Here is a 72,089-nt window from a genome sequence, read left to right on the forward strand (position 1 = left end):
ATGAGATCTGTTTCTAGTTTAGTCCATGTGGAAAATGAGCCTAGTGTGAGGACCCAAAATACTTCACAAATTAGTTTTTTCCTCCAGTCTGCCCCTCTCTGGGGATTAGAGACTCTCTCTATGCCTTTAAATGAAAGGGATTTCAAGCTTCCTGAGGGATAGTCTCAGAAGTGTTTTAATGCTGTGGATACATTCATCTTTAATGATCTAGTATCAGTTTTTGTTTCATATATGTGCTTACTGATTCTATTTTTGTTTTAGTTTGCGTGTGTTACAACCTATATGTTATAGGTAGTGTTGAGTAAATCGAAGTATCTGAAGTGGTGTTTGATCCGAATTTCAGGAAAAATTGGATTCATCACAAAGCCGAATTTCCTCGCCCTTCCTGGTAACGAATACATTTTTCCTGAAATGGCGGTAAAAAGCAAAAAAATGTATACTCACCTCATCCATTTGCTCACGGAGAGGCCGTTGCGGCCATCTTGATTGAAGAAAGCACGTCAAATTTGAGCGTGCTGACATGTGACATCACCACCTCAGCGTGCGCAAGATTTAATGCATTTTCAAGATGGCTGCAACGGCCTCTTCACAAGCGAATGGATAAGCTGAGTATGTATTTTTTGTTTTTAACCCCTGATTAACCCCTTAATAAAGGCCTCAATGGGACACTCAGATGCTGTGATCTGAGTTGAATGTGGCATCTGAGAGGTTCAATGACGGGGGGCGGCGTGATCGCCGTTCTCCGTAATTTCACCTGTACATACAATGGAATGTGATTCATGACAAAGTAATTAGTAACAAATCAAATTTCTTTGTGAACTTCAGCAAAGCATACAAATTGAATTTTAGATAACTTCGCTCAGCTCTAGTTATAAGTTACATTCACAAGGTATGCGAGTTCCAATAGTATGATTCTGATCTGTATGACGTGTGGTGAATTCCTTTGTCTTTTCCATGAATCTACACTAAGGATGAGCAAAGTTGAAAAAAAAATCGATTTGGCTGCTTCGGCAAATTTCACAAAGAAATAAAATTTGTGAGGAATTCTTTTGTGTGTAGCCGGCACAATAACAGGAAATGGCGATTGCGCGGCCACCCTATCTTATAATTAAAATTAAGGCCATTCAAAGGCCTTCATGGCCATATTGATTGAAGACACCATGCGACATCTCATGCGGTGACGTGATGACGTCATCACGTTGGCCGGGCGTGGTGACACTGATGAGGTCACAGCGCCCAGCCCTTGCGGTGGTGCAGACGTCACCCCGTGCAAGATTTTGTGGGGTTTCTGCAATCAAGATAACCGAGGTGGCCTCTTCTCACACAAATGGATGAGGTGAGTATGTTGTTTTTTTTACTGCCAGTTCAGGAAAAATACCACGATGCTCGAGGAAATTCGACATCACAGCAATCACATTTTTCCTTAAATTTGGATCGAAATCCAATTCAGATACTTCGATTTGCTCAACACTAGTCTACACACTTGGAACATATTCACACCACAAGGATAACTGCCGTGTTATTTAAGCCAAGTTTATGCATGATTCATGTCCACTCTACATGTCCTAGTTTTATTCCGGCCGCCTCTCGGCATGTTTGTCGTGCTGCCGCCGGAACTCCGGCCCACCCCCATTATAGTCAATGGGGCTGGAGCGGCAGCACGGATATGGCAGGCTGTTTACCCGCAGGAACAGCCTGCCGGAGAAGGCTGCCGCTAGTGTGAAAGTAGCCTTACTTATGTATAAAAGAACGTGAACACCCCAAAATCAGTAGTATCAGACCACTATTTCACACCGATTACAGAATCAAGGATTAATGGAATTACTTACTGTATGTATAAAAGATTGCCAACAACATAAAATCTTTTTTAACCCAATTAGTGCGGCAAGGTGCAATAGAGTGGCTTCTCTATTAGCCAAGTGTTACACTGTTCTATTGGTCCTGCTCTCTTCCCTATAGTGTGGGTAAAGTCTCCCTATTATATCCTTACACTATTTCAGTGCTGTCCCTGAACTGTTGAAAACTAATATTTTTCAAATAAAGTCTTTCCTAATCACTGTCCCTCGCACTTGTTACATCTTTCCCTACTCTCAGGTCACTGACAGGGCATGATGAGGCTTTTTATAGGGCTGTGACATTACAGGGGCTGGCTATCTGCTGATTGGCTCTCTGCATGGTATTATGGGTGATTCCTCATTCCCGGGCTAATTACTTTCACTTTGTAACGTGCAGCAGTCATCTTTGAGAAAATCAGATTCGTTACCACTAATTGCCAGGAAATTTGGATTTGACTCATCAAATTTTTCCTGAAATTCAGATTGAATTCCACTTTGTCAACTTCAATTCGCTACACTAATAGTCATGCATGAATTGTAAATGTAATTCATTGTTATTTAAATAATTCATAAATTCAGGTATATAATTAATCAGACCCTTCCAGATGGCAATGAAGTCATCTATATACCTCCCATACCATTTTATCTGCTTGAAAAAAGGATTATTCTCCATGTATAAGTAAAACCTCTCCCAAAATGACACATATAAGTTAGGCTACTTTCACACTTGTGTTGTTGATTTTGGGTATTGAGATCCGGCAGAGGATCTCAATACTACAAAAAAAAAGTTTCCTTTTAGTCTTCATGCATTCTGAATGGAATGAGATCCGTTCAGGATTCATCAGGATGTTGTCGGTTCTGGCAGCATTCCATTTTGTGACCGGACACAAAACCGCTGCAAGCTGCGGATTTGTGTCCGATCATAAAAACGGATCCAACACTGAAAACAATGTAAGTCAATGGTGACAGATCCATTTTGTTAGAAGCCTATTGACCTTCAATGTATTTAGTGATCCGTTTTTTCCCGGTTTGATTTCACACAACCACATCCTAAAAGAATGGGTGCATCCTGATGTGCAAAATTGAAACAGATCCGTTTAATTCCGGTATTGAGATCTTCTGCCGGATCTCAATACTGCAATTAACAATGCAATTGTGAAAGTAGCCTTAGCCAGCAATGGGGAAAATGTTCCCATCGGGTAACCTTGTATTTGTAAGTACTATTTGTTGTCAAATCTGAAATAATTTCTAGATAATAGAACCTCTGTAACTATAAATATTATATTTAAATTCATGAGAATAATTGCATTATGTGTTGCACCGTTATGTGGGATGGATGTGTATAGTGTCATGACCTCACAGGTAAGCCAACATAAATAAAAAAATCCCTTTAGGGTGATTCAATCTCCGAACCTTCTTTTTATTATTTTCCTATCATCTCCTTCTCTAGATGTAGAAACTTGAGGGATCAGCTGGTCAGAAGATGGTATCAAATATGATCAACGGTAATTTGATTAATCAGTCCAAGAGCCATTTACCCCCCTTCCTGATAAGGCATCTTTTCCCTGTTTCTTTAGTACATGTGTCTTTGAAAGCCATAACTTTTTTTTCTATTCGGTTATGCCAATTATTTTCACATCTTTGTTTGGTAATACATTGGGCTTTATTTTTATTTTAGCATTTTTTTTGTTTTGATACCTAACAAAATATAAAAAGAAAATCGAAAAATGGTTCTTAGTTACTAGCAGAATATGTAACAAAAATATTTTTTTGCAAAAATATTTTCTGTGAATTATATTCCGTAATGGTACTTTTGATATATGGGTTATGGTCGCTGTGGGTGGGGCAAAAAGTTAAACTGTGATGGTGTTTTTTTTTTGTCTTTTCTAATTTACACCCCCCCCCCCCCCCCCCACCAAGGTCATACAAGACCTCTGGGGGACATTTAACATTACATTTATTTTGTTGCTGATTTCTCCTATAAATGGGGCTGACATATTAGCCTCAGTTACAGGGAGAATACAGAACTTGTGCAAGGCTGTACAGCCTCAGTGCATCACTGCAGAGCTGATCTGGGTTTGCTAAGACTCCATTCGAATCCCAGGAAGCTTTAGGAAAGCAACGGATAACATGAAACGGCCATAGGCCACATGTGGATTTCCTCCCTATTGCTGCTTTTGTGCTGTATGTATTTTGCACAATAAAATAGATTTCTTGCTTGTGGAAGAGTTCTCACGGATTTCTCTTTAGTATTGAAAAATACAACAAATGTTTGCAAAAAAAGAAATTTAATGTCAATTTTCAGTAATTACAGGTAACTTTGCATAATATCATACAAGTATTACCATGAAAACTGATGATCACTAAGGGCTCTTTCACACTTGCGTTGTCCGGATCCGGCGTGTACTCCATTTGCCAGAATTACACGCCGGATCCAGAAAAACGCAAGTGAACTGAAAGCATTTGAAGACGGATCCGTCTTCAAAATGCGTTTAGTGTTACTATGGCAGCCAGGACGCTATTAAAGTCCTGGTTGCCATTGTAGTAGTGGGGAACGGGGGAGCAGTATACTTACAGTCCGTGCGGCTCCCGGGGCGCTCCAGAATGACGTCAGAGCGCCCCATGCGCATGGATGACGTGTCCATGCGATCATGTCATCCATGCTCATGGGGCGCCCTGACGTCACTCTGGAGCGCCCCTGGAGCCGCACGGATGGTAAGTATACTGCTCCCCGCTCCCCACTACACTTTACCATGGCTGCCAGGACTTTAGCGTCCCGGCAGCCATGGTAACCATTCAGAAAAAGCTAAACGTCGGATCCGGTAATGCGCCGAAACGACGTTTAGCTTAAGGCCGGATCCGGATTAATGCCTTTCAATGGGCATTAATTCCGGATCCGGCGTTGCGGCAAGTGTTCAGGATTTTTGGCCGGAGCAAAAATCGCAGCAAAAAACGTTCCGGTCCGGAACTGAAGACATCCTGATGCATCCTGAATGGATTTCTCGCCATTCAGAATGCATTGGGATAATCCTGATCAGGATTCTTCCGGCATAGAGCCCCGACGACGGAACTCTATGCCGGAAGAAAAGAACGCAAGTGTGAAAGAGCCCTAACAAGTTTACTCAGCATTGTATCATAAGGAAACACAGCAAACACAGTTTTATTTACATATCAAGTATAGATTTAAAGGGGTTGTCTAGGATCAGGATACTGATGGCCTATTATCAGAATGAGATCAGTTGGGGTCCGAATAATGTATTTGACACTGATATGGACACTGCGGACTCCACCTGCATGCTGTCTACTACCAGCGGTGGTGCACTATACTTCAGCTATGTTGCATTCTCCTGAAAATGTCTAAATTAATTAGTTTTGGCAGTGCATTGCTGAATCTAAACAATGAAGAGGCCACAGCGCTCACCATGGCCCCTTTAAACAGCTAATAGGCAGGGGGTGCCATCCTGAGGACAGAACATCGAAATTCTGAACCCCAGAAACCACTTTAAATGAAAATACCTGAAGGCTAATTAGATGTTTTATTTTATACTCAGCATTAAATTCTAATATTTTTTTTACCAAGTTTTTAAGAAAGTTGTAGAATAACAAACATCGGATCAGCTGATAGTTTGATAGTGGTCTCCACACTGATTATCACATCACTTCATTTAAATTATTAAATGTTCTTTCAAATATAATCATCGAGTTAATAGGTGAGTGTCACCTGTTTAGAAGCCTGGAGACCAGCTGGACAGCCCATTGATTTTAGTAGGTATTGTGCAATACATAATTGGCCTGCTTTGTTTCTGGATTCTTCTGCAGATTGTAGCTGATATCAGAGGGTTCCAGCAGTGGGATATCCTGTGATCAGCTTATGGTTCCTCGACCTCTCCTAGCAAAATGGCCTTGTCTAAAATGGGCAACCACTTATGATCACTCATCCATATTAATACCCCATTTTAGGCTACTTTCACACTAGCGTTTTTGCTGGATTCGGCAGGGCTCAGCAAAAACGCTTCTGTTATCGATGATACAACCATCTGCATCCGTTATGAATGGATCTGGTTGTATTATCTTTAACATAGCCAAGACGAATCCGTCATGAACTCCATTGAAAGTCAATGGGGGACAGATCCGTTTTCCTATGTATCAGATAGTGTCAGAGTTAAAAGGTTTTGCTCCGCATCCCATGATGGAAACGTCCTGTTCAGTTACGTTTTGTTCCTATTGACAATGAATGGAGACAAAACTGAAGCGTTTTTTTCCGGTATTGAAACCCTATGACGGATCTCAATACCGGAAAATAGAAACGCTAGAGTGAAAGTATCCTAAGATTTGAGCTGTTTATACATTTCATCCATTTTTGGTATCATTGCCAATATGCTTAACCCATATTACCTGTTACACATCATTTTACATAAAAAAATACTAGTAATTACAATATCATATTATAATTATATTGCCGTGGCAGTTTCACAGCAAAAAGTAATCTTAAGAAGACAACTTGATTTATTGTTTTAGTTTACTACATCATGTTTTCTATCTCTCTAATGGCATCCTGCTTGGTTATATTTCTCCACTGTGAAGGAATCTCACCTCTGCCTTGAAATTTTAAATTATAATATTTCTCAAAATCAGATTTAAAACGGCAGGTCACCCATTTCCAGTAGGATAAGGCAGAGTTGTCTGGAGTAATAGACCACTCACTGTAAGGGGGTCCTGCAGTTTTATAGTTTTTGTAGGGAAAACGTATACTTTCATTGTCATCTTCTATGTACCATATATTACTTGATACTACAGTAGTGCAGATATCCGTGGCAAAATGGTTGGTACAATGCCACTTCTCACCTCTTAAACCACTTGGACGATGGTACTTCATACTGTGACATCCATCATGTGTACTTGTAGTATGTGTGCAAATAGCATGACAAAATGGACACTTTTTCCAGCATCCGGGAAACTGGTCAAATAAAATGGTGAAGGTCTTCTGTTTAAGGGTTTGTAGATCACATGCAGATAACTCATCTTTAAGGTTTTTCACTACTATTTGTAAAGCCTTTGTCATTGCCTCCCTAAGGAAACCTATATCAGTTATGTTCTGGTATTGAATACTTTTCAGGTCATTTGAGGACAGCTTCATTTCATTTTGAAGCCCTTGGCAGAAACTTTCCAGCCAGGATTTAACATTTCCACGCTTGTCTGTAACCTCAGCAGTTGACTTATCGATAGCTTTTGAGACGAGTTGTCTAAAAAGATCCACTTTAATGTTGAAAATGTCAGAAATCTTTGTCTTGTTACTACAGTTCACGTGAACACGTTCTTTGATAAAGTCCTGAACTGCTGATTTCGGATCTTTGATGTAGTTAATGTAATCCTGGAAACGTTCCTTTTCTGCCAGTGATTTAAGTAAACAGTAGTCTAGTTTCGATCTGTTCCCATTTAAAGAAGGATCATTGCATTTCATGTCCCCAGCTAACTCAAGTGCAGCCTTTTCTGTCACTTCTTGTTGGATGGACCCTTTTAATGTATTGCACAATAATTCGGCTAGTGAAGCAGTTTCCTTTGATTCTTTGCAGGAGATTTTAAAACTCTGCCAGAATTGATCCCTTTTACCTTCCAAGTAAACAAGAGGATTGTTAGCTTCTCTAAAAGCATCTGAAATGCGGACAAATCTTCTGGCGGCAATTTGAGACAAGAACAGTGACACATACAGCTTATACTCTGTCAAAAATTTAAACTTTTTATCCAGCATGGTGTATATTTCCTTGTTAATCGTATTCAAAATTTCATGAAAATAGATACACTGATAATCCATTATCTCTTGCTCTTTTTTTTCAATATATTCATTAACTCGCTTCTCTAGAGCATATGTTGTATGTTTTATCTTGTCTTGATCATCATGGCTGAGTGTTCCAGAGGAAAACACCTTTGAAAAAAATCCTCGTTTACCCTCAATATACTTGGAGAACACTGCAAGAAAATCCTTCCAATTATAAGAATCACGAATTGTATCAACAAGATTGGTTTCTGTCTTGAAGCGTTCTAGGAAAACATTTTCTAAGTCTAGGTGGATCTCAGGACGCTCAGGCATGTTTATTGTGTTAGTTACTTCAGTAATCAAGGCATTCCACATGTCATTAAATTTTTCCTGCAATTCCTCATCATTAAGGTTTCTTCCTTTCAAAGTCAAGGCCAGTTTTTTGCTTTTCTCAAACATTTCATCTTCATATTTTTCCTTAAAAATGTTCATTTTTGCACTATTATTTTTTGCTGTCAATAGTTCATCAGTTTTTTTCTTCATCTCTTCTATGATATCACTTTTAAGAGTAGACAGTCTAATTTCTGTATTTGCTCTCCATTGCACTAACATTTCACAATCTTTTTCTTCTGTAAAAAATTTATTCAGATCTTCCTGAATCGTTTTGTATTTCGGTTCAAATTCCTTGGTTAGAGAAACCACATTTACAGATTTTATCACATCGTTGTGAATTTGGTTGTTGATTTTGTTTTGAAGCGTCAGCATGTGCTCTCTTAAAGACCATGCCAATTGACTGTATTTAGTTTCCAGTTTGTTATAAGCAGCAATTTCAAGAGAATTCTTAAAACTAAAAACAAAGTTTTCGTTAAGCAGCGCATTCCATAGATCATTAACACGTGCTTTAAACATTGAAATGCTCAAAATATTTGCACGTTCTTCCTGTTTCCCTGACTGGAGTATGATCTTCTTTAACTCTTGGACATTTTCACTGTAACTTGGATTTGGAGGGGCCATAGGTGGGTCACCTTCCCACAAATGGGCAAAATAGTGAATATGAGTGTTGACATCAAACTGAATGACATCATTGAAACAAGTGACATCACACTGCTCCTGCTGCGCTGCACACAATGTCATTTCATCCAGTTTCTCTTGCAATCTTCTTCTTCCCTCCATGTTTTTTTCTTTGGCTGTGATCTCACCAACATTTTGATGAACAAATAAACAGCTTGGTCTTAAGTTCACTTGTTTCATTCTGAGAAATGCTTGGACAGCAATCTGTAGAATGTCTTGCATTTCGGAAGGATTTTCACCAAAAATATTAATTACAGTGATGTTACCCAGGCCAATTACAAATGTAGCCAATTCATTATCATGGTTCACCGAATTCTTCTTTGATAGTTCTACAGCTCTTAAACCTTCGGTGTCTACAACAAGCACATATTCAAATTTTAGTTCTTGTTTAAGTTCTTCATCAACCTTAATAAGTTGCATAAACGCTCCTCGAGTACATCTGCCAGCACTCACTGCAAACTGGAGGCCAAACATAGCATTGAGTAAAGTGGATTTACCTGTACTCTGAATACCTAGTACAGAAAGGACATACAGCTTTTTATCTCCTAACAGTCCTATCAATTCATCCAGAACAGCTCCTATCCACTTCAATGGTACATGTGCAGCATCGCCATCCATAAGCTCTAATGGATACCCTGAAACCATAAGATGTGCTGCAATTTTAGGCAAAGTGAAAAAGCTTTTATCTTTTTCAGGGAATGTTTCTAATGCTTCATAAATTTGTGCCAGTTCTCTGAGAATATGCTCAAGCCCAAATGTTGAGATGTTGATCTTGGTTGATAGTTGTTCCAGGTTGTTTTCAATTTTTTGTATTACACGCTTATTTTTGCCCTTTTGCTTTTCCACTTTTAAATCTGACCAAACATTATGATATTCATGATAGAGAGTTGATAATGTTTCTGAAGACAAATCATCCAAAAACATTTTAAACCACTGCAGAAAATATAATTTTGAGCCCTGAGCATTTGAGTGTAGAATATTTAGGAGAGATCTCATAAAGTCATTTAAAGGAAAAGCTTTTTGTATTTGACTGTTTCTTAGCGCTTGTTTTTGAGACTCAATGTCACTCCGCTGTTGCTCAATGCTCAAATTATTTTTTCTCTTGAGCCTAGTGAGTTCCTTATCTTTTGTGCACCACATATGCCACAAATCACCTTGCAATGGCAGAAATGACTCCTTTATAGCTGAGAGTTTTTTTTCTTTTAGTAGGGACAGTAGAACCTCCGCGTGATCTCTTCCTTGCTTGCACTGCTCTTTGTCCACATCCACTATAAATCCATGACTTCTGGCAATGCTTGCACATTTGTTAAGAGAGTGTCTTTGATTTGAACTGGTCAATAATGATTGTATTGTAGTAGCTACTATGTCTACCATATCTGCTTCATTTCTGTCTCTTAAACCTATTTTTAATTTAGTACCAGGTTTTGGTGGAGGACATTCCTTGTCTGCAATAAGACAGATTAATGGTGTGGGAGATCTCACTAATCGCTGCAGAACTATTTTACCATGTCCTTCCCTTGCATCTCTATCATTGAACAAAACTACAATGACTGAGGAAATCTGCTCTAAAAATTGTACTTGTTTGTCATGGTCTCTAGCATCACCATGTAGATTGGTAAAGGCAATGCAGTCATCAAATGCATCATCATCCTTCCCACCTGGGCAATACCAAGCAATTTCTGTAATGCCATTCATTAGCAAAGAGTTCTTCGTACTTCCCTTGCAATGGCGGTGATAGAAGATGTCATGTCTTTGTTTACTGATCAGCCAGTTGATTATTTGTGACTTAGAAGAAGCTGATGGACCAAAGCGAATGAAAGATACAATAGGAGTTTCAGCTTCAGTAACACATTTGTTGTTCGCGACACTTTTTGCTTTCCATTTCTTTTTAACTTCTTGAAAAGACCAAAGAGGAAACTCAATGAGCTTTGTGCTGGGATTTTTTACCAACATTGGTACAGCAAACTGACAAAGTGAAAGTTTTGTGTAAATATACTGCCTCATAAAGTCATTAGCACAATGAAAAATTGCCATCTGCAGATCCATAGGGTGAATAGGTTGCTCTTGGTTTGCACTTTGGTTTTCAAACTCCTCATTGCTGTCATCAAGGAAATAATCTAAGAAATCTTCTGATATGTCATTTTCATCCACTTTATCATTTATGGTCACTATATTCTTTTGAGTGAGGTCATTAGCACTTTTGTACTGTGTATATCTAGCACGATAGTCCAACATGAGCAACTTTTGTAGATAATGGAAGGAAAGTTGATGTTCTCCTAAAGTCAGGGTTTCAGACATAGAAGATCTACATATCTTATGAAAATCAGCTGTTTTCATTTTTTGTGGATAATATTTTACAAGGTCAAGCCTCTTTAACAATTGCAAAAAGTCTTTGTCCATGTTGCTGCTGTCAATTTGTTCATCAGTGTTAATAAGTGTTATTTCATCCTGACAGATATTTTCCAGCTCTTTAGCAATTTCATCTGAGCTAAACTCCTTTCTTAATACAATTCCATAGGCAAATTCTCTTAGATTATCTTCCATTTTGCTCCAATCATAAAATTCAGAACGCTGATGAACAATTTTGTTAACATTAGATAAGATATCACCTTCTAGATGACTTTTCATGAAATTCAATCGGTCTGCTTTCTGTTGAGCAGTCATTTCTTTGTAAACACCAGCAAATTTAAACCCTGTGTACAAGAGAAAAGCTTGTGCCCGTTCAGCACATTGACCTTTGAGGTTTGCATATTCTTTATAGACTTCTTCTATGTTGTTTTGCAGGATATCTATATCATTCCGTCCTAGAATGTTACGAAAGTAGAGATTTTTTATACAGTATCCAGCGTTATTTGCGATCAGGAGCACCAGTAATTCAGAATCTTTTTGTTTTGTCTTCCTCATAGTTTTTAAAAACGAATAAAGTGAGCAACCGATCTGCTGGGTAGCTTTTATCTTAGCTTGGAATTGTTCTTCTGTAGATGATGACAGAGAAAGTGTTATCTGAGAAAGATTTTCTTTTGATTTCTGCAAAACATCAAGGAGCTCCTTAAATTCAGAAAGATGGATCTGATCAAGTTCATTCTTCTCTGAATTATAAATCCACCTCATAATAAATGAAGCATCAAGAAAATTATCAACTGAATAAATATGTGGCTCAAGTAGTTCTTGCAGTGAAATTTTTATGCGATAGACATTTTTCTCTGTACTTTCTTGATATCTCTTAACGATGCTAAGCAAAAATTCTTGAAGACCTTTATCCGACAGGCACAAATTCACCCAAGCGCTGTAACTTCTTGTGGTTTCATTCAGTGTTTGTTTAAAGTCACTTAATGTTTTCAGATGTTCCTCAGAATCCTCAGCTTTCCAAGATTGTATTTCTTGCAAGAATATCTTAGTTTTTTCTAAAGCAGTCAGTAAATTTTCTCCAACCATTGTTTCTGAAGACAGACCAGTTGATGATGTGTAAGAATCAATTAAACATGAAGCAAGTTTCATTGTATCTGTGAACTGATCCCTGTGATTACTCACAATAATTTCCCAAACAGGCATGAGCTGAAATCCACGATCTATGACACTCCATGTCTTGTTACTAGCTATAAGACCTGATCTCCAATGAAAGAGAGAATCAACTTCTGAAGGACCCCCTGTTTTGGTGGAGAAGAACTGAATATCTTTCTGAAATTTGGAGATTGTTGATTGGTCAATGGAACCATATGTATTTGTTTTTTTTAAGTCAAAATCTCCTCCAATTCCAGCATAACTAGCACCAACATAGAAGTTTAGTGCCTCTGATGTCATTCTTTTAGCTTCTTGCATCTGATTAGATGAAATGCCTTCCATGGAAGCTTTCCACCAGTATATTCCCCCAAAGTGTACAGGGCCTAGGTTAACATGAGAGCCAAACCTCTGGAAAAAATCAGTACATTTCATTCTTATGCCTTGTTTCCCTGAATCTATGGCAATTAGTTTTTCAATGTCTTTTAATGCATTTAGTGCACTCTGTGAGAGTTTCATCTGGTCCTTAGTGAAGTAGCAGGATGCTAGTGGGATGTAATTGTATCTTGTTGTACAGACATATTGTTGTTGACTAGACTGTTTACTGGTTTTATCAGATTCTGAATCTTTGCTATAATCTGTACCGATTTTTAGACCGAAGCCCATGAAACTAAAATTAACTGAGCTACTTAAACTTAAACCTACTTTTTCAACAGTTTTTTTAAAACTGGACTCCTCTATTTGGGATGTAAATTCCTTTTGTTGAAAAACTGGACTTTGCTCTGGTCCAAGAAGTTGGAAACAATCTGGAATACATAGCAGTGGTTCACGTTTTTGAAACACATCATTAATGTTTTTTGTTTGGAAAATTCCTTCAAGTGCCAAACCCCCAGAAGCATATCTAAGGAGGTCTTCATCTTTTATATTGTCAGATTTTTTAAATGGTTCTTCCATGAACTTAATCTGTTTTTTATAGTAATCTATAAGATCCACTATAGACTTTTCATGTGGTGCTGAACAATCAGAAGGTATTTCTAGGGCTTTACGAATTTCTTCTTCCCTCTGCTTGACCATTTCATCATGTCGATCTTTTCCTTCAGATCTTAATGTTTTTAGCTCAGTTATTGCCTTTAATGCTTGTTCGTTCTTTTCTTTCATTACCTGACGTCGCTTCTCTTGCGTTTCCTTAACATTTGTACTGCTATCTGGCACATTGCATAGTTGACGTAAAGCTCTTTTTTCCCATTGGTAACGGGTCTTCTCCTCTAGTAGCGAGCAGTCTTCAGGCTGAATGTATTGTACTGATTGTATATTGTTAATGCCCAGGTTTTCTTCAAGCACACCGAGCCAATACTCAGGATCCAAGCCAGTCTCTCTAAGTCTATTGACAAGCTCAACATCAGAAGAACTCCCATCGTGATGTCCTGACATTTCCACAGAGCTGAAAGGAAATAATGAAAAAGGTTACGATAATGAAAATTCCCAAAATGTTTTATTAGGATATGAGATCAAAAAGTAATTTAAAATAGTAATTAAAATTAGTTTTCACCACAAGAGATAAATAAGTTCTTCTTACAATAGTCTATCTATAGCAGATTTTAAAGTGTAGGCACGATAATGCCTTCCTTACTGAATACCTGTGCCCCACTGTGGATCTAGATCATGAGAATGTTTTTTAAACCTAGGATGCTTTTATTACCTAATTTAAAAAATGCATTAATCAAAACCCATATGAGCATCTATCTTTAGGGGCACAGTCCCTGACCTGTGTTTGGAGGAGCCAAGCCCAACATCAGCATATCCATTTCTGTTATTTTCTTGTTATAAAGGGCATCTGTCAGGAGATTTGTCCCTATGACACCGGCTGACCTGTTACATATGCGCTCGGCAGCTGAATGCATCTTTGTTGGTCCCATGTTCATATGTGCCCATATTGCTGAGAAACATTTTGTTTTAATATATGCAAATGAGCCTCTAGGAGCAACGGGGGCGTTGCCATTACACCTAGAGGCTCTGCTCTGTCCCTGCAATTACCGTGCCCTCTGCACTTTGATTGACAGGGCGAGGCAGGCGTAATCACATTTACACTGCCTGGTCCTATCCATCAAAGTGCAGAGGGTGCGGCAGTTGCAGAGAGAGAAGAGCCTCTAGGTGTAACAGCGACACCCACGTTGCTCCTAGAGGCTCAATTGCATATAATTTTTCTCAGCAATTCGGGCACCATATGAACATGAGACCAACATGGATGCCTTCAGCTGCTAAGTGCATCTTAGATCTCAAAACAGGAAATTGCATATGTGAAAGTAGCCTTGCAGTACGGCAGCGGGTTAAACTGACTATGCAGTTGTACATAGCGTTGGACATATTTTTATTCAAGGGTACAATGTGAGGCATATTTTCCATTTAGGGATACAATGTGGGATACATGTTTATTCAGGGGCACTTTGTGGAGAATATATTTTTTATTTAGTTGCAAGGGGTATTTTTTATGAACTTGGTTCTGGTGTTGTATTACTGTTATAAACTTGGTTCTGTATTTATCAACTGACGAAGATTCTGGGGCTCTATGTATGTACTGAGCTTGGTTCTGGTGCTGTATGTATATTATGGACTTGGTTCTGGTGTTTTACTTATGTAATAAGCTTGGTTTGGTGCTGTATATATGATATGAACTTGGGTCTGGTGTTTTAGCTATGTAATAAGTAGTGGCGGACTGGCCATAGACTTTATAGGGAAATTTTCAGCTGGGCCGATGCCCAGGGGGCCGCCTGAGCCCTCCTCATGGCCGGCCAGTGGAAATTTTTTGCGATGTATTTTGTGCTGCTGGCAGTATTTTGTGATTGTCTGCGGTATTTGGCTCTGTTGGGGTGGTATAATGTGCCACAATATGGTATTGCTGGCCCTGCCTTCCATCAATTTGGACCCGACTACAAAACAGGGCCACTTTTAGTATTTTTTCCAGGGCCACTTTAAGCTCCCAGTCTGCCCCTGCATGAAGGGATATGTATTCATGCTGGGGGGTGGACCCAATTTTGGATAATTTATAGGAAATTAGTTATGTACCATAATATTATTTATATAACATTATTTAGAGTCCACATTACTATACTGTGAATTTGGAGTATTGCAATTATTTTATTTAGTTATGAAAGTACAAATAATTTTACTGCAGTGTGCTACCCACACGTATATCTTTGTAGATAAAGTAGGAAAACTGTTGTTAAACGTTTGAATTCCACCTCTACACCCTTGTCTATCATCCTCAGCCTCCACACCTTATTAGATAAGAGAAACATAGAAATCTAGAATGTGTCGGCAGATAAGAACCATTTGGCCCATCTAGTCTGCCCAATATACTAAATACTATGAATAGCCATTGGCCCTATCTTATATGAAGGATGGCCTTATGCCTATCCCATGCATGCTTAAACTCCTCCACTGTATTTGCAGCTGCCACTTCTGCAGGAAGGCTATTCCATGCATCCACTACTCTCTCAGTAAAGTAATACTTCCTGATATTACTTTTAAACCTTTGCCCCTCTAATTTAAAACTATGTCCTCTTGTAACAGTTTTTCTTATTTTAAATATTCTCTCCTCTTTTACCTTGTTGATTGCCTTTATGTATTTAAAGGTTTCTATCATATCCCCTCTGTCTCGTCTTTCTTCCAATCTATACATGAGATGGACAAACCTTGGCTACTCAGGCTGGCCGCCATGTTGGACAAGGAGGAACTGAAAATCTGCCAGCTCAGGGATCATCACAATTCCCTAGTTAACTTTCTGGGTGCTCCTCTGCTTTTGCAGGAGTCAACCATCAAGAGGCAGACAAGCAAGGCTGGGAAATGGGGTAGGTAGTGTAGGCACCCTTTGTGGGCGCCATGAAACCTCAGGTTTGAGAAGGCACAATTTTAACATTTATAGAATTCTTGACAACTCTCCTAGAACATCTAGCAGGCTCCTGGAAAAAGGTAAGACATCCTGGACTCCCAGAAGAGCTGTCAAATCTCCCTCATAGCTTATGCACTTCCTGAGTTCTCACTGTATGTGATACCAGCATGCTACTGCAGTCGTCAGGGTGTACAGCAAGGGGTCCCTTAAAGTAAATGTTTTCGTGACGGCAGTTGCTGCAAAGCAACAATGGGAGAGAATCCCTTAAAGAAATGGTGTTGGTGGTACCCAGGTGTAGGAATGGCCGAGTGGTATAGCGTGGCCTAGAATGTCCCTTTAAGTGTACTTGTGCACGTGTCACAGTGCTCCTACCTGTATACGCTTGACACCAGGCATTGCCCTCCGAAGGCAGAAAAAAGGAGTGAATAATTGAAGGATTTGAAGAAATGATTTGAGTCCAGACCTTGTGATGAAGTTCAATAACAGTTTTACTTTTGGCAAACGTTCCTCTAACAGTTTCAGGCTTTGTCTTGGTTCCCAGCAGACTTTAGCATTAAAACTGCTACATCTGTTGCTCTCTAGCTCTGCTGTACTGACAAGCTTTCTGTATAACTTTGTTTTTACTGTATGTCGCAACTTCTCTTTGCAGTCTGACTCTAGCTTAATCCAAGGAACTCTGCTCCTGGCTTTAGAGACTCCAAGCTGTAGCCTCCGCATCCAGCAGAGCTGAAGGTGCTCTGGCTGGCTTGGGCATAGCACGTCCACTACTACTGTAAGCTGGCAAGTACGATCTAAAGGCCTCATATTTTTCACTCTAAGACTTAACCCCCCTTCCCCTAAACTAACCTTTGAAAGCACCCTCTGTTCCAGTGGCACAACTCCTGATGGGGACCTTCTTGATCCAGAGACTACTGTAGCCAGTCAATAGCTTCAGTGGTCATGTGTGCAAGAATGAACAATCATTGCTATTCATTTCTGGTTTCACAGGCACCACCATGAGATGCAGCGCTAGAATAGAGGGCACTATGATAGGTGGGTGTTTTTTTAATTTTTGAACAATTCTGTTGACCATTCATTTTTTTAGAAGGTAAGAAGGTAAGCAGGCACATTCATATAAGGGTAGTATCATAGCTAATTTATTAATGGGGTTAGTATGGGTATACGATATATGTGGAATTTCTTGGTGATGAAATTGATTCAATAAATATTCCAATATAAGTCAATAAAAATGTGCCTTGGAATAAAAGATCAAAAATCTAAAATAAAAATGAGGAATAAAAATAAGATAAAATTGCCACATATGCATATGAATCTGATAAAAGTAATCCTCCGTGGAATAGTCCTTCACAAGTGAAGATTCCTTAATCTAAGGCTGTATATACAGGGAGTGCAGAATTATTAGGCAAGTTGTATTTTTGAGGATTAATTTTATTATTGAACAACAACCATGTTCTCAATGAACCCAAAAAACTCATTAATATCAAAGCTGAATATTTTTGGAAGTAGTTTTTAGTTTGTTTTTAGTTTTAGCTATTTTAGGGGGATATCTGTGTGTGCAGGTGACTATTACTGTGCATAATTATTAGGCAACTTAACAAAAAACAAATATATACCCATTTCAATTATTTATTTTTACCAGTGAAACCAATATAACATCTCAACATTCACAAATATACATTTCTGACATTCAAAAACAAAACAAAAACAAATCAGTGACCAATATAGCCACCTTTCTTTGCAAGGACACTCAAAAGCCTGCCATCCATGGATTCTGTCAGTGTTTTGATCTGTTCACCATCAACATTGCGTGCAGCAGCAACCACAGCCTCACAGACACTGTTCAGAGAGGTGTACTGTTTTCCCTCCTTGAAAATCTCACATTTGATGATGGACCACAGGTTCTCAATGGGGTTCAGATCAGGTGAACAAGGAGGCCATGTCATTAGATTTTCTTCTTTTATACCCTTTCTTGCCAGCCACGCTGTGGAGTACTTGGACGCGTGTGATGGAGTATTGTCCTGCATGAAAATCATGTTTTTCTTGAAGGATGCAGACTTCTTCCTGTACCACTGCTTGAAGAAGGTGTCTTCCAGAAACTGGCAGTAGGACTGGGAGTTGAGCTTGACTCCATCCTCAACCTGAAAAGGCCCCACAAGCTCATCTTTGATGATACCAGCCCAAACCAGTACTCCACCTCCACCTTGCTGGCGTCTGAGTCGGACTGGAGCTCTCTGCCCTTTACCAATCCAGCCACGGGCCCATCCATCTGGCCCATCAAGACTCACTCTCATTTCATCAGTCCATAAAACCTTAGAAAAATCAGTCTTGAGATATTTCTTGGCCCAGTCTTGACGTTTCAGCTTGTGTGTCTTGTTCAGTGGTGGTCGTCTTTCAGCCTTTCTTACCTTGGCCATGTCTCTGAGTATTGCACACCTTGTGCTTTTGGGCACTCCAGTGATGTTGCAGCTCTGAAATATGGCCAAACTGGTGGCAAGTGGCATCTTGGCAGCTGCACGCTTGACTTTTCTCAGTTCATGGGCAGTTATTTTGCGCCTTGGTTTTTCCACACGCTTCTTGCGACCCTGTTGACTATTTTGAATGAAACGCTTGATTGTTCGATGATCACGCTTCAGAAGCTTTGCAATTTTAAGAGTGCTGCATCCCTCTGCAAGATATCTCACTATTTTTGACTTTTCTGAGCCTGTCAAGTCCTTCTTTTGACCCATTTTGCCAAAGGAAAGGAAGTTGCCTAATAATTATGCACACCTGATATAGGGTGTTGATGTCATTAGACCACACCCCTTCTCATTACAGAGATGCACATCACCTAATATGCTTAATTGGTAGTAGGCTTTCGAGCCTATACAGCTTGGAGTAAGACAACATGCATAAAGAGGATGATGTGGTCAAAATACTCATTTGCCTAATAATTCTGCACTCCCTGTATGGATGCAATACAATCAATTGCTATGGTGCTGCACGGTGCTGTGGGAAAAAAAGAGAGGTGCTCTGTGCCTGAGCGTGGCGTCCCACACTGTCTGCGGCTGCAGAGATCACTTACCCACCCACGGGCGCTGTTGGAATGTGTCCTCCTATGGCGGTCAGCTGTTCCTGGGAAAATTTGCGAGGTCTGACGCGATCTGATGGTGAGATCTTTAGCGTTCCTCGTGGTGCCCGGGGTGGGGTTCGCGCGTCTGTAGTATGACGCGGATGATCACGTGATGATAATCTTTGCAATTGTTTCGGAGCGCTCTTTGTGATGTAGAAAAATGATGCACCTAGGTTAGTCCTTGACAATCCTCTATAGGCTTCTGCTTAGATGCGTTTCGGAAGACTCTCCCTTCATCAGTAAGTAGAGGATTGTACTGGCCCATGTAATATTTATAGGGTGATAGTCATTATTTCATTAGTGATCCCATGAACCTATTCAATGAGGTTAATTATTCAAATGAGGTAGGACGCATGGGTCCTATTATTAAAATCATATGTGACATGAAAAAAATCAAGGATAATTCCAGTCATTAGGTCCATGTGTGGCAAAAATCATTCCAATGATTAGTTCATACGTGGCTTAAAAAGTGATTTAATAAAAATAAAATATAATGATAATAATGAGTATTTGAGTGGGACTCGGCATATTGAGTTACTATATATATATATATATATATATATATATATATATAACATAGGGAAATGGTTGCAATTATATCTGCAAACTTGTCTCTAAAAGATAGATAGTGGATACGAATGATAATGAATATATAGATTATGATTGAATAAGTAGCTATGATGGTTTGTGTCTCCTATAATTCTATGGGTCTTCCTGTATTTACAATATTTTACTACTAGTAAATATATTATTTTGTAATTCCATATTGTATAATGGGAGGTGTCCTCTTAGTATCACTGGCTATGAGTTTAGATCTTATTCCTAGCAGTAAGGGAATTGTAGAAATATAATAAGGGAGATATGATGTGATACACTGGTCCGTAAACAAAAGACCCAGTGGGTATCATAACTTCCAGTTAAAGTTCTGTACAGTTACCCTATTTTTAGATACTGTTTCTTGTATCTTTGGTCGAGGGTCTTTTGTTTACGGACCAGTGTATCACATCATAGCTCCCTTATTATATTTCTACAATTCCCTTACTGCTAGGAATAAGATCTAAACTCATAGCCAGTGATACTAAGAGGACACCTCCCATTATACAATATGGAATTACAAAATAATATATTTACTAGTAGTAAAATATTGTAAATACAGGAAGACCCATAGAATTATAGGAGACACAAACCATCATAGCTACTTATTCAATCATACTCTATATATTCATTATCATTCGTATCCACTATCTATCTTTTAGAGACGAGTTTGCAGATATAATTGCAACCATTTCCCTATGTTATATATATACAGTACAGACCAAAAGTTTGGACACACCTTCTTATTCAAAGAGTTTTCTTTATTTTCATGACTATGAAAATTGTAGATTCACGCTGAAGGCATCAAAACTATGAATTAACACATGTGGAATTATATACATAACAAAAAAGTGTGAAACAACTGAAAATATGTCATATTCTAGGTTCTTCAAAGTAGCCACCTTTTGCTTTGATTACTGCTTTGCACACTCTTGGCATTCTCTTGATGAGCTTCAAGAGGTAGTCACCTGAAATGGTTTTCACTTCACAGGTGTGCCCTGTCAGGTTTAATAAGTGGGATTTCTTGCCTTATAAATGGGGTTGGGACCATCAGTTGCGTTGTGGAGAAGTCAGGTGGATACACAGCTGATAGTCCTACTGAATAGACTGTTAGAATTTGTATTATGGCAAGAAAAAAGCTAAGTAAAGAAAAATGAGTGGCCATCATTACTTTAAGAAATGAAGGTCAGTCAGTCCGAAAAATTGGGAAAACTTTGAAAGTGTCCCCAAGTGCAGTTACAAAAACCATCAAGCGCTACAAAGAAACTGGCTCACATGCGGACCGCCCCAGGAAAGGAAGACCAAGAGTCACCTCTGCTGCGGAGAATAAGTTCATCCGAGTCACCAGCCTCAGAAATCGCAGGTTAACAGCAGCTCAGATTAGAGACCAGGTCAATGCCACACAGAGTTCTAGCAGCAGACACATCTCTAGAACAACTGTTAAGAGGAGACTGTGTGAATCAGGCCCTCATGGTAGAATATCTGCTAGGAAACCACTGCTAAGGACAGGCAACAAGCAGAAGAGACTTGTTTGGGCTAAAGAACACAAGGAATGGACATTAGACCAGTGGAAATCTGTGCTTTGGTCTGAGTCCAAATTTGAGATCTTTGGTTCCAACCACCGTGTCTTTGTGCGACGTGGAAAAGGTGAACGGATGGACTCTACATGCCTGGTTCCCACCGTGAAGCATGGAGGAGGAGGTGTGATGGTGTGGGGGTGCTTTGCTGGTGACACTGTTGGGGATTTATTCAAAATTGAAGGCATACTGAACCAGCATGGCTACCACAGCATCTTTCAGCGGCATGCTATTCCATCCGGTTTGCGTTTAGTTGGACCATCATTTATTTTTCAACAGGACAATGACCCCAAACACACCTCCAGGCTGTGTAAGGGCTATTTGACCATGAAGGAGAGTGATGGGGTGCTGCGCCAGATGACCTGGCCTCCACAATCACCGGACCTGAACCCAATCGAGATGGTTTGGGGTGAGCTGGACCGCAGAGTGAAGGCAAAAGGGCCAACAAGTGCTAAGTATCTCTGGGAACTCCTTCAAGACTGTTGGAAGACCATTTCAGGTGACTACCTCTTGAAGCTCATCAAGAGAATGCCTAGAGTGTGCAAAGCAGTAATCAAAGCAAAAGGTGGCTACTTTGAAGAACCTAGAATATGACATATTTTCAGTTGTTTCACACTTTTTTGTTATGTATATAATTCCACATGTGTTAATTCATAGTTTTGATGCCTTCAGTGTGAATCTACAATTTTCATAGTCATGAAAATAAAGAAAACTCTTTGAATGAGAAGGTGTGTCCAAACTTTTGGTCTGTACTGTATATATATCTAGTAACTCAATATGCGAGACCCACTCAAATACTCTTTATTATCATTATATTTTATTTGTATTAAATCACTTTTTAAGCCACGTATGAACTAATCATTGGAATGATTTTTGCCAAACATGGACCTAATGACTGGAATTATCCTTGACTTTTTTCATGTCACATAAGATTTTAATAATAGGACCACTGCGTCCTACCTCATTTGAATAATTAACCTTATTGTATTGGTTAATGGGATCACAAGTGAGATAATGAATATCACCCTGGAATGGCTGGAATTATCCTTGATTTCCTCATGCCACGTATGATTTCAATAATAGGACCCATGCGTCCTACCTCATTTGAATAATTAACCTCATTGAATAGGTTGATGGGATCACTAATGAAATAATGACTATCACTCTATAAATATTACATGGGCCAGTACAATCCTCTACTTACTGATGAAGGGAGAGTCTCCCGAAACGCATCTAAGCAGAAGCCTATAGAGGATTGTCAAGGACTAACCTAGGTGCATCATCATCACAAGGAGCGCTCCGAAACAATTGCAAAGATTATCATCACGTGATCATCTGCGTCATACTACAGACGCGCGAACCACGCCCCGGGCACCACGAGGAACGCTAAAGATCTCACCATCAGATCGCGTCAGACCTCGCAAATTTTCCCAGAAACAGCTGACCGCCATAGGAGGACCTATTCCAACAGCGCTGGTGGGTGGGTAAGTGATCTCTGCAGCCGCAGACAGCGTGGGACGCCACGCTCAGGCACAGAGCACCTCTCTTTTTTTTCCCACGGCACCGTGCAGCACCATAGCAATTGATTGTATTGCATCCATATATACAGCCTTAGATTAAGGAATCTTCACTTGTGAAGGACTATTCCACGGAGGATTACTTTTATCAGATTCATATGCATATGTGGCAATTTTATCTTATTTTTATTCCTCATTTTGATTTTTGATCTTTTATTCCAAGGCACATTTTATTTGACTTATATTGGAATATTTATTGAATCAATTTCATCACCAAGAAATTTCACATATATCGTATACCCATACTAACCCCATTAATAAATTAGCTATAATACTACCCTTATATGAGTGTGCCTGCTTACCTTCTTATTACTGTTCTGACCTGGTGAGTCAGACTTAGCAGTTCTGCACCTCTACCATTTGCTTGAACAGTACAGCCGTCTATATCATTCACTCATTCATTTTTTTATTAAGGCTGGACAACCCTTTTAATAGCATTTTACATTTGTTCTGTTGGCTCGTGTCCACCTCCTCCAGGCAGTCACGGCACAGCTCTACTCGCACTGCTGCAGTTAAGGTGCTAGTCCTCTGCTGACCGCCTGCAGCGGGTCCACCTACTTGAGTCCTTTGTTCCTCTTTCTTGCAAGCTTCTGCCTGCCTCCTGCCAGCATAGGACTCTCCATCTTGTCTCTAGGGAGCACATACTTCCTTTGCCTTTTAAAAGGGACACCACCCCCTCTAATTTTTTTCCCAGCCTTAGGTTCCCCATCCCTGGGTTTTTAAGGCACCTTCCCCTATGGGAGGGCGCCTGAGCAATAGGTGCTTGTATCTTGCTAGTCCCTGTTCTGGGCAAAGGTGTTCTGTTCCGTTAGTCTGCCCGTGTACTGACCTCTGAGTCTGATTCTCCTCTGCCTGACCCAATCAGTGCCTCATCACTGTATTGACCTTTTGCTGCCTACAACGGGAGATCCAATCCACCAAAGAAATGTTAGAGAAACACAACAGTAACCCAGAATATATGATAATGGAAGAAGATATGAAGGTATCTATTACTAAACTCGAGGACACCATAATGGAATATAAACATTCTAAATATCAGCGGGACCAGGGGCTGACTGGCAACTTTTGGCCCAGGGGGCAAGTAACACCCAGAGGCCCACTGAGCCCCCCTCCTGCTTTCCCATTTCCCCTGCCTCCTCCTGACCCCCCTCCCCCCTTGCCACTTTCGTCAGCCATGTAAATTCCAACACAGGAAAACAAAATAAACTAGGAATGCTCCGATATATCGGTCGCCGAAACATATCAGCCGAAAATTGAATTTTTGGTATAATGCCGAAAGTGTCATTTTCTGGCTGATACAGTGTTGCATCTGTGTATTCTCTCCTCCCCGCTGGGCGCTGCTCTGTGTCCCCCCCCGCCATGACACTTGATGACTTTTGCAGAAGAAACTGTATATTGTGGGGCACAGTGTAGGCTATATGTGTATAAAAAACATATTTCATATGAAAACTTACAATTACTTGGCTTGACCCTTGGGGATCTCAGACACCTTCACACTTTGGCCGGGGGTTCGGCGGAGCTGATGTGTTTTATCCTAATGAGAAAAATTTCATAATAAGGATTTGGAGAAGAGGCAGAGGGATAGCAGAGCAGGGAGAGGCTGGTGCTGCTACTAGGGGGCTCAGACCATGGGGGAGTAATAAAGCCCACCATAATGCCCCCCCCCCCCAGTAGAAATAATTCTCCTTATAATAGTGCAAAAAATACCCCCTTGTAATGTCCCCAATTGAGCTAATGTCCCCATAGTGCCCCCTATAATGTGCCAGTAGCCAATAGCCCCCCTATAATGTGCCAGTAGCTATAGCCCCCCTCTATAATGTGCCAGTAGCCATAGGCCCCCCATATAATGTGCCAGTAGCCATAGGCCCCCCATATAATGTGCCAGTAGCCATAGGCCCCCCATATAATGTGCCAGTAGCCATAGCCCCCCATATAATGTGCCAGTAGCCAGATAGTGCCCCCCTATAATGTGCCAGTAGCCAGATAGTGCCCCCCTATAATGTGCCAGTAGCCAGATAGGAACCCCCCTATAATGTGCCAGTAGCCATAGGCCCCCCATAATGTGCCAGTAGCCATAGGTCCCCCATTTAATGCGCCAGTAGCCATAGGCCCCCCTATAATGTGCCAGTAGCCATAGCCCCCTATTTAATGTGCCAGTAGCCATAGGCCCCCCCATAATGTGCCAGTAGCCATAGCCCCCTATTTAATGTGCCAGTAGCCATAGGCCCCCCTATAATGTGCCAGTAGCCATAGCCCCCCATATAATGTGCCAGTAGCCATAGGCCCAGCACTATAATGTGCCAGTAGTCAGATAGTGCCCCCCTATAATGTGCCAGTAGCCATAGGCCCCCTATAATGTGCCAGTAGCCAGATAGTGCCCCCCTATAATGTGCCAGTAGCCATAGGCCCCCCTATAATGTGCCAGTAGCCATAGCCCCCCATATAATGTGCCAGTAGCCATAGGCCCAGCACTATAATGTGCTTGTAGTCAGATAGTGCCCCCCTATAATGTGCCAGTAGCCATAGGCCCCCTATAATGTGCCAGTAGCCAGATAGTGCCCCCCTATAATGTGCCAGTAGCCATAGGCCCCCCTATAATGTGCCAGTAGCCAGATAGGGCCCCCCTATAAAGTGCCAGTAGCCAGATAGGAACCCCCCTATAATGTGCCAGTAGCCAGATAGGAACCCCCCTATAATGTGCCAGTAGCCAGATAGGAACCCCCCCCCCCTATAATGTGCCAGTAGCCAGATAGGAACCCCCCTATAATGTGCCAGTAGCCAGATAGGAACCCCCCCTATAATGTGCCAGTAGCCAGATAGGAACCCCCCCCTATAATGTGTCAGTAGCCAGATAGGAACCCCCCCCCCCCATAATGTGCCAGTAGCCAGATAGGGGCCCTATCAGTGACAGAAAAATTAATAAATAGAGTCAGTCAGACTTATACTTACCTCCTCGAGCACCTTCACTGAATCACCCCCGTCCCGCCTCCAGTGCTGCTGATGTCTTTACGGCAGCGCAGCGGCTTAGTCAGGCAGCGCGATGATGTCATCGCGCCGCCTGCGCCTGTCCGGCGGCCTCTCTGATAGGCTGCCGGCAGCACACCTCCCTTTCTCCCTCCGCAGTCCGGAGCCGCAGGTAAATTAGTAACAGCGGAGGCAGTGCGCTTAGTGACAGTCTGATTCCGGCCTGGCCGGCCGGGACAGTGAGGCAACAGAGAGGCCCGGGGGGCAATTGCCCCCCTGCCCCCCGGCCCAGTCCGCCCCTGAGCGGGACTTATACGATTATAACCATAACCAAGTTTATGAATGGGGGAGGAGGGATAATTTTTATTCCACACCTAAATCGATATTGAAAAACCGCAAGAATAAGAAAATAGTTAAACGAGTGTCCAGAGTTAGTTTTTCCTCAGACACAGAGGGTTCTGAACTCTCACATGCAGCTGGTGAATTGGAGCCGAGAGGTGATGCCTCCGCCCTGCCCTCTTTATTTGATGAGACTGGTAATAGTGCCTCTTACTATAAAAGGTCTAAAACAGAAAAAGAAAAAAGAGATGCAGCAAATGTCTCAAAAAACATAGAATTAGGGGCGGACGGAGGCACCGGCCAGCGGCATCCAAGAACCACCCGATTGCAGACAAAACAAAAATGAATTTTGAACAGTTAAGTGTTGTGAATCTGTCTAGTGTAGCATTAAGTGATGAACAGAGATGTGTGCTTTCCCTCGGTCTTAATTTTGCACCTACAAGTCATTTTGATATGTTTTCCACTATGCTTGACATTAATAAATTTGTACGCAATATTACAGTATCACAACACTTTTATCATACTCCATCTCCTCCTGGCCCCCCACATAACAAGACGCAGAGTTACGAAGAAAATTCTTATAAAGATTTACTGTTTAAAGAACAAGTATCATTGTGCTGTCTTGTGGGTCTCCAGAAGGAACAGGGAGTTAGGGATTTATCCGGACCCCTGGAAAGTTCCGTACACAAAATACAAAGTTCTATCCGGTTATGTCTCGGACAAATAGCATGGATACTTTCCAGGAGGTACTAGAGAAAGAACTGAGAAACATAGAGATAGAAAGCAAAAAAAGCAACCATCATAACAATCTCAGTGCATCCCAAGCCCGAGCACTCCAGGAGTTACAACAATATGATTCCCTGGTTATTAAAATGGCGGATAAGGGGGGGGGGGGGGCAGTGGTCGTCATGGACAAGGAAACTTATGCAATCAATTACGGGAAATGTTGGCGGATACATCCACGTATAGTAAGTTACCAAGAGACCCTTTACGGGAATATATGGAAAATTACATGTCCCTGTTACTGAAGGGGAGAGAGCTGGGTATCTTCAGTGACGGAGAATATAAGTTTCTATGCGTGGATGCCCCAGTCATACCCATTATGCATGCCTTACCCAAAGTCCATAAAGGCGTCCACCCCCCCCCCCCCCCCCTTCGCCCTATAGTCTCTGGTATGGGTTCCCTGACAAAGCGCCTGGGTAGCTGGCTGGATAATTTCTCCAGCCTCTAGTCAGGCGCACTCCAGGATTCCTAAAAGATACAGCGGATGTACTACGATCCATGTATAAATTTAAATGGGAAAAAATTATTGTTGGATCACAGCAGATGTGGTCTCTCTTTATCCTTCTATTCCCCACGGGGTTGCTCTGCTGGCGATGGAATACCATCTCCATCGATATACTGGACTTAGTTCCGGCTATGTCGATTTTATATGCGAAATAACAGCGTATTTGTTAACTCATAACGACTTCATGTTTGATGGTGTGTTCTACCTACAGACCCGCGGAGTGTCAATGGGGGCCAAATTCTCACCATCATTGGCTAATCTGACAATGTCATATTGGGAGGAGAAATACATTTATAATGTGGACAATCCATTTATGCCCGGTTTGGTCTGGTACGGCAGATACATCGATGACGTGCTCATGGTATGGGCCGGCGGTGTGTCTGCCGTTCCAGACCTCCAAACATATTTAAACAATAATAACTACAATCTACAATTTATATGCGTGGCACATGAGTCCTATACAAACTTCCTTGATTTGACACTCCGCGGGATCCCAGGAGAGGTAGTGCACACCATCACCTATAGGAAAGAAGTGGCAGGCAATTCTATATTGAATGCCAAAAGCCATCATCCTATGCACACCATCAGAGCAATCCCCGTGGGTGAATTTACACGTACAGTCAGAAATTGTAGTAAAGCAGAAGAACTAGAAGAAGAATTTAATAAAGTGGAAAAAAGATTGAGGGACAGAAACTATCCAGGTTGGATGATAAAAAGAGGGAGAGAGATAGCATTACAGAAAGAAAGAAAGGATATGCTATTTGGAAAGCCAAGGCACAAATTTGGTAGGAAGACCCCTGCTGGCGGTGTGGAGGCTCCCGGAGACAGTGACCAGAACAATGTTCCTACTTTATCTATAACTTATAGTAGTGAATTCAACACAATCAGTTCCATAATAAAGAAATGTTTACCCATTCTATACGATGATAATATACTGTATCAAGCTCTTAAGTCAGGATGTAGAATTGTATCTAGAAAGGCCACTACCTTGTCCTGCTCGCTGTCTCCTTCCCTGTACACTGCCAGCAGTATGGGAAAGAATTTCAAGCCAAATTGGCTTATCTATAAAGGATTTACCAAATGTGGAGGCAATCCCTGCAAAACTTGCGACTATGTGTTTCCCACAAAATCATTTGAAAAAGCTCACACGTGCAAATTTCCTATACGTAGTTACATAAATTGTAACACGGAAGGTGTCATTTATGTAATTAGATGCACGCATTGTGACTTGATGTTTGTGGGCAGCACAGTTCGTAAGCTTAAAAGTCGCATTCTCGAACATCTAAACTATATTAATAACCCGAATATCCTAAATATTTCAAATATAGCAAGGCATTTTATACAAAAACATTCTCGTCAGGTGACATTTTTCCAGGCATATGCTATAGAGCGAGTTCTGATCCCCAAAAGAGGCGGAGATCACCGGAAAAAAATCCTTCTCCGAGAAGCCTACTGGATTTTCAGACTTGCTACTAGAATTCCAGCAGGTCTTAACTTGAAAAAAGAATTAATATATATCTATCAGTGAGTTACTAAATAAAGAGAATAACAAATATATACCCCCAACAATACAAGGAAATAGCATAGCATATCTATGTTTTCCAAATAAATCTCCCCCAATATAGAAGCTTTGATGATAACTTGGGTAGCCTGGCTTTTGCACACATCTCTGTCCATCCATATACAGGACCCTGGCTAGACAGGGCGGTTTCCTCTTTTTTGCATTTTGGTTGTCTACAAAATCGTTTGAGTTGGCGCATCCAGAGTGCTTTGAAAGTTATATATTCCATTGTGTTACGCACATGTAGCGGCCGCTGCCTGTGAATAGCACAAAAAGCTTTTGCAAGTTGTCTTTGGGAATACCAAGCCATCCGCAGATATTAACAACTAATAGAATTACAGATAAATTGTTCAATGTAATCTGCTATAATATAATGAATCCCAACCAGCTGAAAAACAGAAGGTCATGTTTTGTTTTATGTTGTTTGTTTTTGTATGATTATTATATATTTTTAAATTGATGATGGCATGTTCACACTGTGCGGTTTCCCTGCCGGAGAAACAGTACCATGGCATTCCTGGGGTTAATATCCTCAGAGAGGTGTCCACACAGTGTGTTACTAATTACATCAGTGATTGATACAGCAAACGAAAAGGTGTGTCATTGTGTGTGGCAGCCTATGAAGTTGGAGACTCCTTCCTCGTGGCTGGGGAGGGCGTACTCCAACCCCTATAAATTGAGGGGCCACACTTGATAAATTGTTACGACTAAGGGTACCAACCCGAAACGCGTCAACACTATACCATGTAGGAGGTGGTTATGTCTGTTAACTTCATGTGATCAATAAAGAAGAGCTGACAGAGGAACTTCATTTGTCTCCGGGACCTTTTTTCTTCATTTACCTACCTTTTGCTGCCTACCTTGACCTTTGGATTGTTTCTCGGATTTGCATGTACTCCACTTGCCCTTAACTTTGACTGTCCCTGACTATGATTTTTCCTAATATCTCAGTGCTTCACAGCAGTGTCTCTGACCCCCATGGGGGAGCTGTCAACAACACAGGGGCTACTCCATGAGTCCAGATCCCTGTATAGGAGTTAAAGCGAGAATACCAGGGGACTGCCAGGCTAACACTCTTAGGTTTAGTACAAAGTCAAACCTATTGGTTGACACAGTGGTTCCACACCCGCTGTCGGTAACATAATTTTGTCTGGAGTCGCTCAGCAATGTATCTGAGCAGCCGGTTATATTTCTGTGGGTGCTGGAGTCTAATGAGCGCCTTCCTCTGCACTACAGCGAAGTAGGTGCCTGTTACATATGTGGTTAAAGTCTGGAATTGTAGTGAACAGGTGCCTACTTCAATCAGCAACTGGTAGGGAGAATGAAAAGGCATTGGCTAAAAGTGGTATTTCGGTTTCATGATACTGATGACCTATCGAGTAAATGCGATAAAAAGCTGTAATTCCTCTGCCCTGACACTAGGGTGCAGACTGTGCTGGTAAACAGTGAAAAGCACGAGCGCTGCGCCCCTTCAAACAGCTGATCAGTGGGGGTGCCATGAATTGGAAGCCCACCAATCCAATGTTGATTATGTATCCTGAAGATATGTCATCAGTGTCATGAAACGGGAATACTCCTTTAAAAGAATTATCCAAGATATGTTCTTATTATAGGGAACTGCTGGGAGCCTGATAAAATAATATAAAAGCACGTAGCGGTGAGATTTATCAAAACTGGTATAAAGGAAAACTGGCTTAGTTGCCCATAGTAACCATTGAGATTCCACCTTTCATTTTCCAAAGGATCCCTGAAAAAATGGTCAGGTCAAATCTGATTGGTTGCTATGGGCAACTAAGATTTTTTTCCTTTACACCAGTTTTGATAAATCTTCACCTTCTCCCTTTCAAGACATTCCTCTCTCCCAGGCGGCAGCCAGTGACATATTACTTTGGCTGCAGTGGTGACGTCTCATACACGACTGCAGCCAATCGCCTGCCTCATTGGTCTAATTCCATACACTGCTGAGGCCTGTGATTGGCTGCAGCAGTGTACAGTGGAGACAGGTGAGATTGGCGTACCTCCCAACTTTTCAAAACAACAAGGAGACACAATAGCATTGGTGCTGTGGCAAATTGTATACTAAACCACTCCTCTAACTCTACCCAATGCATATCTATATGTGCCCAATCTCACCCAGTCCCCTTAATGCCCCCACACAATGGTAATGCTCATATTGTGCCCCCTCACAGTAGTAATGCACAATTGTTCCAAATAAAAGTAGTAATGCCCACACTGTGCTTCCTCGCAGTAGTTATTCAAACATCCTGCCCCTCTTTCAGTAGTTATACCCACATTGTTCCCAAATTTCAGTAGTTATGTTCATATTGTGCCCCCCTCACAGTAGTTATGCCCTCACTATGCCCCCCTTTCAGTAGTTTTTGTGCCCCCATTTCAGTAGTTTTACCCTTCCTCTTTTAGTAGTGCTTCTGTCAATAAAATAAAAAACTACTCACCTAGGCGTTCCCCTGATGATCGGAGCATATCCTGTGCTCCCCAGCAGTAATGATGTCACACATTGTGCCTTTTGGGCTGTAAGGGGGAGTGCACACCCTGATTCCCGGGCCTGCACGCTCCAGCTACATTGCCCAGCAGCAGGAAGTGTGACCACATGGTACCTGCTGGGAAATGCAGGCAGTTAAATAGTGCTTTTCCATTGCATTTACGCGTAACTGCCTCTGCGTCCTAAGGATGCATAGACAGTTGAGAGCGGGATATATTTTGTCCCTTGGAATGCGGGACTGCCACAGAAATCCAGGACTGTCCTGCCAGATTCAGGATGGTTGGGATGTATGTATGACCACCATCAAGGGTGACTCCAGGCAAAAACTAAAAAGTAATCATTTGGCCAAAGTCATGGAGCTGTACATGTTCCCAAAGTTTAATTTACCTGAATAGTGCCATTGCAGAGATCACCTACTGTCCTCTACTAGGCCGCAACTGAAGCCTGTGCTGATAAAACAACAGTGGTGTTATCATGAGCCATGCAGACCCCCTCCTCCCCTTGCAGGATACCATCAGAACCCTAGTGATGAGAATACCACCCAACTTTTGAAAATTGCAAAGAGGGACAACATGTGCAGTGCACGTCACTTTTTTTTCCATACTAGGCCACGCCTCTAAAAGCATAACTATATTAGCGCTCTGGAGCAGGGATACTTTGAAGTGTGGACATTGGTGGACATTTGCCCTTGTTTCCCCTATGCAAAGTCATCAGCTCCTTACTTTATTTCACTTTAAAGGGTTAACTTGCACTGACTTATACTTTTTAATACCGTGTAACTGCATTTTATATATACGGTATATTGTAATATATATTCTGTTCATTTGCACTAGGTTTGCACAGCACTGTGGAAAGGGTTAATGAATACTGAGAGACTTGTGGGATTTTTTAGCTAATAATGAGAAGCTGTAATTTTCCATTGTTACCATAAGGTTTAAGTAAAGCATGTTTTGGAGGGAAAAAGCTAAACTTGTTTATCACCAAAACCAGACAGACTTTCTTTTTTGATGTCTGTTTTAGCTATGTTATTATGTCTAAAGACTTGTTTTTGTCTGGAAAAAATGCTGTGTCAGTAGGTATCATTGAAGCTCTAATGCAAGTCTATGAGAGACCAGAATTGTAACATTGTATTTGTTTGGGTTGTGTTTCTCCACTCCACCTCTCCCATTAGAAGGTTCTAGTTCAGCCAGAAACTATGTATAAGGAGAACATTCAGAGCCCCTAGTATTCTGCAGTTAGGGCGCAGTGTATAGAAGAAGAGACTCTTCCAGACTGCAAAGCCGCTTAGATGGGGATGCTGAGCCACAGATCCTGTATCACCAGCCTTCTGAGAGAGAGAGGGACAGCTAAATCAGGCCTTTCCTCAGCATCAAACCCTTCTTCTGCCTATGATGAGACTGAAGAAGCCAGCTCTGTGCCTCGCCTGTATTGTTTTGCACTTGATTTCCTCCAGTAAAAAAGCATACTGGTTTACTGCAGACCCTGACTCTATGGACTTATTTCCAATTGGGCTGCACCACGTCTTACCATCCCTTCCGGAGAGCAGCAACACATGGTGACACCTCAACGGTGTCCAGGGGACTCAGCCTAACATTGGGACCATCCGAAACCTGGCCACTGCACTATGCATATCTAGTCCCTGTAATTCCCCCACATAGTAATTATTCCCCCTTTGTGCCACCACACAGTAGTGATGCCCACACTGTGCACCCTTCACAGTAGTTATGCCCATATGTATCCCCTTCACAGTAGTTATACCCACATCATGCCGCTTACAGTAGTCATGCCCAGATGTGCCCCCTTCACAGTAGTAATGCTCACATGTGCCCCTTCACAGTAGTTATACCCAGATATGTGCCCTCATCACAGTAGTTTTACCCAGAAATGCCCCTCACAGTAGTTATTGCCTAGATGTTCCCTACTTCACAGTAGTTATGCCCAGATATGTCCCCCTGTCACAGTAGTTACACCCGGATATGCCCCCTCACAGTAGTTATGCCAAGGTGTGCCCCTTCACAGTAATTTTGTCCATAGGTTTCCCCTTCACAATAGTTATGCCCACATTATGCCGCTTACAGTAATTGTGCCCATATGTGCCCCCTAGTAATGCTCACATGTGCCCCTTCACAGTAGTTATGCCCAGATATGTGCCCCATCACAGTAGTGATACCCAGATATACCCCATCACAGTAGTTATTGCCTAGATGTTCCCTACTTTACAGTAGTTATGCCCAGATATGTGCCCCTGTCACAGTAGCTACACCCAGATATGCCCCCTCACAGTAGTCATGACAAGGTGTGCCCCTTCACAGTAATTATACCCAGATATGTGCCCCCTTCACAGCACTTTTGCCAAGATATGCCCCCTCACTGTAGTTATGCTCAGGTATGTGCCCCCTTCACCGGAAGTAAAAAATAATTAAACCAGTAAATACTCACCTGGTTCCCCTGATGATCACAGCTCAGCTGCCAGCATTCCTCAGCAGTAGAAGGATGCTATCACAAATCATGCTTGCTGTGTAGGAGGAGCAGAAGCTGATTCCCGGCCAGCACGCTTCTCCTACACAGACCAGCAGCGTGATGCTGTGGGGAGCACCGGCAGCTGAATCTTGAAGCAGGGAGCGGATGGCCCCCTACTTCACCATTACAATTTGGCTCGATCAACTGGAGCTTCAGATCATAGATCCGAAGACGATTCATTCAAAAACTTGTTTTTAATCCTGCCATCGTACAGCATTAAAATGGACTGGCTCCTTTTAGGCAAACTTCGTATCGCCTGAAGTTGTGCGAGACTTCGGTGAATTACTACGTTATTCCTATCTGCATGTATAAAAACATTTTAAAATAGGAATCTGAAGTGTTCTTACCGAGGTTACCAGCCAGTACCAAAGCCCGCTTCGGATTCCTATTTTAAAATGTTTTTAAATACGCAGATAAGTATACTGTAGTAATTCACGGAAGTCTGGTACAAATTCGGGCAATACGAAGTTTGCCTACACGGAGTCAATACATTTTAAGGGCTTATGTACACGACCGAACTAGACAGCTGGCCCCTAATAGAACAGCACTATCCTTGTCTATAATGCGGACAATAATAAGACATGTTCTATTTTTTTGCGGAACGGACATGCAGACATACGGAAACGGAATGTAAACTGAGTAACTTCCGTTTTTTTGCGGACCCATTGAAATGAATGGTTCCGTATACAGTGTGCAAAAAACGGAGCCGACACGGAAAGAAAATACGTTCGTGTGCATGTGCCCTAATGCTGTACGGAAAAAGCATTAAAAAATGAAGTTTTTGAACAAATCGAGGACTGAGACAGCTGAGAGAGGGACATACTGCAGGACCGCCACTGCAAATCAGGACTGTCCGCCGGATCCGGGATGATTGGGAGGTGTGAATAATGGGGTTCTGATAGAAATGAAGATGTTAAATTACCTCAGCTTTATATCTGTCAGGCTCCATGACATATCAGTTCTATCTCCAGTTTCATATATTCACCTCAGTGGGGGGGGGGGGTAGTTGTGTACATGGTCAGGTGAATAACGTGCAAAAAATACCACACAAAACTCCTTTTAAAAAGTCCCACAGACATTGCTAAATTACCGCTTTCCAAAACACTACTTTTAACTACCTCCTGTCTCATCGTCACCCGATCTCCTCGCAGGAACTAATGGGGTCATTTATCAAACTGGTGTAAAGTAGAACTTGCTTAGTTGCCCATAGAAACCAATCAGATTCCACCTTTCATTTTCCAAAGGAGCTGTCAAAAATGAAAGGTGGACTCTGATTGGTTGCTATGGGCAACTAAGCCAGTTCTACTTTACAACAGTTTGATAAATGACCTGTGAGCCCATACACTCTAGGCTTTAGTATCCTATGATCATAATGATGATACATTGCTATGCAGTTAGCTCCCCCTAGTGGTGCATAAGTCAATGCATAGAGGTGCGAAGTATAAAAATAATAAAAGCAAATTGGAATAAGCTGTAAAATAAAAATGATTCAAACCCTTAGTGGCCAGCATGTTTTGGGCCTTAGTGACCAGACATTTATAATTTTATTTTTCATTGTCGCTATCCAATAGCTATCATTTTATTTTTTCTCTATAGATAGAGCAGTATGAAGGCTTGTTTCTTGCAGGACAAGTTGTAGTTTTTAATGGCACCATTTTAAGGGATACACATAACTTTCTGATAAACTTTTATTAACCAGTGTTTTGGGGGGATGGGAAATAGACTGAAATACAGCCACTGAATTTTACGTTATCATTTTTCAGGCGTTTATTTTTCAGGCGCAAATAACATTATGATTTTAATCTCTGAGTCAGTATGATTACAGCAACACCAATCAGTTTTTACCCTATATTTCATTTTTGGGTACAGAACACTTTTTGATCGCTTTTTATTCTGTTTCTTTTTGGTGGCAAATAAGCAAAAAACAGGTCAATACCAAATATGTGGTGGGGATTTTATTTTTGCAATTTGTTAAAGAAAATTTAACTTGCAGATTTTTTATAAATTTATTAAAAGTGTATTTAACTTCTGATTGCTTCTATTATACTTTACTGCTTATGCAGTACAGGGTATTATAGTCAGTGCAATACTGATCTTCACCAGCAGGCTGCACCAGAGAGGAGTACCCTGATACGGAGGCAGGCCTGGGGCCTTCATTATGAACCAGGCTGCAATGCAAGTACATCAGCATCCAGAGATCTCATTTTCGGAGTGCTGATGGGAGACAGAGGTAGCCCCTCCCTCTAACCCACTTACAAGCTGCTATTGACTGCAGCGTCTGAGGGGTTAAATGGCCCAAATCGTTGCTTCTTCCCATCTCGACCGCTAGAGCATATGCCAAGCCCCCGCTCTCCACAAGACCCGTGCAATGCTTAGACTAGACAAATGTGATTGCTAGGATGTACCATAAATTGCTGACTAGTGTGTCCAACTGTTTGGATGAGTTGGCTACAATACTACTAAATCTCCAAGGCCACTTTAATTGTTTAACACCTTTAGGACAGGGTCCAGGAAACTATGCAGGAGAAATATTTTTAGATTATAAGTTTGGGCATTTTGGCATGTGGCGATACTTATTATGTTTGCTCTTTTCCTATTTATTTACTTAGAGAACTTGAACTTTCGATCTTCTGATCACTTGTCCCATAGACTGCAACTGAATACTATTACAGTCTATGGGCTTCTGAGAGACTGCCTGCTGAGCCATGCCTTGGGCACGGCTTTTCAGGCAGCTACAGGCAGTTAGTCATGACAGGCCTGGGAAACTATGGAAGGCCACAGGCTGTCATAGGCTGCCATGGCCCCGTGATTTCTCCATAGGAGCTCCAGTTGGAAGGTAGAAGGAGCGCTCTCTCTCTGCCTAACTCCACAGATGCCACAGCTGGTATTGACAGCAGCATCTAAGGGGGTTAAATGACCCGGTCCTGCGTCATCTTTGACCCCAGTGGTTGCTGCCCAGGGGCAGACTGACAACTCATGGGGCAACAGGGCAATAGTAGACTATGGGGCCCCTGTGTCCCTGCCCACCATCAAGCCACACCCACACACAGCCCCACACACATATTGCGCCGCCCACATCACCTACACTTGGTACAGAAGGGAGAAGTTTTCCGAAAACAATGGGAGAATTGTTGTAGTCAGTTAAAGAGGACCTTTCATGTGTCTGGACTTTGTTAACTATTTGGCAGGACATGTAGAGCGGCGCCCAGGGATGTCCCTGCACTTACTATTATATCTGGGTGCCGCTCTGTTTGCCCGCTGTGGCCCCCGTTATCGTCTGCCGCGATGTATGCTAATTACTACTATCTTTGCACAAGGGAGGAGACATCAGATTCTGTCCCTGGGCGTTCCTTCATCCTGGCTGTAGCACTGTCTAATCACAGCGCAGAACGAAGGAAGAAGGAACGCAGGAAGAAGGAACGCCCAGGGACAGAAACTGATGTCTCCTCCCTTGTGCGAAGATAGTAGTAATTAGCATACAGCGCAGCAGACGTGTGAAGGTGCTAGGGACAGCAATTGGAAAAACCTCTTTGTGAAAAAAAAAATGAAAAAGGAATTATAAGTGCAGGGAAAGGATAGGGCGGAATAATTTCACAGCATCTTAGTGCAGGGAAAGGCATCAGAAGGCGCTAGGGACATTGATAGGAAAGTAATTTACAAGTGCAGGGAACGATTATTTTGGGATCCAATTAGCCATTAGACATCCTCTGTCATTCCAGCTTTTTGTTATTGGGCTGCAAGTGTTATGTTGAAAAGCCTTTAGTGGCTTATATCTGTCACGGCTGAGGATGGGAAAAACCTTCAGCCTTGCGATGCCAGAAGATCGATGGTCGATGCAAGGCCAGGACAGGAATCAGGGAGCAGGTCACCTCCTATACATCCCTAATTCTGACCCTGTCTCCGTATGAGCCGACCCTGATGGTAGGAGGGCTCATACTCCGGAACCTGATATTCCTGCTATCCCTCAGGGTGGCCCTGGACTAGGAACAGGGTAAGACTACCTGTTCCACCTAGACACGGACGAACAGGGGTCTCACTGGCCAAGCTATATAAAGAAAGGGGAAACATAAACAGACATATGGCAATGGCAGGTAAGTGAAACTAGTACCACACCTACCTGCCACAGACACACAACCTGGAACCCATGTACAAGTGCTGCTGTCCATAACAACACAAAGGACACAGCACACACCACACATCACACGGGAACCCAGGAAACCATAAGCTGCAATAAATAAAGAGACCAAAGAAACATCTTCATAACACCATACATGAACCTATGACCACAAGGGTGGCCCCCACTGGCAGATGGTATATCACAGGAGAATGACTCCAGCTAGCCATGGCTGAAGTACCCCTCAGACTACTGATCACAGCAGAGGCTAAATAGCCCATGTAGCCACACCCACACACAGACACACCCAGTGCACACACACTAGGAAGGAAGTTAACCCTTCCAACACAAGGCAAGGGAAGACGGCCACTTAAAGGGGAATTATACAAATAAGCACACACTTCACCTGTTGCCATGGGCAACGGCATACGTGGCAACCATGTCCTGGGGATCAGCCAGAAGGCAGAGACACTGCCACCACATGCATACAACACCAAACGTAGTCACGGGCAACCAAGTGAAGGAAAGTGTCACTAAACACACCATAGGCCGTGACAATATCTTAGTGTCTTTAGTATCTTATATCAGTACTAGAGATGTCCCGAACAATTCGCCGGCGAATAGTTCCCGGCGAACATAGCTTGTTCGCGTTCGCCGCTGCGGGCGAACATATGCGATGTTCGGTCCACCTCCTATACGTCATCATTGAGCAAACTTTGACCCTGTGCCTCACAGTCAGCAGACACATTCCAGCCAATCAGCAGCAGGCCCTCCCTCCCAGACCCTCCCACCGCCTATCAAAAAGCAAGGACAGCATCCATCTTAGATTAATTCTGAAGCTGCAGTGTCACAAAGTTGTAATCGCAATGCGATTAATACAGGTTATATTAATCGCATTGCGATTACAACTTAGAGCTGGGTTCCTAATGGTTATATTGATAGAATATAACGAAGATTTAGAATATAGTGCTATATTCGTTGTCAATTCTAGCAATACAACCATTAGGAACTCAGATCTAAGTTGTAATCGCAATGCGAATAATGCAGGTTATATTAATCGCATTGGGAATTCAAGCTAGCGAATGCAAGCTAAGTTCCTAATGGTTGTATTGCTAGAATTGACGAATATAATGAATATAGCACTATATTCTCAATCTTCATTATATTCTAGCAATACAACCATTAGGAACCCAGCAGCTCTAAGTTGAATTTTGCAATGCGATTAATATAACCTGCATTAATCGCATTGCGATTACAACTTTCTCAAATCCGACAGTACATTCTAGCATGGAGCCGTTCCCATGGTGATGGGGACGCTCCATGAGCACGGAAGTCGGCAGAAGCTCTAAGTTGAAATCGCAATGCGATTAATTCAAGTTTTATAAATCGCATTGCGATTTCAACAGAACTTCTGCTGACTTCCGTGCTCATGGAGAATCCCTATCACCATGGGAACGACTCCATGCTAGAATGTACTGTCGGATTTGAGAAAGTTGAAATCGCAATGCGATTAATTCAAGTTCTATAAATCGCATTGTGATTTCAACTTACCACATTCTGTGTCAATTACGTAATTTTCCATGGGAGTTTTGCCATGGATCCCCCTCCGGCATGCCACAGTCCAGGTGTTAGTCCCCTTGAAACAACTTTTCCATCACTATTGTGGCCAGAAAGAGTCCCTGTGGGTTTTCAAATTTGCCTTCCTATTGATGTCTTTTGCGGTTCGCCCGGTTCGCACGTTCGCGAACATTTGCGGAAATTCACGTTCGCCGTTCGCGAACAGAAAATTTTATGTTCGCGACATCACTAATCAGTACTACAAGAAAAATATATACGTATTTCACTTCTGCAGTTATTTCTGGTGAAAGCATATAGGGGCGTATTTCAGTAAAAAAAAAAATATATACGCACTGCACTGTTGCAGTTATTTCTGGTGAAAGCGTATAGGGGCGTATTTCAGTACTACATGAAAAATACATACGCACTTCACTCTTTACGTTTTTTCTGGTCAAAGCGTATAGGGTCATATTCCAGTACAAGAAGAAAAATATATTCTCAGTGCATTTCTGCAGTTAATTCTGGTGAAAGCGTATAGGGAAGACAATCAGGAGTCTATGCGATAGGTTTAGAGGACACTTTAATTCCATTAGCACAGGGAAGGGGTGCCCCCGTTTAATAGAACATATTAGGTCTATGCACAGAGGCAACCCCAAAGTACTAAGTTTTGCTGGATTGGAGATAATTCCTTGGCAACCACAGGGGGGCGATAGGCATCGCACCTTGTTGAGAAGAGAAGCCAAACGTATCATGCGTTCCGATGCTCGGGTCCGTTAGGATTAAATGAAAAGAGTGTATTTCTGTAAAGAGTATTGCTGTTGTTTTAATTGTTGTGCTATGTCTCTAGATTGTTTTTATAGTTGGTTTACTTTCTGAGTTCACGCAGACTCTTTGGGTGTATCGAGGATATAAAGGGTAGGACGTACGAGCATCCTGACGTCAGTGGCCTGAGAAAGCGCGATCCGGCGCAAAACGGCCGTCGCCACGAGCTCACTGTGGTGAGGTACGCCTGTCCGCCCTCCCTGCTACACAAATGCATGTAACCCACGTGGATTAATAAAAAAAGATTCCGTGTTATGTGGTGAGTGCTGCCTTTTTTCTGTTTCTTTTTGTGGCCTATATGACTTGCTTCTATTTGGGGCTGAGCACCGCTGAAGAGGATATATGGACCCGGGACTCAAGCTGACCCACGCAAACATTACCATATTGAGGGGTCATAGTAGTGCCATCCTTTTTACTGTTACAAATTTTTGTACAGATATCAAAAAGATGTTTTAGGTTTTCCATTCCCACATCAACAACGATACTATCCCCTCTGGCCATATGTTACGTATATGTCCTATATCCAAACAGGATTGGGGTGGACGTCATATTCCTATGTTCTAGGCCTTCTGCCAACAATACTACAAAGAAGGATAAAAAACATTGTACAGTGATCTCAGGAAGAGGGAAATTCACCCTTGAAACATGTTGTTAATACAAGTCCACTGAAGTCTTTTATTAGACATACACTGGAATGAATTCCTCCTTCTCCCCGATCACAGCGCCAGCATCGGATCAGATATTTCTACTCATCTTGATCCATAACAATTTCTAATAAGAAGAGTATATTGTAAAAGGTTCATACAAAGTCACAATACAGTAGCTAAGATGGCAGACCGGACCTGACTGCTAAGCAGAGCCTGATTCCCTTTCAAGTTGTCCTCAAAATAATTGGAATAGTCAATACCGATCCTATTTCTACTCAGCGTCTTTCAGAGGTTCCATAGTCAATGACCAACCATGCGATGTGCCATAAATCTTTTAGCTGCAAAAAATAATGAAGACGTAGTAAGTAGTAACCTATTTACTTACTGTAAGTAAAGTCTGTAATACCAGGGCGGCAAGTAGATGACGCCAATGCAGCAGAGAAAGATTTGGTTTCCAGCAGGATTATTTTTTAAGTCGTTACAATCAGCATCTGTAAATAAAAAGTGTACTTTTTTTAAGGTTAAAATCTGGTTAAATTTTCATGTACTTCAGTCCTACAATGCACAGAATGCTTATTTGCAATTCTACAGCTGCACTTTACCTTAATGGGGTTAACTGGGATTACTACATGCTCATGTAGTTGCTCATATACATCTTCTCCCTGACTTTATTTTTCAGTTTGGACTTTCCTGACCCAATCCCTCTGGTTTGTTTCTATCCTGTCTGTAGCACTTCCTGTTCCTGTATCCAACCAAAACCCATGATGCACTTCTCCTTTCTCTGCCACAGCTCCGGCACCGCCTCTAACAACGCCCAGCTAGTTTATAGCTCCTCCCTAGTTACATAGACACTCCCCTATCACTGCCCCTGTTGCCTCTTTTGACACGCCCATGGACATCACAAGAAAGAGTTACATGGACGTGGTCATGTGATCACAGACCAGAACTGAAGATAGGAGCAATAGGTAAAATGTAAATGAAATACATTACAAAATTACAGCTATGTTCATAAATTATTTTAAAGGATGTTGATGCTAATTGGAAAACCCCTTTAAGGGCTCTTTCACACCTGCGTTATTGTCTTCCGGCATAGAGTTCCGTCGTCGGGGCTCTATGCCGGAAGAATCCTGATCAGTTTTATCCTAATGCATCCTGAATGGAGTGAAATCCGTTCAGGATGCATCAGGATGTCTTCAGTTCCGGAACGGAACGTTTTTTGGCCGGAGAAAATACCGCAGCATGCTGCGCTTTTTGCTCCGGTCAAAAATCCTGAAGACTTGCCGCAAGGCCGGATCCGGAATTAATGCCCATTGAAAGGCATTGATCCGGATCCGGCCTTAAGCTAAACGTCATTTTGGCGCATTACCGGATCCGACGTTTAGCTTTTTCTCAATGGTTACCATGGCTGCCGGGACGCTAAAGTCCTGGCAGCCATGGTAAAGTCTAGCGGGGAGCGGGGGAGCAGCATACTTACCGTCCGTGCGGCTCCCGGGGCGCTCCAGAGTGACGTCAGGGCGCCCCACGCGCATGGATGACGTGATCGCATGGCACGTCATCCATGCGCATGGGGCGCTCTGACGTCATTCTGGAGCACCCCGGGAGCTGCATGGACGGTAAGTATACTGCTCCCCCGCTCCTACTATGGAAACCAGGACTTTAATAGCGTCCTGGCTGCCATAGTAACACTGAAAGCATTTTGAAGACCGTCTTCAAATGCTTTCAGTACACTTGCGTTTTTCCGGATCCGGCGTGTAATTCCGGCAAGTGGAGTACACGCCGGATCCGGACAACGCAAGTGTGAAAGAGGCCTAAGCTGACTATATGACCATGTTCAAAGTGGAGTCAGGAAGATGAGTTGTTCGGTTATCATGTGTATGGCCAACTTTAAACCTTTAAGAACTACACGTAGCAGCACGCTGCTTTATGCACAAAGACACATGCAAACACTGAAAACATGAATAAATGTAAGCTGCATCACTGCTATACTTACTATATGAAAATTAGAAGTTCTTTGCGCATATCCATTCTTCAGCACATTTACTATGATATTATATTATTGCAAATCATATACTCCTTGTCTAAAATACTTGCCTTTTTGGCATTTTTGCAGAACTCCAGATGTTACATGGAAGTCTATAGGAAATACGAGGGTCAGTCAAAAATTTGTTTTTAATCACCTTTCAGAAAAGGCAAATACGGTACATCATTTTTCAACATACTGTACTTTTCGCTCTATAAGATGCATTGGACCATAAAACTAGAATTGCTGTATTCACCACCCCCCGGTGTTACTGAGTACTAGTGAACATTTGCATAATGGAAGAGCTGAACAACTCCCTCCGTACATGTTTTTAATAATATTTACACCTGGTGCAAAAAAAGGAGTAAAAACTATTCCAGTCAGGGGCTGGATTAGTTTTTACACCAGGCACACAGACTGCCGGAGGTGTGCCTAATTTATGACTAGGCCTGCGTCTCACCATTAGGCCCCATGCACACGGCCGTGTTTCACGGCCGTGTGCGGGCCGTGGAACCGCGGCCTGGATCCCTCCTGAGAGCAGGAGCGCACGGCGTCACTGGTTGCTATGACGCCGTGCGCTCCCTGCTGCCGGCACAGTACAGTAATACACTGGTATAGATCATACCAGTGTGTCACTGTATTGCGGCGGCAGAAGGGAGCGCACGGCGTCATAGCAACCAGTGACGCCATGCGCTCCTGCTCTCAGGAGGGATCCAGGCCGCGGTTCCACGGCCCGCACGCGGCTGTGAAACACGGCCGTGTGCATGGGGCCTTAATTAGACACTTTCTCCTCCAGCACAGAGGGAATCATAGTCCGGGGTAAAAAGCCATTCCTTGATAAATATCCTCCTTAGGGTCCATTCACACATCCGCAATTCTGTTTCACATTTTGCGGAACGGAATTGCGGACCCTGTCATTTCTATGGGGCCCCGATCCGGAAATGCAGACCCGCACTTCTGGGTCCACATTTCCGTTCCCGAAAAAAATAGAACATGCCCTATTCTTGTCTGCAATTGCGGACAAGAATAGGCACATTCTATTAGTGCCCGCGATGTGCGGTCCGCAAAATTTGAAACGCACATTGCCGGTGTCCGCGGATCCGCGAAACACACACGGATGTGTAAATGGACTCTTAGTGTGTAATAACCCTAAAAATTCTAAATGTATGACCATATGCTATGCAAGGTGTCGTTGAGATGAAGCCATCTGGAATCAAAGAAGACACAGCTGTCAAATATCAACTAATTATAACCGCGTTGTTTATGTGGTCTTCATTGTTAATAGCTGCGCAGTAAGGGTGCTACACACGTCGTGGCTGTGCTACATATTTAGTGCACCAAAAAAAATGCACAAAACTCATGTAATGTTTGCAATAACATACATGTATCTAGGGTGCATTTTCTTCGAACAAATGGAGCACACAGGAACCCTGAATTACATTAAGGGGGTCGTCTCACTTTGGCAAATGACGTTTATCATGTAGAGAAAGTTAATACAAGGCGCTTACTAATGTATTGTGCTTGTCCATATTGCTTCCTTTGCTGGCTTGATTCATTGTTCCATCACATATACACTGCTCGTATCAATTGTTTACGACTAGCGTTGAGCAAAGCGAGGTTTGGATCCATATAGCTTTCAAATATATGGGCTCCGGCGAGGGAAATTTGTTGTCTAATATATACAGCTGATAATATGTATGTGTGTATGTATGTCCGCAAAAGGAATCTGCACCGTCGCATTTACAATCATGAAATTTTGTACACAGGTACATCAGGTGTCCGGGAAGGTTTTAGACTGGGCCTCAGCTCTCTAGCACGTAACATTCCTGAGATATTCACAAAAAAAATGCATTAGCCAATAGAAGCATGGTCACATGACCCTTAACAGCCAATAGAAGCTCGCAGGCCCTTAGTCTCCACACACAGTTTTACACCAGGTTTCCATAACAACCCAGCTATTTTTTTCACTGCTGTAGGTCAGCTTTAAAGGAAATCTGTCACCAGGATAATCGCTATTGAAGTAAAGCCATAGTCTAATAGCACTTAGTACCTTATTTCCAGAAGTGCCTTTGTTTCAGCAATACAAGTTTTCTATCTTCTGAAAATCCTGTTTATTTGGTATGCAAATGAGCCAGTAAGGTGCCCAGAGGGGCGTCATTCTTTCAGGAAGGAGACCAAGCACACCTCCTGCCACAATGTGTCCACCCACCCCTTCTACATCACATTTAAGCCATAACTGCCCCCCTTTTCCCTGCTCTTAGCATGAGGGCAGGCTTGGGCACTATTAGGAGGCGTGCCTGGGCTCCTTCCTGCAAGATTGACGCCCCTCTGGGCACCTTACTGGTGACAGATTCACTTTAAAGTTGATGACACTGTTAAGGGTGGAGAGTGCTGTGGAGATAACAGTTCAGGGAGCAGGTAGGGTGGCCAACTTAAGAAACCCTGCCCCCAGGTCCCGCTAAGCCACACTTCTGTCAGCTGCAGGGGTGGGAGGGAGGGTGACTTCACAGTGCTGCTGTCTGAGAGTGAGCTGTTCAAAAGGACATCCCTGTGTCCATCCAGGCTGGATGGAAGACAGGGAGTCTGAAAGCCGGACTGTCTGACCTAAAACCGGACCTCTGGCCACCCTAGGGGCAGGCTGCTGGGTCACAGTTAAGGGGACGGTCCACTATGGAGGTCAGTTTTAAGGGGCAGATTGCTGTAGAGGCCACTGTTAGGGGGCAGGGTGTTCTGGAAATCACTATTAAGGAGATGGAGTACTGTGGAGGTCATTAATAAAGGGACGGCCACTGTGGAGGTCACTGTTAAGGGGGCAGGCGCTGTGGAGGTCTCTGTTAAGGGGGTAGGGAATGGTGGAGGTCACAGTTAAGGAAACGGTCCGCTATTGAGGTAAGTGTCAAGGGGTGGGCTGCTGTAGAGGTCACTTTTAAGGGAGCGGGGTGTTGTGGAGGTCACATTTTAATTGAACGGAGTTCTGTGGACGTCACTGTTAAGGGGGCAGATTATTGTGGAAATCACTGTTAATGAGATGGGGTACTGTGGAGGTCACTAATAAAGGGGCTGCCACTTTGGAGGTCACTGTTAAACGGGAAGCCGCTGTGGATGTTACTTTTAAGGGGGCAGGTCGCTGTGAAGGTCACTTTTAAAGGGGCAGGCACTGTGGAGGTCACTCTTAAGGGAGGAGGGGGCTGTGGAGGCCACTATTAGAGGGGCATTGGGGTACTGTGAGGTCACTGTTAAGGCAGCCGGGTACTGTGAGGTCACTGTTATGGGAGCGGGGTACAGTGGAGGCCACTGTTAAGGGAGCAAAGTACTGTGACAGTCACTGTTAAAGGGGCAGTCGCTGTGGAGGTCTCTGTTAAAGGGGCCGGGAATGGTGGAGGTCAGTTAAGGGGACTGTAACTTATGGTTAGTGTTAAGGGGCGTCTGCTGTAGAGGCCACTTTTAGGACGGGCCCTCGAGGAGGACACTGTCAAGGGGGTAGGGTGCTGTGGAACTCACTGTTAAATAGGGCAGTCTCAGCTCTCTAGGACGTACCGTTCCTGAGATATTCACAAAAAAATGCATTAGCCAATAGAAGCCTGGTCACATGACCCTTATCAGCCAATAGAAGCTCGCAGGCCCTTAGTCTCCACATACACACAGTTTTACACCAATTTTCCATAACAACCCAGCCATTTTTCTTCACTGCTGTAGGTCAGCTTTAAAGGGGCAGGGCGCTGTGAATGACACTGTTAAGGGAGCAGAGTGCTGCGGGGGTCATAGTTCAGGGGGCAGGTAGGGTGGACATTAAGGCCATATAAATCACAGAAGAAATGCACCAAACGGATATGCCCCTGACTATACTGGCTAGTCATAAATGCAGATATTAAAAGCTGAAACTTTTGCCAATATATTCCTGTCAGGAAGATATCGGAGCCCAACATGCACCACGTCACGGTTCTCAGCATGGCAAGGGGTCCTACCACTACGCTACCTATGGTGTGAACAAGGTCTGAAGGTGATGTAATCCAGCTCACAGCCAAGCTTCCACACAACCGCCCAGCAGGACAACTAAGGCAATGTGAACAAAGCCAGACTGTAAGCCACACCCATATCAGACCATGTGATGGAGGTTACCAGGTGCAAAGGATAGTGTTTGAATGCCAGGTAAAGGCACATACACTACATATAAAACAAGACAAAAACACAGAAATAGAGTGGCAAATCTGGGGGAGCTGCTCAACCACTAACACTGTAGCGTGTTTTTCATTGGGGGAGCAGCTCCCCCAGATTTGCCACTATATTTCTGTGTTTTTGGACATTAAGGCCACCCTCAAAAGATGGACTTTAAAACCCCGCCCCAGGCCCCTGTAAGCCATGCCCCTACTTGGTTAGGCCACGCCCCTAACACTCCACAGTCAACGGGGATTGAAAAAATGAAGGTAAAAATTTACTTCTGGCAGCTGCAAGGGAGGGAGGGAGGGTGACTTTCTCCCTGCAGCTCATGCTCAGACAGAACAATGCTGCTGTCTGAGAGTGAGCTGTTCAAAAGGACATCCCTGTGTCCGTCCAGGCCCTGCACCGGACGGAGAACAGAGAGTCTGAAAGCCGAAAGTCTAAAACCGGACCTCTGGCCACCCTAGGGGCAGGCTGCTGTGGAGGTCACAGTTAAGGGGACGGTCCACTATGGAGGTCAGTGTTAAGGGATGGGGTGTTGTGGAAATCACTGTTAAGGAGAGGGGTACTGTGGAGGTCCCTAATAAAGGGGCGGCTGCTGTGGAGGTCAGTGTTAAGGGGCCAGCTGCTGTCGAGGGCACTGTTAAGGGGGCGGGGTGTTGTGGAGGTCACAATTTAAAGGAACGGAGCTCTTTGGAGATCACTGTTAAGGGGGCGGGTTATTTTGGAAATCACGAGACGGGGTACTGTGGAGGTCACTAATAAATGTGCGGCCACTGTGGAGATCATTGTTAAAGGGAGGGCACTGTGGATGTTACTGTTAAGGGGGCGGGTGCTGTAGATGTCACTGTTATAATGGATACTGTTGATATCTTTTAATGACGCACACAAACATTAAATGAAATAGATGAAATATACAGGTCCTTCTGCTAGTAATATAATAATAATCTTTATTTATATAGCACCAACATATTCCGCAGCGGTTTACAATTCAGGGGTTCATGTGCAAACAGTGATAAATAACATAGCAGCAGACAAGTCAATAATTAGAACAAGAGGAATGAGGGCCCTGCTCGCAAGAGCTTACAATCTATGAGGAGAAAGGGGTGACACAAAAAGTAACAGTGCTGCTTTTGTACAATGGTTCAGCCATCTTGGGAAAATAGGGGAGTAGATATAAAGCTGTACGAGTCAGTAACCAGCCGATAGTGTAGTGCTTTTGGGTACATGGGTGCGGTGGAGAGTTTGGTCGAGGATCAGGTTCAGGAACTAATGATCATAGATGGTCTATATATGGAGAGGAGTCAGATCAGGAGATGTCAAAGGTCACTCTAAAAAGATGTGTTTTTAGGGAGCATGTAAAACCGCATATTGTGATTTAACCTAATTGTTTGGGGTATGGCATTCCAGAGAACTGGTGCAGCTCGGGAGAAGTCTTGTAGATGAGAGTGAGAGGTTCGGATTACAGTGGATGTCAGTCTTAAAACGTTTGCAGAGCATAGAGCACGGGTAGGATGGTAGACAGAGATGAGGGAAGAGATATAGGGGGGCGCAGCACTGTGAATAGCTTTGTGGGTGAGAATGAACAGTTTAAATTTGATTTTTCACTGTATGGGCAACCAGTGCAATGACTGGCACAGAGTGGAGGTGTCGTGGTAGCAGTTAGACAGATAGGTGACCCTGGCTGCTGCATTAAGAATAGATTGGATAGGGAAAAGCCTGGTGAGGGGAGGCCAATTATTAGTAAATTACAGTAATCGAGGAGGGAATGGATCAGGGCAACAATGAGAGATTTTGTTGTTTCCATAGTGAGAAAGGAGCGGATTCTAGAGATGTTTTTGAGGTGCAGGCGACATAAGCCGGTGAGAGATTGAATATAGGGGGTGAAGGAAAGAACACCGAGACAGCGGGGTGCTGCCTAGGCATGATGGTAGTGCCACACACTAAGATGGAGATATCTGGTTTAGGTCGGTTAGTAGAGAACACAAGAAGTTCAGTTTTTGAAAGGTTCAGTTTCAGATAGAAAGAGGAGATGATGTTAGAGATGGCAGACAGTCACTGTTGTTCAGTAATACAGCAGGTGGATGAAGTGTATAGTTGTGTGTCATCAGCAGGGAGATGGTACTGGAAACCAAATCTACTGATGGTCTTTCCAATTGGGACTGTGTAGAGAGAGAAGAGGAGAGGGCCTGGGACTGAACACGGAGGAATCCCAACAGCAAGAGGGAGAGGAGAGGAGAAGAAGTGGAGCCAGCGAATGCTACACTGAAAGACTGGTCAGTAAGATATAAAGAAAACCAGGAGAGGGCAGTGTCCTTTAGGCTGATAGATTGGAGCATGGTGTGTAGGAGATGGTGGTCTACAGTGTCAAAAGCTGCAGAAAAGTCAAGGAGAATGATCAGAGAGTAGTCACCATTGCATTTTGCTGTCAGGAGGTCATTTGTCACTGGTGAGGGCAGTTTCTGTAGAATGTAGGGTACAAATACCAGATTGTAATGGATGAAGGAGAGAGTGTGTAGAGAGATAGCAGATGAGGAAGAGTAGACCAGATTCTCCAGGAGTTTAAAGATGAAGGGAGGGTTGGAGACTAGTCTGTAGTTAGTTGTGCAGGATGGTTCAAGAGAAGGTTTTATTTAAATAATGGAGAGTGTTTGAAAGAGGAGGGGAAGATATTGGAAGAGAGAGGTTGAAGATTTTTGTTAGGGGAGTGGTGACAGCTGGAGAGAGAAACTGAAGTAGCTGTGAGGGAATGGGATCAGAAGTGCATGTGGTAGGACGAGAAGAGCCTGGCAACTTCTTCTTCCATGACTAGGTCAAACGTGGACTATGAGCCAGAAGAGATGCGGAGGGAAAGGGGATCAATTACACTTAGTGTCTGGGAGCTGATTACATGCCGGATGTTTTCTATTTTCTCTGGGAAGTTGGCGGCCAGGAGGGAGTGAAAAGTGTAAGTTCTTGGGTTGTTAAACAGTCAGACGATTAGGGTGATTAGGAGATTAGAAGTAGGTTTGGTGAAGTGGAGGGCAGAGTTATAGGTTCTTAGAATTAATTTGTAATGCAGGAAGACAAGGTCAAGTGTGTTCCCATCTTTATGTGTTTGAGAGTTAGAAAGTTGTGAAAGGCCAAGAGAGGAGGTTAGAGAGAGAAGCTGGGAGGCAGACGGGCAGATGGGGCTGTTTATGGGGATATTGAAGTCTCTCAACATAAGGGTTGGTAATTTTGAGGACAGGAAGTGTGGCAGCCAGGCAGCAAAGTGGTCCAGGAGCTGGGTGGGTGAGCCAGAGGGACGTTATACAACCGATACTCTGAGGAAAAGGGGATGGAAGAGCCTGAGTGTCTGGACCTCAAAAGAAGGGAATTAGAGTGATGAACTGGGGGGAGGACCTGGAATTGGCATTGTGGGGACAGGAGTATGTCGACTCCACCACTATGTCTGTTCTCAAGTCCGGGAGTATGGGAGAGGTGTAGGTCACCGTAGTTTCGCGAGACTTTGGTGAATAACTTCGGACTCCGATTTTAAAACTTGAAAACCAGTTTAAAACTTGGATCTGAAGTTGGCTTCGTTACCGAGGGTTTTTATATCATGTGTAAATGTTATTAAGAGCATGTATAGAGGTAGTTCTACCAAACAAGGGCTAATGTCTGCGATCAGAGATAACGCCAAATGTGACCACGGCGTCTGAAGGCTAAAAACGCAGAAGTACTGCACTTCAGGGCCAGAAACTCCTACCCTGGTTGGCGAACAGGGGAGCTATGTCTTAGCTCGGATGTACTGGGTTTCTCTCAATAAACCCAGCGTATTAGAGCTGTAGTTCCTATGGAGGCCTGGAGGTGGCAGGGCTCCATAGGAAAACAGCAAATAGGGTTTACCATGCAGTGCTAATGCATGCTAAAAGCAATCTGAACAACGAATTTCACCTCACCAGAACCCATACATTTCAATGTTGTACAGAGAAAGACCCATTCTCTGTACAACAGAGGTGGTCCCGGCGGAAGTGGGCGGAAGGATGGGATGCCTGCACCGGGGTGGGAATTTGGAAGGGAGGAGTGTTCATACTTGAGCCACATTGATACAGACCCAGATCGACAACCAGCAGCTGACTGGTCCAGCGTATCAGGATGTACTACCTGCCAGCCTGACATGATCACCTCAGAGGCAGCCAGCGCAGTGCAGACTACGAGGAATCACTAAGTGCCACCGATCTGCAGCGCCAGTGTCTGGGGAATCCAAATGGGAGGCTCATTATAGAAATGCCTATTCTTGACCGCAAAACGGACAAGAATAAGACATGCCTCATAATTTTTGCGGGGCCACGGAACAGAGCAATGGATGCGGACAGCACACAGTATACACAGTATACAGAATCAAAATACGTCCCCTATACCGAACGCAAAAAATGTTTGTGTGCATGAGCACTAAATCTGATGGTCAGCAATATATAGATAAGCTAAGCAAGCTTTAGGCAAAAAAAAAATATCTATTTCCTCATTTCCCTCATTCTCTTCTGTCCTCTATTTACCTGCAATAACAAAAATCTCTGCAAACCCTGCTCTGCAAAGGTAGTGAATAACAGAGCTGCCCTGAGTGACATGTCTGACTGCTGGGATACTCAGCATCATGTTGTATGTGTAGGACTACAAGTCCCAGCTGTACAATGACACTGCTGATACACACAGGATCTTCCTCCTACATGTTCTTGTGCAATGCTCTGCAGAACTCCTCTAGTCTGTCAGCTCTGTGTGTGCAGGATGAGGAGGGAAGATCTGTAGTACCCCAGATGGGGCACTACCATTCTTACACCTTACTACTGTCTCTAATGGCTAACAAATGTCATCTGTGTATTTGATTCCAGGTCCTTTGATATTGTGCCTTTATAACATTGTATTACATGTAACATGCCTGGTTATCCAGCAGGTGGCAGTGTATCTGACAGAGATCTGGGTCTGCCAAAGTTATGAAGAAGCGCCGGCCTCTCCATAACTTCGGCGCATCCAGCGCCAGTTCTAAATGTAAGACAGCTTCCGAGCTATCTTACATTTAGATCATTTTCTAGGCCAAAAACAAGCGTAGAAATTGGTGAATGAGATGGGCCTACCGGTCCCTTCCATGCCACACCCACAATGTTACACCTGACTAACTGTTGCGCCGCTATCTGCGCCTGAAATACGCCTAATTTAGGCGTATTTCAGCTTAGTAAATGACACCCTTAATGTTTTATCAATAACATAAAATGCTGCAGCCAGGATTTTATAAACAGAGAAATAAGAGCAACAGAAGAAAGGAAGAGCGAAAAGGAGAAAAAAAAAAAAAAAAAAGGATCAAATGAGAGAGAAAAAAAAAAAGAACAAATGACCTTTTAGTTCCTAACGTGACTTACCTTTCTCCGGAGTCCTTCAAGCAGGATGCAGAGGTTTGTGATCTTCTGCAGAGCTCTGGGATAGAAAGAAAATCGTCTCCTATTTATACAGGACAGATTCTGGTTTCACTTTCGATCTGAGTTTTCTTGTCTTTGAACTGCTGCATTGTGCTGTAGAATTGTCCTTAGATTTCCAGTCTCTGTTCACGACCAGTCTGTTCACGACCAGGAGCAAGCACATTATAATAATAACTCCTATACCAAGCACTTAAACAGGAGGAAAACCTGAACCCGGAACAATTCCCAGCGTTAACCATTAACATCAAAATAACAAGTCACAGTAATAACAGAAAACATAATGCAGTTTTATAAAAGCTACACAGAGTCAGAGCCACAGGAGAAAACAGAAATAATGACCAGGGATCTCTTCTACCCTTCATATTTTGGGCACAGTCCTTCAGACACACACAGCAGAAAAAAAGCATGGCATACAACTAGGGTTGCCACCTGGCGGGTAAACCATCGACCTAACCAATATTTCATCCAGAAGGTCGGTGCCGGTATTTTATTTTTACAGGCAATTATAATTGCTGGTAATTTTCTCTGACATGGTTTGCACATGTGCATAATAATTTTTACCGTCCACCCTCCTTGGTTTGGTGCCGGCGGAAGGATCGGATGCCTGCACCGGGGGGTGGGAATTTGGAAGGGAGGAGTGTTCATACTTGAGCCACATTGATACAGACCCAGATCGACAACCAGCAGCTGACTGGTCCAGCGTATGAGGATGTACCGCCTGCCAGCCTGACGTGATTACCTCGGAGGCGGCCACCGCGGTGCAGACTACGAGGTAGCACTAAGCTAGAAGAACTTTGTTACTGGCAGGCAGAAGTGCCACCGGTCTGCAGCGCCAGTGTCTGGGGAATCCAAATGGGAGGTCGGAGAACAGGACCCAGTTGGAGTGGACACAGGAGCTGCACCAGATGTCCGAGTTTTATGATCGCCGAATTGCATCATATATAGGCAATACCATAACCAATACTTTGTCCTACTAGATTTTACTGAAGCTGTGGCGCTACTGAAACAACAAGCGGACACATAATGTGGGATTTAAAATGGCCACAGCTTTATTGAATTGTAACAACACGTAACTTGTGAAAGCGGTATACCTGCCAGAGCGAGCCGCTTTGGGCACAATATCATAACCCAACTTCCAAGAGTCTCCAACTGAGAGATGAACCCATCTCAGTATTATCTCCCCAAACTCCATAAGTTCTGGCCTCATAACCACGGCAACGTCTTGAAGGTTAAACCTAACCTGAGAGATGGCCCCATGAGGTCAGAACCCAGTCAATACCATTCCGAAAATCCATATTCAATATATCTAGGCCTTTTGGGTTTGTGGACGCCATTCAGTCTTTTCAGGGAATTACCACCACTCTCAATCTCTCTATGTCCAATGGAAAAAAACACCCATGCAGCGGACAAACGCCATATTCAGTTTTCGGTTTTAGCCGCAAACCAGGAAGATTTAGAAGTATTTCTGACCAAACCAGTGAAACGTCTTTGACTAGGGCACAACGTCTGGCTAAGGCCCCATTCACATGTCCGCAATTTCGTTCCGCATTTTGCGGAATGGAATTGTGGACCCATTCCTGGTCCGCATTTCTGTTCCCCAAAAAAAATAAAACATGTCCTATTCTTGTCTGCAATTGTGGACAAGAATAGGCATATTCTATTAGTGCCGGCGAACTGTGGTTCGCAAAATGCGGAACACACATTGCCGTGTCCGTGTTTTGCAGATCCGTGGATCCGCAAAACAAGCAACGACGTGTGAATGGGACCTAAATCTGCTGTTTTGGTTCTTTTGAGAGTGCAGGTCATTCCCCCCTGTCATGTATAATAAGAATGAAGGGGTAAGGACAGAGTTTCCATATGTGGGCTACTTCTTAGTAAAACTGAGACCAACGAAAACCCCTGATGCCCCTCTATCTCACCTGTACCTGCGACAGAGGGGAATACTAAGTTGCTGCCGTAAGGACTCACAGCTGCTCGATTGAGGCCCAGTATACAAAAGAATGTCCTATGATCCACACCCGAACTGGCTATGTTCCATGTTGGGACGAATATGGCTTTTGTATCGGTTATCTCTACCACCACTTTTTTTTTTTCGATCTCTACTTCAGACAAACTGTGTACAAAAGCCGTGGTTGTCAGCTCCTATCCAAAAAGAATGCGCAGTGAAAAGGCATTTTGACAGATCTGCCCGGCTACAACAGGCTGCTAGAATGTGGGGGAATTCATATAACGAAAGAGCTGAGCATACAACGGGACAATACGACCATTTCCCTGCTGATCCGTTTTGGACTTCGACAGCCAAGTAAGAATTGAATCAGAAAATAAACGGACATCAACTTTTTGAAAACTGCCTTTTAACTCGGTCCGTTGTGATATTAATTTGTTAATGTGAAAAGCACCGAAAAATAAAAAGAGTGTTTTGAAAGAACCAGCACACGCACCTTGAAGGGCCAGTAGTAGCTGATTCACAATGCCAGTGGAAATTGGTCTGCGTTTGCCCGTATTTGTGCAGGATTTATCGGCTTAATTATTATCTTTTATTATGTTTTTTACATTTTTTTTTAGGCCTTAAACAATTTTCTTATCCAAGAAATGGGAATGTACTCCCTCCCATTCCATTCATTGACACAGGTAAGCTAGTGCGGATCCCGTATTCTCCGTCCCTTGCTTGTCACATCGAGCCATCAGAGCCAGGTGCTGTAATAGGATCAGAAGGTGATAGGAGCTATGGAGTGCTTCACCAGGTTCAACAATTCTCTGAAAACGATGTCCCACTGTGGAGACAGTGTATGGAGTTAGGTTCACTTCTAATTTATCAGCAACAAAATCTTAAACAAACAGAACGCTAGGTAATTGTGCTAATAGCAGCTACACCAGCTACATAGTGCTGCAAATAAACTAAGACCTGCGTGAGAGTCTAGTGCAGGCTTAGGGCTTGTTCACACAACTGTTGCCCCTCCATTGCCATATTGCGGCACGTATACGGCGGGTCCGCAATACACGGGGCACTGGCCGTGTGCATTCCACATCACGGATGCGGACCCATTAACTTGAATGGGTCCGCAAATCCGGAGATGTGGTGCGAATGGAACGGAAGCACGGAACAGAACCCCACGGAAACACTACGGAGTGCTTCCTGGGGTTCCGTTCCGTGCCTCCGCACCGCAAAAAGATAGAACTTGCTCTATCTTTTTGCAGAACGGACGGATCGCGGACCCCATTCAAGTGAATGGGGTCGTGATCTGCATGCAGCAGCCCCACGGCCAGTGCCCGTGCATTGCGGACCGCAGCACGGGCACGGAGGGGCAACGGTCGTGTGAACAAGCCCTTAGGCAGCTACATAAAACTGAGTAGCCGAATAAGCCAAACGCCTGTATGTTTGTGTGCACAAATTCAAACCGGATTCCCAAAAAGTTGGGACACTAAACAAATTGTGAATAAAAACTGAATGCAATGATGTGGAGATGGCAATATTTTATTTGTAATAGAACGTAGATGACAGATCAAACGTTTAATCCGAGTAAATGTATCATTTTAAAGGAAAAATATGTTAATTCAAATTTTCACGGTGTCAACAAATCCCCAAAAAGTTGGGACAAGTAGCAATAAGAGGCTGGAAAAAGTAAATTTGAGCATAACGAAGAGCTGGAAGACCAATTAACACTAGTTAGGTCAATTGACAACATGATTGGGTATAAAAAGAGCTTCTCAGAGTGGCAGTGTCTCTCAGAAGCCAAGATGGGTAGAGGATCACCAATTCCCACAATGTTGCGCAGAAAGATAGTGGAGCAATATCAGAAAGGTGTTACCCAGCGAAAAATTGCAAAGACTTTGCATCTATCATCATCAACTCTGCATAACATCATCCGAAGATTCAGAGAATCTGGAACAATCTCTGTGCGTAAGGGTCAAGGCCGTAAAACCATACTGGATGCCCGTGATCTCCGGGCCCTTTAACGACACTGCACCACAAACAGGAATGCTACTGTAAAGGAAATCACAGAATGGGCTCAGGAATACTTCCAGAAACCATTGTCAGTGAACACAATCCACCGTGCCATCCGCCGTTGCCAGCTGAAACTCTACAGTGCAAAGAAGAAGCCATTTCTAAGCAAGATCCACAAGCTCAGGCGTTTTCACTAGGCCAGGGATCATTTAAAATGGAGTGTGGCAAAATGGAAGACTGTTCTGTGGTCAGACGAGTCACGATTCGAAGTTCTTTTTGGAAATCTGGGACGCCATGTCATCCGGACCAAAGAGGACAAGGACAACCCAAGTTGTTATCAACGCTCAGTTCAGAAGCCTGCATCTCTGATGGTATGGGGTTGCATGAGTGCGTGTGGCATGGGCAGCTTGCATGTCTGGAAAGGCACCATCAATGCAGAAAACTATATTCAGGTTCTAGAACAACATATGCTCCCATCCAGACGTCATCTCTTTCAGGGAAGACCCTGCATTTTCCAACAAGATAATGCCAGACCACATTCTGCATCAATCACAACATCATGGCTGCGTAGGAGAAGGATCCGGGTACTGAAATGGCCAGTCTGCAGTCCAGATCTTTCACCTATAGAGAATATTTGGCGCATCATAAAGAGGAAGGTGCAACAAAGAAGGCCCAAGACCATTGAACAGTTAGAGGCCTGTATTAGACAAGAATGGGAGAGCATTCCTATTTCTAAACTTGAGAAACTGGTCTCCTCGGTCCCCAGACGTCTGTTGAGTGTTGTAAGAAGAAGGGGAGATGCCACGCAGTGGTGAAAATGGCCTTGTCCCAACTTTTTGGGGATTTGTTGAAAATTCTGATTCAACATATTTTTCCCTTAAAATGGTACATTTTCTCAGTTTAAACTTTTGTCCCGTGATTTATGTTCTATTCTGAATAAAATATTAGAAGTTGGCACCTCCACATCATTGCATTCAGTTTTTATTCACGATTTGTATAGTGTCCCAACTTTTTTGGAATCCGGTTTGTAATATTAAAAAGCTCTACACAGTATATTTCTGAAAACTAAGGGGTTACCAACAGGAAATGTTTAAATAAATATATATAAGAAAGAGGAACAAATTCCAGGATGGATTGCTTCAACCAGTTCAACATTTCTCTAAAAACGATGTCCCATAAGCAGGGTGACACTGCAGCTGCTGACTGCTCCGCATGTGGAGCCAGAATGCGGAACTTGATCATCTGGAAGGGGGGCAAAGAGAGTCTGCTATATCATTGCGTACCCCGGGAACTTGTTTTGCCTTAGGCCTCATGTGGTTGTGGATGGGAGAAAATGGAATGGACTGTAGGGAGGGCTATAGCCGGCAGGGCGATGCGGCAGTGGATAAGTGCGCGTGTGCGAGATCATGAATAGCAAAGTGCCGGTCTCATATTACCACTGATGAAGCTTTACCATTGAATTGAACTGTGGAGACAGTGTATGGAGTTGGGTAGACTGCAGGGATCATCACACATAACAAACCCTCTGACACAAACCTCCTTTTCTTTCTAGATTCTCCACCTTCCATACAAATAACGACTATACACCATTGTTTTGGGTTAAGTCTGATTGGCCGCAGCTTTATTAAATTAAACATCCTTATGTCTATGCCCTTTAAGCCAACTACCGATGTTCTCTATCTCATCCGAATGCAAGCTGTTGTACAGCAAGCATGAGACCTCCCTTTCTTTCTTTGGGCACAGACTACCACCACAGCTGTGACAATAAGGCCTCTTTCACACTTGCATTGTCCGGATCCGGCGTGTACTCCACTTGCCGGAATTACACGCCGGATCCGGAAAAACGCAAGTGTACTGAAAGCATTTGAAGACGGATCCGTCTTCAAAATGCTTTCAGTGTTACTATGGCAGCCAGGACGCTATTAAAGTCCTGGTTGCCATAGTAGGAGCGGGGAGCGGGGGAGCGGTATACTTACAGTCCGTGCGGCTCCCGGGGCGCTCCAGAGTGACGTCAGAGCGCCCCATGCACATGGATGACGTGCCATGCGATGACGTCATCCATGCGCCTGGGGCGCCCTGACGTCACTCTGGAGCGCCCCGGGAGCCGCACGGACGGTAAGTATGCTGCTCCCCCGCTCCCCGCTACACTTTACCATGGCTGCCAGGACTTTAGCGTCCCGGCAGCCATGGTAACCACTCTAAAAAAGCTAAACGTCGGATCCGGCAATGCGCCGAAACGACGTTTAGCTTAAGGCCGGATCCGGATCAATGCCTTTCAATGGGCATTAATTCCGGATCCGGCCTTGCGGCAAGTCTTCAGTTTTTTGGGCCGGAGCAAAAAGCGCAGCATGCTGCGGTATTTTCTCCGGCCAAAAAACGTTCCGTTCCGGAACTGAAGACATCCTGATGCATCCTGAACGGATTTCACTCCATTCAGAATGCATGGGGATAATCCTGATCAGGATTCTTCCGGCATAGAGCCCTGACGACGGAACTCTATGCCGGAAGACAATAACGCAGGTGTGAAAGAGCCCTAAGCCTTGGCAAACTGAGAACTCAGCCCCGGTGTACAGACCAGCGGCTTTAAAAGTAAGTCAATGAACTTAAAAGGAAATAAACATTAATTCCATATAACGAAATCTAAACATAACAGAAATACAAATATTATAAATAGAAAAGGGGTAGGGTGGGCGGGTGTTCCTCACGCTGACTCCACACTACAGGTAGGCAGTTATCACATCCCGTCTCTTTTATAAACATCCCAGCTCCACCCCCCCCCTCCCCCCATAACCTAACCGGCAGGAAAACGGGGTGCAAATCCTCCAATCACCTTTCTTTGCTTCTCCCCTGCAGTCCCTGGCCCTTTCATTAACCATTTCATGGCCTTCTACACTTCTAATTTATCAGCAACAAAATCTTAAACAAACAGAACGCTAGGTAATTGTGCTAATAGCAGCTACATCAGCTACATAGTGCTGCAAATAAACTAAGACCTGCGTCAGAGTCTGTAGTGCAGGCTTAGGGCTTGTTGACACGACTGTTGCCCCTCCGTTGCCTTATTATGTATACGGTGGGTCCGCAATACACGGGGCACTGGCCGTGTGCATTCCGCATCATGGATGCGGACCCATTCACTTGAATGGGTCTGCAAATCCAGAGATGCAGTGCGGAATGGAAGCACGGAACAGAACCCCACGGAAGCACTACGGAGTGCTTCCTAGGGTTCCGTGCCGTGCCTCCGCACCGCAAAGAGATAGAACTTGCTCTATCTTTTTGCGGAACGGACGGATTGCGGACCCCATTCAAGTGAATGGGGTCGCGATCTGCATGCGGCAGCCCCACGGCCAGTGCCCGTGCATTGCGGACCACAATTTGCGGTCCACAGAACGAGCACAGAGGGGCAACGGTCGTGTGAACAAGCCCTTAGGCAGCTACATAAAACTGAGTAGCCGAATAAGCCAAACGCCTGTATGTTTGTGTGCACAAATAATATTGAAAAGCTCTACAGAGTATACCTCTGAAAAATATGGTGTTACCAGCAGGAAATGTTTAAATAAATATATATAAAAAAGAGGAACAGATTCCAGGATGGATTGCTTCAACCAGTTCAACATTTCTCTGAAAACGATGTCCCATAAGCAGGGTGACACTGCAGCTGCTGACTGCTCCGCATGTGGAGCCAGAATGCAGAACTTAGTCATCTGGAAGGGGGGCAAAGAGAGTCTGCTATATCATTGTGTACCCTGGGAACTTGTTTTGCCTTAGGCCTCATGCACACGGCCTGCAAACGGCGGGTCCGCAATATGCGGGCACCGGCCATGTGCTCCCTGCATCGCGGATGTGGACCCACTTGAATGAGTCCGCAATCTGGAGCTGCGGTGCAAAACGGAGGCACGGAACCCCACGGAAGCACTATGGAGTGCTTCCGTGGTGTTTCTGCCCGTGCCTCCGCATTGCGGTGCGGATGGATCACGGACCCATTCATGTTGAATTGGTCTCGATCTGTCCCGGCCACCGCACAGATGTTGCACGTGCATTGGGGACCACAAATTGCATAACCCAATGCATGGAACAACCGCACAACGGCCGTGTGCATGAGGCCTTAAACTAGAGATTTAGTTCTAGGCAACGAAGGATAAAATGACGCAGTAGGGCGAGGACTGGGAGAGAGGATGAGGTAGACCTATACAGGACGTATACCACGCTAATATTGTCTGTCCAGAACACTATGCGTCTATTTCTCATCTCCTTACCCCAAACCTTGACTGCTGCAAATATGGGATAGAGCATGTCAGATTATGGAGCAACGGTGACCCTTCCCACGACTGTTGCCATGATGTAGCAAAAACATTTACCCTGAAAGTAGCCCCCCATGCCTGTGCTGTCCATTGCATCTGAAAAGAGTTCCAAACGGGTATTTAGAATATCAGGCTCCTGCCAGCAAGAGGAGCCATTCAATTTTGACAGAAAGGAGTGGCCACACTGAAAGGTACTTATAAAACGGTGCCTCTACTTTATACCCTTAGTAGTGAGGGACAGCCTGCGGCAAAATGCTCTGCCCATAGAAAGCACCCTGCTGGCAAATGTGAGATGTCCTAGTAGAGGTAACCAGTTTGGAAGACAGGACTTGGGACAAGAGGCCTTTTAAGTCGGCCGATTTCGATGCCTAAGAATGTAGGGACAAATAGTGGACCCTCTGTTTTTTCCTCAGCAATAGGGACTCCAAAATAGTTGAGCATGCGATGGAAGGTGTTTTACAAATGTAACGTTACATCCGTACCTACTGGACCTATGAAAAAGAAATTGTCTAAATAATGAAGTAAGCAATGGAGTGTGGCGGAGCTCACCTGAATCACCACCAGTAGATGCCCGGAAAAAACACAAGGAACCAGGCGTGGACAAAAGCAACAAAATAAAATAATCCAGCTTCCTGGATGGCAGTAGTAAACGTGATATTCTTTATTTTATGGGTGCAGAATAAAATCCAACATGTACATCTACGCGTTTCGGATCGTCAGGTTCTGATCCTTACAAATGTAACGTTACATCCGTACCTACTGGGCCCATGAAAAAGAAATCGTCTAAATAATGAAGTAAAGATGGGCATCCTGACTCCTCAGAGACCATAGAAGTAGTGTCCCTGGAAAAACAGCGTAGGAGGAGGAAGCATTCACGGTGAACCGTCAAGAGACGGAAAGTCGACTCAATAACGGATTTTGCCATCAGTGCTCTTTGACCAGCTTACCTCGAAAGGAGTAGCGCCCTATCAAAGGAAGCGTAATTAACTTTTGACTCATCTTTATCTATGCCATCATTCACATTGTCAGCAAAAGATGGATTTTTATGTGGCCAGGTTTGCATTCTCAAAGCCTCGCACTGCTAGGTGTACTCTCCCGCAGTGAGAGCATTCGTGTCTAAAGTGGCAGGAGGTATAATATCTTGTGATTGGCTGCGTGGGCCGATGTGCTGCTGTGTGCACCGACCCTCCCTGGAAAGGTGTGAGATCTAGTGTCACGGAAGAAGTTAGCAGATAGCTGGAACATATAAATAAACGAGCGACTTGCTTGATCCCAAACTAAGGCGCTTATAGGTGAGCCCTATAAAACCCTAAGAGCTCTCCCTGACTGCTATGCACATGCAAGGGTCTGTATGGTAGATGATTGCATGCCCGCGTACCTAATACTGAGTGACACCTGAAAACCCTATAATAGTGAGGGGACACGACCACCGGCTCCCTGCACTTAATACGGACAGAGTCAGGGTCACCTAGAATCAAGCGAGCAAGGAAACACAATAAAGTAAAATACTCATCTGAACAAACAGCAGAAGCAGCCTCCAGCAGTGAACACTTCATCCAGGAAGTAGTATAAACCGCAAGGTGAGGCAGTATGGGAGGGATTATAAAGGAAGACGATTAGTCGAAATAAGTGACACCTGGCAGAAGGAAAGGAGATGAGAAAGTGAAACCAAAACAAAGAACATCATACAAGAGGTAGAGAAGAACGTCTGCCAGACCTTCTCACAGAACTGGCGGTGACATCTAGGACAACCAGGAGTAATTACCAGAAGCCACAGGTTGAAGTCATGGCTATCCTAAGTTAAATCATGTTGCGCTACCATGACCTGCGGAACTGCTTGTCATATCTAGCCCAACATGAACAACTGTATATCTTGTAAGCCACCCAGATCATGTCCACGTAAGCAAACAATGGGTGGGGGGTGGCCCAATTCCGGGAAACGCTCACAGAGGGTGCTAGCAAAAATAGAGAAGCCTTGAGCCAATTCCTGACTGTATGGGCGATTAGCTTAGACTTGTCTACCTCCTCTCGTTGTCTGACAACTGCTCTGACACCTGAGTAGCAAAAGAAAAGTTGGCATTACCAGAAAGGAGGGAGGTGTGATACTGTACAGTAGTTGGAGAGGCAGAAAACGTTTCTAAAATAAGTGCTTTTCTAATGTTCTTTGTACACTCTGGACCGTGACCTACTTTTGGGCTAATACCAGCTAAACTGGAGTTGCGATGTCTGTGATGTTGCCGCAGCAGCGAGATTCTGGGGAAGGCTCTGATGAATGAGCGGATAGCTGCCGTTAAGAGGAACGGTGAGCAAATGAAGCATTGCTGGGGAGGCTGGACACTGTTGAGTAAAGATGAGGGGATCTGGAGCGGTGGGGAGTAGAGGTGCAATAGCGGGAGCAATCTGCGGTTGATCCTCTTGCTGATGGAGGGATGGGGGTTATGAAGGTGTAGCCACAAGGCTCACAGAATCAGGGGACAAACTGTTATCAGTGCTGAGATGCACATGTGGTGGGCTAACAAGGGGATCAGTATACAGAGGGGACTGGTGACATGCATGACAACTGTCAGCCCCACTTCTGTCCTTAGAATGGGACTTCCTATAGAAGAGGCTCTGTAACATGTTGCTGCCTCAGACCTATTGCTGGTAGCAGGGGTGTTGCTGGGTTAAAACATTCGGGGCCTGGGACCCTGATGTTTTGTCCCAGGTCTCGAATGTCCTGCCTGTCAGCTAGATACAACTGTATTGCTGAACAATTGAATCTAATACACTGGAAGAGCTGAAGGACCTGTGATGACATCACAGGTCATGTGACCAGTAAAACAGGCAGTGGTTGAGAAAGACCTGTGATGATGTCACCATCATGTGACCAGTGCAGGAGAGGACGGCAGTGAAGAGGAGAAATCCTGAGGGAAGAAGCTGTGCTGAGGTCTGTACATGAGGAGAGGTAAGTGAAGGGAGAGCAATAGCAATGCTGGGAGTTGTGTTTATTTAACTGGGACTGTATGTTAGGGCTGAAGGGAGGGATGTTATTTACATGGAACTGTATGTTGGAGGGGGCTGGGGGGTCATGTTATTTACATGGGACTTTAAGTTGATGGCGGCTGTGGGAGGGAGTGATGTTATTTACATGGGACTGAATGTTGGAGGGGGCTGGGGCAGGGTGGTGTTATTTACATAGGACTGTATGTTGAAGGCGGCTATGGGAGTGGATTATGTTATTTACATGGGACTGTATGTTGGAGGCGGATGTGGGAGGGGGTGATGTTATTTACATTGGTCTGCATGTCGAAGAGGACTGGGGGAGAGTGATGTTATTTACATGGGACTGTATGTTGATGGCAGCTGTGGGAGGGAGTGATGTTATTTACAGGGGACTGAATGTTATAGGGGTCTGAGGGAGGGAGTGATGTTATTTACATGGGACTGAATGTTGAGGGGGTGATGTTTACATGGGATTGCATGTTGGAGGCGGCTGGGGATGGGGTGATATTATTTACTTGGGACTGTATATTGAAGGTGGCTGGGGAGGAGGTGATGTTATTTACATGGGACTGTATATTAGAGGGGGCTGTAGATAGAGAGGGATGTTATTTACATGGGACTGTATATTGGACAGTCCACCTTATTTCTACTAAGAGCACTATGGGGGGCCTTATTACTACTGAGGGGTCTTATTTCCACTGGGGGCTCTGTGAAGGTATTATTAATACTGGAGGGCTCTTCTTGGGGAACGTTATCACGGTTGGGGGCACTGTAGGGGCAGTATTACTAATGAGGGCATTCTAGAAGTGAATTACTATTGGTGGTACTTGGAGGAGCACTATTACTATGGGAGCACTAATATTTCTTCAGGATAGTATTTGGGAGTATTGGGGAGCACAGTGAGCAGCAGGATAACACTGGGGGATGATGACAGAAATGTGAGGAAGCTAAGATGACGAGGCGCGGTTGAAAGAAGTTGTATGGACCAAATAGAGAAGATGATGACAGAGAAGATCTACATCGGAGGAGACTTCACCTGGAGGCACTGGATGTGACAGGTATGTGCTGCTGCATAGCAAGTACAGCAAAATGCGGTGTGTGGGGGGGAGGGGGGTGACTTAGAGAACTGGGCCATATTCATTGGGTCTTGGGCCCCGGATCTTTTGAGACCCTAGCAACGCCACTGACTGGCAGTGCTGAGGTTAATGAGTACAGGACTGTGCAGGAGGAGAGCAAGCACCTGGATGCAGCCGTGAGATGGCTGGTGTGTGGCCCTGCACTCGTGTACAATGGGCACAGGCGGAGGTAGGAGGCTATGATGGAGGATGATTGCTGTGAGGAGCAGGCTCTGTTTGCTGGGCTCCATAACTGTGAAGAGTGTCTGCGACTACCCCAAAAACTCTCACCATCCCTTGGGGACTGTTTCGGGGGGGGGGGGGGGTTGTTACTAGACCTGATGTGGAGGGGAGGAGCTCCAGTGTCTGCCTGTCTGGGAGGCCGTTTATCTCTTCTAGCAGGCTTCTTGCCTCTTAACTTCTGGGTCCTGTGAAAAGGTCTGGGGCTCAGGAGTTGAGGTGGACGGGAGCATGTGGACCTTGGTGGTGGGGATGATGCAGGGAGTGCCGAGGGTGTCATGTCCCATGTCATCATGATTTTGTCACCTTGAAAGGCTGAAGCTGCAATGCAGAAACTAAGCCCCCAAAGGGGGCTGACCAATAAGGAGAGGGAAATCAAAACTAGGTTTTGACTGCTATACTGTATGTGACCCAGACATGACCCCTGCCTTGCTGGATGCTAAGGGTACTTTCACACTAGCGTTATTCTTTTCCGGCATAGAGTTCCGTCAAAAGGGCTCTATGCCGGAAAAGAACTGATCAGGCATATCCCAATGCATTCTGAATGGATAGAAATCCGTTCAGTTGCATCAGTATGCCTTCCGTTCAGTCACTGCCATGCGTTTTGGCCGGACATAATACAGCAGCATGCTGCGGTATTATGTCCGTCCAAAATGCCTGATCAGTCGCCGGAATGGCAGATACGGCATTAATTCCCATTGACTTGCATTAGTGCCGGATCAGGCATTGCATAACAACTGAAGGACGGATCCGTTCTTCCGGTCTCCGCATGCGCAGACCGGGAAAACTGTGAAAAAGACTGCAAGACGAATCCGTCCATCCGCATGACAAGCGGAGAGACGGATCCGTTCTTGCAATGCATTTGTAGACGGATCCGCAACGGTTGTCACACTGATCGGCGGATCCGGCAGGCAGCTCTGACGACGGAACTGCCTGCCAGATCACACTAATGTTAGTGTGAAAGTACCCTAAGGCTCGTCATGACCTCTGTGGCCTCTATACAGAGGCCCCGAAAGTCACTGACAAGAGCTCTGCAGATTGCAGGCAGCTCACTCAGAGTCAGTGGTTGAGGATGTGAGAGAGTTGGGGAGATGCAGCTGCAGGGATTTCTGGGTAGACTGTCCGAGAGAGATAGGTAGGTTTATAAGTCAATTAAGTGAAGAGCTGCCGCCTCCTACCCCCTGTTCACCTGAGAGGCAGTCAGAATGGATGGCCCAGTGGCCGTCTGACTCTGTCCTCTGTTCTCTGAGCTCAGCCAACAGCCATGGACACAGAACAGAGTTAAACATTTACAGGGCAGTGTCTGAGTCTCTGCATCAACATTACACTAGCCCAACAGCGCTCCGCTATCCCCACAAACCGCTTAAAGGGATTCTCTGGTATTTTTATATTGATGGTCTATCCTCAGGATAGGTTATCAATATAAGATCGTGAGTTTAACTCCCGGTACACTAGTCGATCAGCTGTCTGAGCAAGCCGCTGAGCTCACCAGAGGTCCAGCGAGCCCTGTGGCCTTCTCACAGCTCACCAAACACAGTGTCGTCCATTGGATATTGGCTCTGCTTTGTATTGCAGCTGAGCCCCATTCATTTAAATTGGACTGAGCTGCACCTAGGCCATGTGACCGACGACCGTGATGTCACATGGCCTAGAAAGAGGTCCTAAGTGCTCCTTGCCTCTTCATACCGCTGATCGTTGGAAGTCGGACCTCCGGCAATCTGATATTGATGACCTATCCTAAGGTTCAAAACTCAAAATATAATCAAACCATTGGTGTCAATAACACCCTCTTTTTAGCTGAGTAACCCTGACCAGTATTTTTTGTACAACCACCTATTTATACAGACATGGGGTCTGACTCAGGGGTTAATCTTGTCCCTTGTGGGGGATAGGGGTGTCTTTCCTTTCTATAAGAGTACAGCTACACAGAGAAGTTGCAAAGGCCACGTGTTGAGTGCTCAAGTATCGCGGCGTAGCAGGGCAGCCACAGAAATGAATGAGGTCACAGCGCATCTCACCAGTTTGCCGCGACCATGGCCCCAGAATCACAAAAAAGTCAACATTGCAGAATTTTTTGCAATCCTGAGGTCGCAGTTGCGGCAAATGTGCTGAGACACCATTAATTCTGTGGCTTCCCTCCTACACTGCCATACTTGGGTGTGCTACATAGGTCGCACCCAAAATCGCTGTATAGCTGTACCCTAACTGGTGCAGTAAAGATTTCCATGTTCAATGTTTTCTTTCTTTCTTTATACTGCACATGGGGGACGGGAGGGAAGCGCTCCGTATCACTTTCAGGCTGCATTTTTAGTAACAGCAGAAGTCAGGCCGTTTACAGGAAATGTGTGCAGGGAGGAGGGAGATCGGCAGGCTGAACTTTCTTATTACATGACATTTCATTTAATGTTTGTCAATGGTGTCGCAATGCAATGTGAAATGCTGTGACTGCAAGGTTAGAGTCGCAAAAATTTTTGACTTTGCTGGACTTTGCGTCACAGGTCAGATGTAAGCAATTTTTTCCCTTTGAGTTAGGTCCTAGGGATATATGAATATCCAAAATAAAGGGGTGCACTCAGGGCCAGTTTTAGACAAAATGTGGCCCTGGGCAAAATCAAAAGAGGGCGCCCACATTTTGTAATAATGTGCTAAAAACACAGTCCGACGTCCGACACCCCCGCCGATCAGCTATTTGAGGAGATGGTTAGTGCTGTTCACTGCTGCTGTCCCATAGACATACAGCAGCAGAGCAGGAAGAGAGAAGGGATACGGCACGTGCGCACAGCGCATGCCGTCTTCTCAAACAGCTGATCGTCGGGAGTGCCGGGTGTCAGACCCCCTGTAACGTTATCTACCGTTGGCGACATCCTTCTCCCCTGGTCAGCGTGGCGCTGTAGAGCTGCTCCAGAGACTTCCAAGCAGAGTTGCGATTTCCAGTAGCTGTGCAGCTCTTACAAGAGCTAGTAGTGATATAGCTGTTCCCTACAACACGATACGAGGCTGCGAGTTGAGGGTAAGAAGATCAACATTTATTGGTGCCACCCTTGGCCTTATATACAAGTCTCCTGGTGGCCATCCGACAGTTTAGGGAGGGTGGGCAGGGACTGGTGGTCCCTTCCCCTACCTTTGTTTAACGGTTAGCCCTGGCCCCTGTTCAACAGAGACAAGTTTTGAGTTAGTAAGGGGTTAATTCATAGATCCGGTTCGGGGGGGAGGAGGCGGGGGTCTAGCAGGGTACATAAGGTCCTATCCCGCCTCTTCTCTTCCTCTTTAAGCGTAAGCGCTGTGTCCCTCCCTCCCTCCCTTAAGGTTGGCAGTTATGTTTATAGTTTTCGATTTTCGGGTCTTCATGAAGAGGGTATTGGCTATATGCTCAATCCCTCATCCCCACATAATACGTAACTCCCTCCCAGCCCCATATAAATAACCACACAACACAACTGCTTGGATTTAATCGGCCACAGCAGCCGTTTATTAATTAAATACATAACATAACTTAATAAATTAACCAATGACGAGGGAGGTCCTAGAAGCCCCAATGACCTCATCAACACCGTAACAAACCTGCGACTCCATCTTGCCCCCAGCCGTTGAACCCAGCTCGGAGGCAGCAACTGATGGACGCCTAGTTCGTTAGTACCGGCTCCTCCATGAGAGTCCAGCCCCTACCGCGGGGCCCTCCCATCCCCAGATACCACCATATTTTCCACTTCCAGGACCTCCCCCGCCTCCACGACTGCAATGACAAACACTCCTGCCCAACAACCCTACCCTACCAATGTCGCCAGCTCCAACCCCCCCATCCATCACCAACACTCCCCCCCATTCCTCAACACCTCATTCAGTACCCCCTTTCTCTTTTTTTAACTATCACTGCCCTACATAGGGACGGGAGGGTGGGCGTTTGCTTTCCCTGGCCGAATGTCTCTGCCCCCCGCCTCTTCCTCACTCTGGCCAGCAGCCCCTCCCCCTGTTATCATGACTACCCGCGCCCTTTCTAACTTCCCTGCACCTTAACCCTTCACTCACCTGTCCCCTCTCAGCCAAACACTCTTCATGGCCGGCCTCCCCTTACCGCTGCGCTTCTTGTCCGGCCTTACTTGAAGAGGGTATTGGCTATATGCTCAATCCCTCATCCCCACATAATACGTAACTCCCTCCCAGCCCCATATAAATAACCACACAACACAACTGCTTGGATTTAATCGGCCACAGCAGCCGTTTATTAATTAAATACATAACATAACTTAATAAATTAACCAATGACGAGGGAGGTCCTAGAAGCCCCAATGACCTCATCAACACCGTAACAAACCTGCGACTCCATCTTGCCCCCAGCCGTTGAACCCAGCTCGGAGGCAGCAACTGATGGACGCCTAGTTCGTTAGTACCGGCTCCTCCATGAGAGTCCAGCCCCTACCGCGGGGCCCTCCCATCCTCAGATACCACCATATTTTCCACTTCCAGGACCTCCCCCGCCTCCAAGAACGCGCAGCTTGACCTCCTCAAGCCTGCGCGTCCCTCCACATCCGTAACGCTATCTCCACTCCATTTTGGATCCCCAAAGACCACAGATCAGTCCCCACCGCATTCAAATGCACCCCATCTGCCCTCCAAAATGCACCAACTCCTTTCTCCAACTCCTCATGACGTACCGCCACAGCCCCATTCCGCGCCATAAACCTGCCCACTGCCCTATTCACCTTGATCCGGGCTTTATTAATGCTCTCCACCGACCTGGCCTCCCTCCACGACTTACGCGGTACTATGTCAGACCACACTGTAACAACACCCGGAAATAATGCCCAAATCCTCACCGCAACACCAAAAACTGTAACAGCCTAACCACCGGAGGGGAGGATGCTGACAAGCTGTTAATAGCCTGAACAACCCCCAAATTGTCACAATTAAAGCGCACCTTCCTATTCGCAAACCTATCCCCCCACAACACAACCGCCATCACAATAGGAAACAACTCCAACAGTGCAATATTCGACACCCAACCGCGCTCCACCCACGACTCCGGCCATCCGCCCGCACACCACTGCCCCTGACAGTAAGCACCAAAACCCACACCCCCTGACGCATCCGTATACAACTCAAAATCTGCAACATCACAAACCTCCCCCATAACCAACGTCCTACCATTATAACGCTCCAAAAACTCCGCCCACACCCTTAAATCGCCTTTCAACTCTTTTCGCAACCTAACAAAGTGATACGGCGCAGACACCCCCGCTGTAGCGGCAGCCAGCCGTCTACAAAAAATCCTCCCCATCGGCATAATCTGACATGCAAAATTAAGCTTCCCCAATAATGACTGCAGCTCCCGCAACCTAATCTTCTCCCTCCCTATGGCCTGACTGATCTCGCGCCTCAAATCCAGCAACTTGTCCGCCGGAAGCCGACACTCCATCCTTACCGTGTCTATAACAATCCCCAGAAAACACAACTCGGTAACAGGACCCACCGTCTTCTCCATCGCTAGCGGCACCCCAAAACGCGCAAAAACCGACTGAACCGTGTGTAACAACAAAGAACATACCCGAGAATTTGCCGGCCCCAAACACAAAAAGTCATCTAAATAGTGAATAACCGACGCACAACCCGAAACCTCAACCACCACCCACTCCAAAAATGAGCTGAACGCCTCAAAATACGCACACGAGAGAGAGCACCCCATAGGCAAACACCTATCCACAAAATACTCCCCACCCCAATAACATCCCAACAAACCCATGCTCTCCACATGAACCGGAAGCAGCCGAAATGCATCCTGAGGATAGGTCATCAATATGAAAAAAAACAGAGAACCTCTTGAAGTTTCCCCCAATACTGTGCCTGTTGTGCTCCCCCCAATGTCCACAAACACTATACTATACTATACACCCAGACTGCCCTCATTAGTAACGGTGCCCCCAATAGTGATAATACTCCCCAAGATAGCCCCCATTAGTAGCAATGTCCTCCATTTTGTGTCAAAAAATAATAACGCCCGTACAGTACTCTAGTAGTAATAATATAACCATAATGCTCCCAGTGGCTCTACTGTCCCCCTGTAGTGCCCCCCACTAGTTCCAATATATAATTAACCCCCCATAGTGTCAGAGTATATATAATATTCCCCCCGTAGTGCCAGTATATAATGCTCCTCCATTCCTCCCCAGTAGTGCTAAGTTTATATAATGATCTCCTTCCCCCTATCCCTGGTGCCCCCAGCAGTGTGGACATTTAGTTTAAAAAAACAACAACCTGCCCCCCATCCCCCCACCACTGTCTGTGATGCAGACTACAGTTTTATCTGTGGCTTGTGTTGCTGCGTCCCGATGCATGCGGTCCCAATGACATCACCGCTCCTGCACCAGGTCTCACGTGATGACGTCACCATGCAAGACCCAGAGCAGGAGGTTGCAGTGATGTCATTGTGGATTCCTACCCTCACAGGCTTGAGGCCTAGGCTACTTTCACACTAGCGTTGTTGCTGGATCCAGCAGGGTTCAGCAAAAACACTTCCGTTACTGATAATACAACCGTCTGCATCCGTTATGAATGGATCCGGTTGTATTATCTGTAACATTGACAAGACGGATCCACTGAAAGTCAATGGGGGACGGATCCGTTTTCTATTGTGGCAGATTGTGTTTTGTTCCGCATCCCAGGACGGAAAGCAAACCGCAGCAT

The 72,089-nt window shown here is 44.2% G+C and overlaps 1 protein-coding gene across 7 annotated transcripts; it reads right to left on the bottom strand.

The window, feature by feature from the left end:
• Nucleotides 1-5,412: 5,412 nt before the first annotated feature.
• LOC122943996 (interferon-induced very large GTPase 1-like) lies at nt 5,413-52,874 on the bottom strand. 7 transcript variants are annotated; one of them, XM_044302182.1, is made up of 4 exons: nt 52,774-52,874; nt 43,208-43,350; nt 41,603-41,708; nt 5,413-13,600 (listed from the first exon to the last, which is right to left on the bottom strand). In XM_044302182.1, the coding sequence occupies exon 4, from the start codon at nt 13,588-13,590 to the stop codon at nt 6,358-6,360; it is 7,233 nt and encodes a 2,410-aa protein (XP_044158117.1). In that variant the 5' UTR covers nt 13,591-13,600; nt 41,603-41,708; nt 43,208-43,350; nt 52,774-52,874; the 3' UTR covers nt 5,413-6,357. The 7 variants fall into 7 exon arrangements, with proteins under 7 accessions (XP_044158117.1, XP_044158119.1, XP_044158118.1 ...); XM_044302184.1 differs by having other exon boundaries at nt 41,603-41,726; XM_044302183.1 differs by having other exon boundaries at nt 52,750-52,821.
• Between the last annotated feature and the right edge of the window lie 19,215 nt (nt 52,875-72,089).

The sequence above is a fragment of the Bufo gargarizans genome, chromosome 7 (genome assembly GCF_014858855.1).
Source record: "Bufo gargarizans isolate SCDJY-AF-19 chromosome 7, ASM1485885v1, whole genome shotgun sequence".
NCBI lineage: Eukaryota > Metazoa > Chordata > Amphibia > Anura > Bufonidae > Bufo > Bufo gargarizans.

Excerpts from the sequence above, each read along its gene's own strand:
- LOC122943996 (XM_044302182.1), bottom strand. The coding sequence starts at position 13,590 with ATGTCAGGACATCACGATGGGAGTTCTTCTGATGTTGAGCTTGTCAAT.